We start from the raw sequence: 72,089 nt of genomic DNA on the forward strand, positions 1-72,089 counted from the left end.
CATGCCAACTATAAACAAACCAAACCAAACTAAACTTAAAAAAAATGGCCTTGATATGCCAACTACAAACAAATCAACTAAAATAAATACATCTAACCAACCAAAATAAATACAACCAATCTAAATAAAATACAACCGAGCAAAATATGTACAACTAACTAAAGTAACTACAAGTCACTAATCAAATAACAAACTAGTGTCCCGCCTCTCTTTGTCGAATTCCCCACTCAGAAATGTGTCTAGCAACCCCTTTTGATAACTCGTGCGCCATCCGATAGCGAAAAGTCTGTACATCAACTTTAGGGTTCCACACAGCTGATGGCAAAGAGATCCCGTTGAGCATAGCGTCCATGTACTTGGAGACATATACACCACAATCATTGCCACCATCTTGCTTGGGTCGAGCATCAAGACCATGAACCCGGGTATATTTCAATGGAAATGGAGATGGATGCAAATAATTGAGCATATATGGGATCAACTTTTCCTGCAAATAACGGGAAATGAACCTAACAAGTCATTATTTCATATTAATCTATTTAAAACTACTGGTAGGGAATTAAAGAATGATATTTCACGGGAAATGAACCTAACAAGTCATTATTTCATATTAATCTATTTAAAACTACTGGTAGGGAATTAAAGAATGATATTCCACGGGAAATGAACCTAACAAGTCATTATTTCATTATTAATATATTTAAAACTACCGGTAGGGAATTAAAGAATGATATTTCACGGGAAATGAACCTAACAAGTCATTATTTCATTATTAATCTATTTAAAACTACTGGTAGGGAATTAAAGAATGATATTTCACGGGAAATGAACCTAACAAGTCATTATTTCATATTAATCTATTTAAAACTAGTGGTAGGGAATTAAAGAATGATATAGTTACCATAATGTAATACTGCCAGGGGTGAGCGATGTTCCCTGTTGTGTCTTTGTCGTCCCTAAGAGGATCAATGTTTAGCAATCTCATTTTGTTGAGATTAACAACAAACAAGAACCAATGAGAGCTATCACACGTGGGGAAAAATGCAAAGTCACAAAACTGAAGAGGCAAGCTACCCCCCTTGTTAGCATAATCTCTAAAGAACCTCTCCATTGACTTCTTGGCATCACCTTTTAGGGTACTCGGAGAAGCCTACAATTACAAGTCAAAAAATAGGTTAACATTTATACAGCATAATTGATATCCGTTTATAGAAAAGCAGGTTGGAGCATTGGTATTTATTTAATAGAGTACCTTCAAGTTAGGACAATGCTCAAGTGCCATCGCCATGAAAAAGCTAGGAGCAATGAAATACCGCCTGGGCTTGAAACTTTCAGTTCTGGGAATTTTTTCCCATTTTTCCCAGAGTTTATCCTCTCTAAGTCTCAAGAGCTCACCATAGGCATTGAGAACATCATCCTCCACCCAATACTCTAGTCGCAAAGTTGTTACTTGGCTATGTGTAAGAAGATAAGTAACGCCCCGCTCACTGTGATCACGCCAAATGTAATCAACCTCTAAACTCCAAAATGCCGATACAACCACCTCACTTTCCGATTTTTTAGTGGCCTTGTCATATCACCACGCCGCTCAGGACCACCTCGTTTCGCCACATCCTCCGCCAAATCTTCAATTGAGTCCATCTACAAAATAAACAAAAACATAATTAGTACATTTGGAACTAGTTAATCTAAGGCCATTTACTTTAAAAAAGAGTTAAGAGTTATTACATCAAACATGTCCCGTAGCTCACTAGGAACAGAAGACTCGCCCATGCCCAAATGTACATATGGAGTGACAAGGGAGGAAGAGGCCTCTAAAGATTCTGGAGTAATAGGCATCTGCAATCCATAAATTAAGTACACATTTAACACTTAGTTTAATCCATATATAACTAGTTGTAGGGAATTAATCCATTTTAATCCCATTTAGTTGACATAGTAGGGAACAAATAATACCTTTAGTGGAATAGGTTGAAATGTCATAGATCTGTGGAATGGTGTTGGAGTAGTATAATCAACCTGCAATTGGAAGCCGATACATAAACATATTCAACACACGAAGCTAAAATATTTTAGGAGCATAGAATGACAATATTTATTAAAGATTTGTACCTGAGGGGGAATGGATACAGCTGTGGGAGCAGGGGTGGCTGGAACATTAGCAGGACACTGAACCTCAACCTGCAATTAGAAGCCGATACATAAACATATTCAACACACGAAGCTAAAATATTTTAGGTGCATAGAATGACAATATTTGTTAAATATTTGTACCTGAGGGGGAATGGATACAGGTGTCGGAGCAGTGGTGGGTGGAACATCAGTAGGAGACTGAACCTCAACCTGCAATTAGAAGCCGATACATAAACATATTCAACACACGAAGCTAAAAATGTGTAAGTGCATAGGAGGACAATATTTGTCAAAGATTTGTACCTGAGAGGCAATGGATACAGGTGTAGGAGCAGTGGCGGGTGGAACATCACTAGTAGACTGAACCTCAACCTGCAATTACAAGCCAATACATAAACATTATTCAACACAGGAAGCTGTAAATATGTAAGTGCACAGGAGGACAATAATTATAAAATATTTGTACCTGAGGGGGAATAGATACATGTGTAGGAGCATGGGTGGATGGAACATCACCAGTAGACTAAACCTCCTGCAATTACAGCCGACACAGACATATTAATTGAAGTTCTACGATGCATGAAATGAAAGCTTTCGTTAGAAATTTATACCTCACGTGGACGTTTAGGGGGGACAAGTACTGCGGTATCCTCCTCAGGACCACCAGTCCCATCCTGCCATTAATGTAAATTAAAGACACACATGTCATTTACATATTCAATAGATGAAATAAAAAAGATCACAAGTTCGTGAATGATAGTTATTAGTACCTCACAAGGACGCTTCTGAGAGATAGGGGCGCTGTCTGTTGCGAGGTACTAGGAGCTGTATCATGAATGTCTACCTCACGTGCATCTCCAGCAGGAGGCTGACGCTCAATAAGATGCTGCTGAATATCTTTCGGTCTGATGAAAGTGGGCCTACTGTATCCAAGACCCTTCCACTCAGTCATTACCTGATCATAATGTGCGAGAAAATCGGGAATGACATCATAGAACCAGCTAGGAGGGCCGCGCATGTGGATCATGTATGTCATCTTCATAGCACTCTCTAACTACAAATAAATAAACAAGTAGTTGTAGGGAATTAATGATAATTCACGGGATATTAATTAACCTAAATAAGTCCTTATTTTAATTTTTAATCCATTTTACAAGTAGTTGTAGGGAATTAATGATAATTCACGGGAAATTAACCTAAATAAGTCCTTATTTTCATTTTTAATCCATTTTACAAGTAGTTGTAGGGAATTAAAGATAATTCACGGGAAATTAACCTAAATAAGTCCTTATTTTCATTAAAGGGAATTAACGATAATTCACGAGAAATTAACCTAAAAAAGTCCTTATTTTCATTAAAGGGAATTAACGATAATTCACGGTAAATTAACCTAAATAAGTCCTTATTTTCATTTTTAATCCATTTTACAAGTAGTTATAGGGAATTAACGATAATTCACGGGAAATTAACCTAAATAAGTCCTTATTTTCATTTTTAATCCATTTTACAAGTAGTTATAGGGAATTAATGATAATTAACGGGAAATTAACCTAAATAAGTCCTTATTTTCATTAAAGGGAATTAACGATAATTCACAGGAAATTAACCTAAATAAGTCCTTATTTTCATTTTTAATCCATTTTACAAGTAGTTATAGGGAATTAGCGATAATTCACAGGAAATTAACCTAAATAAGTCCTTATTTTCATTTTTAATCCATTTTACAAGTAGTTATAGGGAATTAATGATAATTCACGGGAAATTAACCTAAATAAGTCCTTATTTTCATTTTTAATCCATTTTACAAGTAGTTGTAGGGAATTAACGATAATTCACGGGAAAATAACCTAAATAGTTGTAGGAAAACAGGTAAAGACTGTAATTGGAAACAAGTAAAGAATACCATACCGCATCACCCATCATCTGCTGAGGGTACCAGTCATGGGGCTGTATGATATCGCCCTCAGGGGGTACACAACGAGCGATCCTCATCTTACTTACCCGTCTATACCAATGCATATACTCGGCGAGAGATACAAACCCGCCCTCAACAATCTCCAGCCCGCCCGTAGCCACATAACTCTCCCACTCGGCAACATACTGCTGATGCATAGCAAGACGGTGAGGCCGCTGAAAAGAAGACTGTCTCTCCAACCTCAGAACAGCGTGGTAAAACGGATCATCCAGTATATGCTGGCACATCCCAAACTGTCTCGGTACCCTATCAGAATACTGGTACTCAATGATCTCAAATGCCACCAGCGGGATACGACCAAGAGCCATATGACGGCACACCGGGAAATGAGCAGCATCAACATCATCAGGATCAGCCTCTCTCTCATAAAGTCTGGCATACGGCTGCCATGTCACCCAGTGTAGCTGTAAACTGTCCAAATCACCCCGGTAGTTACGTGCATGGTGGTGGGGGTTTACTCTACTAACCTTCACTGGCTCGGCCCGCGCGCACCCCCTCGGCCACCGAATCTCCTGCTGAGGCGCAATCTCCGGCCTCCCGGGTGCCAATCTCTCGTAAGCCCACAACATCAATAGCAGACTACACCCGTTAAAGGTGCGAACAGACCTATCAGCCGACAAAGTCAGTGATCTGTACAAGTGTGCCAAAATAGCTGCACCCCATGCATAATCACGAATCTCCGACTCCTCCATCAGCAGCTGAATATACCGGGGATGCACCACGTCCCGCGAAGATGTAGGGAAAAGCACGCCTCCAATAATAAATAACATATAGGCCCGTGTATGCACTCTGCACTGCACCTCAATCTGAGCAGTATCCATATCTCTAGTATCAGCTCTCGCCCCGTACCGGTTCCTCAACTGGTTAAAATGCAGCCCATCCTTATAGAACTCCATGTGCTCCTGCTCTGACATAGACGGATCCTCCCAGTTCTTCATGAACCACGCCTTCGGGTGCTCAAGCTCGCCCTGGGTGAGAGGACGGCCAGTAACCGGTAATCCCAGAATCATATAAACATCCTCCAAAGTAATAGTCATCTCCCCACACGGCAGATGGAATGTGATAGTCTCTGGCCTCCACCTCTCAATCAAGGCCGTAATGAGTCTGATGTCCGAACCACCCGGGGGTTGCCAAACGCCCCAAAACCATATGCATCCAACAGAGCCTGTTGATCTGGAAGTATATGCCACTCACCCATCCTCGCTGTCAGCTGTCTAACATCTACGGTATTCCTGTCCCCGCCCTCCCAGATCAGACTGCTAATATGGCGGTCCTGCATAGTCAGCAAGGATCGATCAAGAGGTCCACACTCCATGTCCATAGTATCTACAATATTTTAAACCAAAAAGCACATCAGTACAACTCCAAACAAACAGTAATTAAGAAAAAGAAAACAAATTATTGAGAGTTGCACAAATCTGTAAAAGATTAAAATAATAAAACTCCTCCTGCACCACATTATTTGCACTAATGAAAATAAACATCATTGATCATACATAATGAAGTGAGCAGGGTACAAAAATTTAAGCCATCGGTTACTTTAAATATAGAATCACTATTCACTAGTATTCATGAAAAGTTGGCATAAGTACGATAAAAAATTTATAAGTTTTTATTTCCATATGCAGCATAAAAGTTTAGACTACAACCCGAAAAGAATATATAATACATCTAGTATGAAACGGGAGCACATATTTGTGTTTTTGCAGCAATTTCCAAATATGAAGATTGAAACTACACAGCTGAAGAAGCCTGACACATAGATATAAATTTTGCAATGGAAGTTCCCCAATAATATAAATAAGTATGTGGTTTTATGCAAAAGTTGTTTGTGGAATTTTATCGAACAGTTGGCAGGTATTCAACACATCTAAGAACAAGCAAGCATACATACAAATTATGAAACCTGAAATCAGAATACAAGCACACTTCCTACAACTCTAGCGGGATTTTAAGGAAAAAAAACTCTAGCGGACTATAAAAGAGGGGTTTTTACACAATATTTTTTACATTTTTTCGAAACTAAAAATAAAATAATTTTATTAACACTGCAATTTTATTATTTCACATTCATGATATCTGATTCATGATATGTTTGTATATATAAAGACATCAATTCTGATTCACAAACCTGTGATGCTGCTTCAAAGGGCCAAGAATAGAGAGAATCGCCAAGAATAGAGAGAATCGCCAAGAATCGCCTCAGAAACACCAAGAATCGCCTCAGAATTGCCAATAATCGCCTCAGTAGTGGTGTGTTTTTTAATTTAAGGTTAGTTTCTGTGTGTATCTATGTGTAAAGAAAAACGACTGCGGCAATGCTTCATTGCGGGGCGCAATGAAACATTGCGGTCCTAAATTTATTTTTATTTAATATTCGATATTAATATTTAACATTATTAATATTTTCAAATATTCAAATATTTTCATTTATTATTAAAAATATTGAATAATTAAAATATTTAAATATCAAAATATTTTTATTTATTATTTTAATATTTATTATTAAATATTTAAATATATTAATTCATTTTAATGTTTCAATACTTTTAAAATATTGAATATTAAATATAATATTTAATTTATTATAAAAATATTTTATAGTATTTTTTAATATACAATATTTAATCAGAAATATTAAGAATAATATTTTATTAAATTAATATTTATGTAGATAAAAAAGTATTAATAAATGAATTAATATAGATAAAGGGCAAAAAGGGAAATGGAGTCTGTGGATAATGCCGCAATGAAACATTGCGGAAGCCGCAATGAAACATAGCGGCAATAGCGGATCCCAGCCATTCGTTTTTTCTTTAACGGTCCTGATTTGTTGGCTGTAAGTGGTCCCTATCCAACTATGGCTGTGGATAGGGACCCAAAGTATATATATTGAGAATTTAATTAGTTAAATTTAGAGAGCTTTAAAATTTGATATTGTCAGTCAGATGAGTTCTCATGTGGTGGTGAACTTGCTTTGTACTATACAAAGAGTTCAATTCCCCTCAACACTTGCACTATTACGAGAAGGGCTTTCATGGCGCATCGTATTGCTCCTATTTATTTAAAACTTGGTTCGTCACACTTATACATACAGTGATACCTGAAATATACATGGTTCTAAAAATCGGCGATTTACCCGATAAATCGGCCGAAAAATTGCTAATCGGACAGTTGCCGATCTGGTAACCGAAAGTCGCCGGAAAAAACGTTTTCCGGTAAATTGGTCAAAATCGTTGAAAATCAGGTCAACTTTCGATGAAATCGGAGAAGATTATGAAGTGATTGAATGAGATTCTTGGTGAGTTGGATGAAAAGAAGAAAAAAATTGAGAAGAAGTTAATGTTTGTCAAGAAAAAAGAAGAAGAAGAAGTTCAGTAATGGAGGAGGAAGAAGGAAGAAGATGCTTGAATGAACTCATACTATTGTTTAATAAAAAAGGCATGTATATCAATGAAGTGTACACCTTGTGAGTTATGTGAAAAGGAGTACAACTAGTTTACTTTTGAGTAGTATAGTACATCATGTATTGTCCAACCGTACATGTAGCATTTTAAGGCTCAATTATACTTATTAATTTTATACCATCTAACCCTGTAATATATTTAACCTATATATAATTTTAAAAAATATTAAAATACATCCGATTTTATTCCGATTTATTATTCCGATAGATCTCCGATTTCCGCTAAATCGTAAATCGGTAGCTCCACCGATTTAGTCCGATTTCCGATTTTCATAACACTGGAAATATATCGTATAGGTTTATCTTTATAAAGTCGATGTGACATGATAGGTAGTGAAAAAATAATTAAGAATATTTGTATATGATTTTCATCAGTTGTTTGTCAACAGAATTTTATGACTTAATTTTACCTGAGATAGATCCTATTAACTATCGAACACCTAAAAAAACATGCAACCCTTTTTTCTCGTTCAGGTAATGGGGTTTAATAATGTACCGTATTTTGGTGATTAGCTCTTAAGCTGTTTAATGACAAGTTTTTGATGGAAATAAACTAAACTTACAAGTTTTCACCATCAACGTGTCGCTGTAAATGATGCCGAATTCATATTTACTTCCTCCGTCCTTCCCAATTGTTATCGTTTCTGGAAGAGTGTCCGGCACGCATTTTAAGATTAATAAAAAAAATATAGTTCTATAATTTTTTTTAAAAATTTTATTTTTTTGAATAAAAGTTTAAACATTCTATTTATATTCAGAAAAAGAAATTTTTTAAAAAAAGTTATAGAATTATATTTTTTATTTATCTTAAAATGCGTGTCGGACAATCCCCCAGAAACAATAACAATTGGGAGGGAGTGAGGGAGTATAGTATTGTACACTTCTAAAGCCTATTTATAGGTAGATAAAGATCAATTTAACGGCCTAAATATATATATATATGTACATAGTTTCTGAATCAACTGGAAAGGATTGTGGCTTACAAAATCAATCCAAACATCTAGCTTTACCACAACTCAAACAAACTACTAAAAGACTGAGCAAACTGGGACTAACACTATACTAATTAAGCAAATTATGTAAATACATAATTATTAAAATATATTTATGAATCCAGTTCAGGGGATGTCCAAATGGATGCTGAGAGAAGTCGTCGAGATTTCCACCCTAAAACAAGCTTGTTGCTTGCCAATTCCTCAACTCTATAGCCATCATTGAAGAGTCCTAACAATAACTTTGCTTGACAGTGATTTGCGAAGCTTATGTTAGCTCTTTGGAATCCCATTGAACACAAATAATTAACCAATGAACATCTTTCCGTTTCTCGATATATCCGATTTAATGATCCTGCTATACGGGGGCCTAAAAAGACCTTTTCAACCAATGCTCGAGCACGTCCTTGCATTGGGAATCCGGCCTCAAGTGAGTCGTACAAGGCCGAATAACGGTGTAATGATTCCATGAATCGACCTACGAATCCTCCTTCGTCCGCAGTAGGCCCGACTTCCTCCTCTTCCTCCACCAATGTTACCAATCTCGGGTTTAGTGTCTTGGCCCCGGATAAAAATGAAACGACAGAGTCGGGTGATCGATAACTAAAATGAGGCAAATGTAGCATACAATTGATTATAAGCGCCTCCCCTCTTACCAATTTTAAAGAAGACGGTTTAAAACTTTCGTCAGCATCCAATTTAGATTGATGAAACGAGAAAGGCTGTCCGATCGAAGCAGCAAAAGCAGCTAACCGTCTTCCAGTCTCTTGAACACTAGTAATAGACCGCTTGCCGCTACCACCTCTCGACAAGGCTGTGATTCGGAGGTGAGGGCTCGGGGGACCATCTTTCCTCGAAACCAAGGACTGCATGAACGAGGCCCATTGAATTCCTTCCATAATATCATAGTCCACTATATGAACTCTTTTATCATTGGACACGGCTTCTAAAATAGCTTGATTAGCTGTGAAGTGACCAAACTTCACATAAGGCGACATATCTTGTAACAGCTGAAATGCTGCTAATGTGTCTGTCGCCTGATGTTCATCTCGATTATGATAGGGTCCGTTTAATAAGACACTGTTATTCTTATTCCCGGCTCCTTCTAGCAAGCCCTGCAGGGCCTGGGTAAAATAAGCCGCCAGTCTTTCCATATTAGTCCCTTGTGTAGGAGAGACTAATTCCTTGAGCCGAATCAATATCACCCGAGCCAAGTCACGGCTCTTGTTCACTCCTGTCATCGCCTCTGCAGCTGCCATCAAAAGGTGGACTAGCCTTAACCCTTTAGTATCCTCGGAGTTGTTTAGAAGTTGTTCATGATCATGGTTGATCATCACTAGTTCTGGTGAAGAATTTTCTTCAAGTTGAGGTGAGGGGTACTGGTGGAGCTCTGGTGATGAGTGGAGATGGCTTAAGGAGGCACTATCATCATCCATGATGGACTCGAAGAGCCCATGGAGGTCCTGGTCATGACCATTTGAAAGTGCCTCCCATTCCATCAAAGGCGACCAATCATTCCAATTGCATAATTCGTCTTCACTAGCGCTCGTCGTGGTGGCGGTGGTAGTCGTCGTGGTGTTGCTGTAGTCGGGAAAGTAAAACTCTAAATCGTCTTCTATAAGCATTGCCATGGAGGTAGATTATTTAGCGACGATATAATAATAATAATTATTATTATTATTACTTAGCAAATACTAATAATTTTGATATCAATGAACAACAAAAGAAACAGCTGAAAGAAGAGACAATATTGAAGGTAGATTGTAGTTAAGTTCAAGGCAACAAATATAGACTAAGCATATCAAGTTGTAAATCCTGAAGTCTAGCTAATTTGATGTGTTGTATATATAGACGATGCTACTTGTACCAATCAAGGTTTTGAAGCTTAAGAGAGTGACATGATGTCCTAAGCTCGCCATTTGACCAAATTGCCCCTGACATTGAATATTGTTAATTACATATATTTTAATAACTATGTTAATTAACTTGTTTAATGAACATTGAACCACCTTAACAACCACTAGTGGTATTAGATTTTGAGAAAAAATAATAGTCAATTATATTGGCAAATAATGTAATGCATCCAATTATGTGACAACAGTTTACATAAGCTACAGGGAGGTTGAGGGGTCTGATGTAGCAACAGCCAAGCTTCTTTTTTGGATTTTGCTACCTGGAAAATAATTATAGAGTGATTAAATATAGTTTTTTAGTAAATTACTTTGATTAAGTGGCTTAATTATTATTCGATAAGATACTTAGTTGCTTGACACGAGTTCATCTGGTCTTAGCTAGGTCTTGACATTAAAAGACAATTATTTACTAATACAGTTGGTGTGCCTAATTCTTGGGGTTGCCTAATGTTTAGGAATGTGCTGTTTCTCCTGACTTGTGCTCGTAGATTCAAGTTTCGGAGAATAATAGTACAAGATGTGCTAAATTTGGTGACTAAAAAAGGTTTAGAATGATAAGTTTTAATTGATTTATTTGATGTAAATGTAGAGTCCTTTTATGTTTTTATCCCGGTATACCAAAAATATTACTCAAACTTTAATCAAACAATAATAATATAGCACATGATGAATTTGATTTGACGTCCATACACATCATATTATGGTTAAAAAAGTTACGAGGCACGCATTTAAAAAAAATAGGGTTTCTCACTTATTATTGCCACTCAATTACAATGGGACACATAGAACTTTGAAAATCTTTCGGAAACAATTTGGACCCCTAACATCTTTCAGTGAAAAAGCAGCACATTCAATTGTGCATATAGGTTAGGCTAATGAAATGAGAGTTGTATATTTCATGCAACTAAGTTGGAGGAGTAAGTAGGAAACTAGAAATAAGTAGACAGCAGTGATCTATAATTGCCAGTAATCTAAACTTGTTTAGCTATTTGTTCGTATAGCACCTGATATTAACTCAGTGGACAAACACAAAAAGACATAAATTTCACGATTTGGAGAATTTGTCAGGGCGAGACTTGTTGTTCAGTTATTTTTAACTGAAATTACTGCAGAAACGGCAGATTTTATATGGTATATACATGTGTGTGTAAATGGAAGGGGGAGTTGAGATTTGATTCTGTAAATGACACAAGCATCGAAAACATCAAAGTGAAAGGTCAGTGGTGAAAAGGGCAGTTTTAGTATCAAAAGGGAATGACAACATATATATACACAAACACTCCATGTAAATTTTGACTGGTCCTTCTAACACAGTCAGTTGCGAAATATAAGTGCAAGCCGGCCGGACGGATTATTTGGCAATACTAATTTATTTTTACTCGAGTCCTTTTAACGATTACAACATGAATCAAGGGTATTAGTTGTTTGAGACCTATTAGTTTTGTTGAGACATCAGGATACTTCAAAGGCCTTCAATATCTGCGATAAAACTTAACTTACCCTCTGGATTATCTATTTGATTTGCGCTAACAATCATCCCAACTAAATAATTAATTATTTAAACTAAATCCCTGTGAGGGTTTTCTACCACAATCACCCATACAAAGATTCAACTGCATATGATGTTGAAAGGATATAGTTAGTAACTAGTACTCTGGCGTATCATTTCAGTTTGATCTCTAATACCCAAATCTTCCTCCACCACCTGGTTTACACAATTATATCTTCAGTTACGAAAACGAAAAGAAAGCAGAGGAGAAAAGCAAAACAAATAATGTAACCCTTTGTTTTATTGCCCTCGACTTTATAGTTTATTTAGAGCAACTCCGACGTCTCTCTTACCTATAATGTGTATATGTGGACAATTTTAGGGGTTTTATTCCAAAATTTCATCTCTAACCATTATCCCTTTAGAACATCTCTACCGGTAAAAATTGAAATGATTAGTTATATTGGTTGACTATCATTATTTTTAAAAATTTTAGCTAAGAGTCTTGATAGGTAGTCCAATGATATTATCTACAATTTTGATTATGTAAAATATACCCAGGGGATTTTTGGTTGACCAAATATAGCGAGCAAAAAATGGTTATCTATATTTTTTGTTAAGAGCATAGAAGGTAGGAGTATTAAATTTTTTACATATTTTCTAAAAGTGTCACATACACGATGCCAACTAGATTATTTAGTTAAAGGTTTGCTTCTATTGGAGATGCTCTTAGAGCATCTTTAATAGTTGGCAACCCTTTGCCACGTGATAAAAATATTATTTTTAATGTTCTCTCTCACACATCAAATTTGGCACTCTTTTTTCACAAAACACTCCAATAATTGGCACCCGTAAATGTCAACTTCACAAACTTAACAAAATAAATGTAAAATATAAATACATTATAGATATAATTATTGAGTCTTTATTAGGATAACAAAGGGGATCATAATGGAAGTTGTTGTGACGATCCAAACCTGGGGTTAGAGTTTGGTGTCACTAAATAGAATACAAAACTTAAATCAAAGGAGTATCATACTGATAATGCCAAAAGTCAAGTAACAAATCCCAACACTAAAATCTATGCATGTTCAAGTATGAAATACGTTACACCATTTAATACAATTCAACACAAGTTATGGGATCATCTCTACTTTGAGACTACGTCATCACTTGGAAAGTTTAACTTAAAGTACAACATCCTGAGGCTACCTAAAAGCTACCAAGTCTGGACATGGAATCTGAAATGGATCATGATGTACTCTTGTTAGAAAATGGAGAGTTTGAGGCATATTTTATATATGTTCTTAATATGATTTCCGAAAGCTAACACTTGGAGGTTGTTCCTTGACATGAACACTTAAACTTTCATATTTGGATCTAAGACATTTTCTTAGTGGAATCCATGAATATATTGAGACAAAATTGCTTGTTTAAAATGGGTTATGGGGATTTTGTCCCACAATGATATTGTAAAAGAAAGATATTGAGTTTATATAGTATCTTGTGTTAATAATGTTGTTTCAACTACTAGCATAAGTGGAATGATTGTGTGGACTAGTGCTAGTGGGAACTCTTATATTTTTTCTTTTCTATTATAAGTTTAATTATTTATATTGATTATTTAATTATTAATATTAAATATATTGAGTATGGATTATTTTAATCATACTCTGAATATATTTTGTAATATTAATATTAACTAATCAGGATATAATATAAATAATAAGGAAAACCCATTTTGTTCACTTTTTCTGTTTTGTTACTTGAGATACCATATCGAGTAAAATAGAAGAAGAGTAACTTGAGATGCCTATATATTGCAAGGTATACTTGAGATAAATAACACAAGTCTCGATAGATGCCTACCTCGCAAACATATATGAGTTGCATAGGTTTTTATAGGAAAACTGAGGTGCGAGTCGTCGTTGATCATTGCTGGTTCTGTGGCCAGATTGATCTGTTGTTATTTTATCCTGAAAGCGATATTGCTGCATTCCATCACAGCTTAAGTGGGGGCAATAATCTCTTCAAGAATAGTCAAGTCCTTTTGAAGAATTTGGCGACTCAGATGTTGTGTTCTTCTTCTTATCAGAATTTGAAAAGTGATAAATGATAAGTTTTCTTTACTTACTTTGTCAATTACAGTCTTTATAATTTGTTATTGCCTTCGTGTTTTATTTTCATTAGTTGGTTATTTGGTTATTTGCCTTGTTCTTGTTATTATATATATAACTGCGCATTGTTGCTGTGTAGTTAGAGTTATACCCAACAATCTTGAAGAGATTATTGTTATATTGTATTATTAGCAAGATGGTTAACGAAACTGAAGTTCCTAAAACTGTTGGAACTAGTTCTGGTTCTGGTGGTACTGTTTCCATTGATTGGACTACGTACTGTTTTCCCCAGCCAATTGATTTATCGGGTATGCCTGATAAATTTGGTGGTGGAGTTTCTTTTTCTCGTTGGCAGAAAAAGATGAAGATCAGGTTAACGGTTAGGGGTTTATGGCCAATGGTATAGTATGATCCTCATGTGTTGGATCAGGAAAAGGCTGAATCTGTTAAGGCTTATGCTTTATGGGCTGAGAAGGATGGGGTGGCTAGAGAAGCCATTTTGGCAGCCTGGGAGAACACCTTGTTCGATGTTTATTCATCAGATGTCTATACTGCTAAAGTCTTATGAGATAAGTTGGACCAAACCCATAATACTGATTCTCAAGGTCTTGAGAAGTATTATGTGGTTAGGTTTCTTGATTTCATGTTGGTGGATGGGAAATCCATGACTAAACAGGTTCATGAGTTTGAGATGTTGGTTCATGCTTTGGGTGAGTCCGATATGGTCTTGCCTGAGAAGTTTCGCGTGATGTCAGTGATTGAAAAGCTCCCTAAGACTTGGGAAGAGTTTGCTCTCTCCCTGAAAAGACAGAAAGGAGAGATCACATGGACTAACTTGATGTTGGACATCTCTGTGCAGGAGCAACACAAGTCCAAACAGAGACATGTGTTTCCTTTGGAACATGGAAGCTTAAAGCTGAATGTAGTGACTGTAGGATAGAAAATAAAGGTAGTCACTAAGAAGGCTAACACTAAACCTAACAAGAACAAGGCTAAGAAACCAAAGGCGAACAAACCATGTTGGTCTTGTGGACAGGTTGGTCATTGGAGCAAGGACTGTCCAAGTAAGAAAGCTGGAGTGGTAGCTCAAGCAAATATTGTGCTTGGACTTGGAACCACAAGTAGGCCAGTAGCTAACATGGTCATTGGTGAGGTTGTTGCCTCTGGAACCGATGACGGGTATGTTACTTACAACCCTATACTACTTTCCACTTATATGTCACATGAGTGGTTGATTGATACTGGAGCTAATGTACATTTTTATATTGATATTAGCTTATTTGTATCTTATCAACAGAATCATGGCGTGACAATGATGATGGAGAATGCTAGTGTTGCACAAGTGCTTGGAATAGGAAACGTGGACCTGAAGTTTGCTTCTGAGCGGATTCTATCTCTCACTAGAGTGCATCATGTTCCCTCTATTCGAAGAAATATTATAAGTGGAAGTTGTTTAGTTAAGAATGGCTTTGAACTTTCTTTGAGATATAATAAAGTAGTTATTATTCATACTGGAATAATCTTTGGCAAGGGTTATTTGTTTGATGGTTTATTTTTAATAAATGGTGAACCCGTTTTGGGTGGTTTTATTAATGATAGTGTTGCATCTTCTGTTAATTGTATAGAATCATCTGATTTGTGGCACTCACGACTTGGTCATTTAAATTTTGGTGCTTTCAAGAATATGATGAATTTATAGTTGATTCCAAAGTACGTCACTGATAAGAAATCTTAGTGTCAAGTGTGTGTAACTGCTAAACAAACAAGGAAACCTTTTCATAATATTGTTAGGGATTCAGACTTGTTAGATTTAGTGCACTCGGATATATGTGAATTTGGTGGTGTGTTGATTAAGGATCACTGTAGATATTTCATTACCTTTATAGATGATTGTAGTAGATATTGTTATGTTTATTTGCTTAAACATAAGTATGAAGCACTAGATAAATTCATTATGTATAAAAATGAAGCTGAATCACAAACTGGCAAAGTACTTAAACGTTTGAGATCTGATAGAGGTGGTGAGTATATGAGTACCTTGTTTAATGAATTTTGCACAAGTAATGGAATAGTTCATGAGGTTACTCTACCATACACACTTGAGTCTAATGGAGTGGCAGAGCGAAAGAACAAAACTTTTAAAGACATGCTTAATATTATGCTAATTAATTCTGGGTTGCCTAAGTACATGTGGGGAGAGGCTCTGAATACGGCTTGCCATATTCTGAATAGAGTCCCTCTGAAACATATGGATAAGACACCATATGAATTATGGAAAAAGCGTAGGACAAGTTTGAGTTATCTTCGTGTGTGGGGGTGCCTTGCTAAGGTGCATGTCCTTGAACACAAGAGAAAGAAACTAGGTCCGAAAACTGTTGATTGTATCTTTCTGGGCTATCTTGAAACCACAACTGCTATGAGATTTTTAGTATTAAAATATGACATAGATGGTATTGTTGCGAATACGATAGTTGAGTTTCGTGATGCAACTTTCTTTGAGGAAGTATTCCCTATAAAGACTGGTATACCTTTGGGTAGTTCTGAGGATAATCTCACTCACACATCGAGTTATATTCCTGATCATGTGGAAAAGATGACAAATGTGGGGGTGGATCCTGGTAGTAGCTCTACTCCTAACGAATTAGAGGAACCTAGAAGGAGTAATTGTGCAAAGGTAGTCAAGGACTTTGGAAGTGACTTTATCACTTACAATGTCGAGGATGAGCCTTTAACTTTCCATCAAGCCATAGATTCTTCGCAGTCAAGGCATTAGAAAGGTGATGTAAAGAGTGAAATTGACTCAATTGTTGCAAATGGAATATGGGAGTTAGTTGATCTCCCTCCTGGGTGTTCTACTATTGGATGTAAATGGATCTTTAAGAGGAAGCTAAACCCTGATGGCTCAATAGATAAGTACAAGGCTAGGCTAGTTACTAAGAGCTTTAGGCAAAGGGAAGGCATGGATTATTTTGATACATATTCTCCAGTTGCCTGAATGACAACAATCAGAATGTTTATTGCATTGGCTTCTGTACATAGTCTTATCATCCATCAAATGGATGTAAAGACAGCTTTTCTTCATGGTGACCTAGAAGAAGAGATTTATATGGATCATCCTGAGGGATTTGTTGCTTCTGGTAATAAGAGGAAAGTATGTAGACTAGTCAAGTCCATTTATGGCCTTAAACAAGCACCTATAGACTGGCATAAAAAGTTTGATGAAACTATTTTAGACTTCGAGTTTTTAGTTAATGAAAGTGACAAGTGTGTCTACTATAAGATTAGAGGTAATGATTGTGTGATCGTGTGCTTGTATGTAGATGATATCTTGTTGTTTGGAACCAATTTTGAGATTATTAACGAGACAAAGAGTTTCTTGAAGAGGGACTTTGATATGGAGGATATGGGTGAGGGTAGTGTGATTCTTGGGATCAAGTTGACTCGGTCAACTGATGGAATAACTTTGTCACGGTCTCATTATATAGACAAATCTATACTTGAGAAGTACGGTTATTTAAATTATAGAATCGCTGGTACATTATATGATTCAAAATTTGCCTTAGTCAAGAATAATTCAGGAGTTCCTGTGTCTCAGTTAAGGTATTCTCAGATTATTTGGAGTTTGCAGTATCTTGCTAATGTGACTAGGCCATATATTTCTTATTATGTGTCTAAGTTAGCTAGATATACAAGTTGTCCAAACAAGACTCATTGGGAGGCACTGGATAGAGCTCTTAGATATCTGAAGGGAACTATTTCCCTTGGTTTGCATTACCAGAGATTTTCGGGGGTACTCGAGGGGTACAGTGATGCAAGTTGGATAGCTAAGAAATTTGGTTCCAATGGAGTGACTGGATATGTGTTACCCTTGCGGTTGGAGCAGTGTCTTGTAAGTCTTCTAGACAGACTTTGATTACTCGGTCTATAGTTGAGGCTTAGTTATTTGCACTTGATGCCACGGGGACGGAGGTTGAATGGTTACATGGACTCATGTCAATGTTACATGTAGTAAGCAAGCCGCTTCCTGCCATTTATGTTCATTGTGATAGTCATACAACTATCGACAAGATCAGAAGTGTAAATTATAATGCTAAAACAAAGAGACACATCCAAGTTAGACTGAAGTCCATAAGGGGTTTTGTGTCTGATAAGACTATTGCTATAAAGTTCATAGGAACTCAGGATAATGTAGCTAATTTGCTGACTAAGGGGCTTGAGCATGCTGTAGTCCTTAAGTCGAGGTTGGGGATGGGACTAATAACCCATCATAATTCATCAACAACGGAACCCAATACACCTGAGAGGAGATCCCTTGAAGTGTATTCAATGTGGTAATAACAAGTTGTAAGGATGAATTGGTAGTACTTCTACTATATACATTTACATACTTATATATATGAGTCTATCCCCTGTAAACCTTAAGAGGTAGTTGAACTGCTAGTTAGCAAGAGTTATTTGAACTCTGAATAGGGTCAAGTCGTTTGACGAGATGATAACAGTACATATCTGGAGATGCCCAGCTAAGCGAATATAATTGTGTGGTCGTAATTAGAGGAAAGGGTTATTCCTTGAAACATTCGACGAACAGGATTGAGGCATGACCATTAACGTCTCAAAACCGTAGATTGGCACCATAGCTTTTGACTTGTCATCGTCTATGGAGTGTGGATACACCCAACATATAAAGATTAAAGGTGAAATATTCCATCTGTATCTGGTAGCCATCGAAGTAGAGGACTTAGGAGGATTCAAATCCAGAAGGGTACCGACTCTGAACAACATATCATGAATAAAATCTGGCATGCAATTTAATTATGGATTTGTAGGGGATTGTTTGAAAATGGAAAGTTTTAGGCATATTTTATATATGTTCTTGATATGATTTCCGAAAGCTAACACTTGGAGGTTGTTCCTTGACATAAGGACTTAAACTTTCATATTTGGATCTAAGGCATTTTCTTAGTGAAATATATGAATATATTGAGACAAAGTTGCTTGTTTGAAATGGGCAATGGGGATTTTATCCCACAATAATATTGTAAAAGAAAGATATTGAGTTTATATAGCATCTTGTGTCAGTGTTGTTTACAACTACTAGCATACGTGGAATGCTTGTGTTGTCTAGTGCTAGTGGGAACTCTTATATTTTTTCTTTTCTATTATAAGTTTCTTTACTTTCTTTGTTAATTACAGTCTTTATAGTTTGTTATTGCCTTCGTGTTTTGTTTCGTTAGTTGGTTATTTGGTTATTTGTCTTGTTCTTGTTATTATATATAACTGCCCATTATTGCTGTGTAGTTAGAATTATACCCAACAACTCTTACAGCAGGTTTGACCAACACGGGCCATCTGAAAAGGTTAGTGGCGAAACAAAATAAAGACGAGTCAAAGATAAACTCAACAAGTGCAATATAAATTTGTAAAAACAGGTGAATCAAAGTATAATGCATTTTCAAAACTTTTAAAGCAAGTAAAGTTGATACCTTAAAGTTGATTTAAAAGCAGCATAGCAAGAGTCTATCAAAAACATCAAAACTCATTCTGAAAATAAGTATAACAAACGATATCTTCATTTTTAAACAAAATGTAGTTTTATAACTTTAAATAAATTGCTTGAATCTTTTCACTCATTGGATTTATGACGCATGTATGCATAAGATGACCAGTCTTTCACAACCCATGACAATACCTAACCACTGCCCCTTCGGACATTATCCTAAATATCATCCAAACTATGTGGACCCACTACTCAATTCTGGATATACAACCAGACTTGTTTACACCTGGAACTGGCGTCTACAGCTCTCTTACGGACTTCCATTTTTACCAATAAGATATTCAAGTATGCAAAGTCAATTTAATCCATCAGAAGCATACTTATAACAAATAAGCCTTATATTCAGAGGAGCTAAACTAGTTCGCATAGAGAAAACTGTGCATTGTGAAAGTAATATCATACTTGTTTTATAAATATTTTATTAAGCAAATCCTAGTACATAGGTATACTAGTCTCAAGGAAATGGATTTAAATAAATGTATTTGCAAACAAGTATGAGTTAAGAAAAGTAACACTTGTCTAGACAGAGCAAAAAGAGATAAGTACTAAGTGTTAGATACTACTGTTGATGAGAACCTACAGAATCGAATAAATATATCTTCAATTGATAATTCTATCATTAGCAACAACCTTGTTCTGATCATACGATACATTTAGCTTCTTACTTCGAGCCTAGACTTCCCCAAGACTAACCCCTACATTAAAGGGCTTAGGCACCATATCCTTTATAACATACTTTTCTTTTATTTTTGTTCTTCAAATCAGGAATTGGAAAAGATTTAAACTATTTTGCAGGAGATATCTTTTCCACTTTTCAATCATGGTTGATATATGTGTCTACATGTATGTGCATATAAATTACCTATTAGATTTGCAAACTCCAATGATTTGTTAAAATGTCAAATTGATGCAATTGAAAAGAAGAAGGAAAGTGGATGAGGAGACTCATTGTATTAAAAATGAAGGAAGAGGGGAACAACAATGGTGACAGATTATGATGGTGGTGATAGAGGTGGTCAGTGACGGAGGTAGCTGGGGATGCGGGTAGATTAGAGATGAAGGTAGATGAGAGAGATGATGAAAGAAAATGAATTTATATTTAAATTGTGTGGTGAAGATTTGTTTTAGATATAAAAAGTAAAAGGTGAGATTTGGTCTTAGTCCTTATTTTAAATTGGGTTGTCATATAAGTATCTCCCTAGATTTATATATATATATGTTTATATTATCTCTATATATAATTTCAAAGTGATAGGAAAGTAAAAAAGGCTCCAAATATTACTATTTTTAGACAAATAACCATCAATGTCATTTTCTGAAAAAATGGCCCACAATGTCACTTGAAAATAAAATTTGAAGTCAAGTTTTTGTATATATTGAAAAAGCAACTTCGATTGGTATTTCTGTTTCTGTTTTTTTTATTTTTTCTTTAGTTTTATACATTACTTTAAGTTGTGTTTTGAGACCCTTAACAACACTTGATGTTTGGTGTTACGTTTTTAACCGAAAAAACATAACTTAAAAATATGTTTGCATTCGTTTTTAATTAATACTTTATATTTTCATACATTTTTTTGGGTTTAAAAAAATTATTTTTTTTTTAAATTCAATGGTGGACCCTAATTTAATATTTTTTAATATTTTTTAGCTTTCAACAACTCCTCATTTGAGTTTTAAAAATGTATTGAAAATAAATTAAATAAATATTACAATGATTTAGGGTTTAGTCCCTAAAACCTATAGTCTAACAGCCTATTGCGTGAGCCCGTAGGGTTTACTCAGTGCACACCCGAAGGGTAGCGGCTGCGGGTTACCTATGATTAAAAAACCCTAATTTATTCTAGGGTTTAGACCATAAACCCTAGGAACAAAACTATAACTATTAACGGTGTTTAATATTTTACGATTCACCAATTCTCATAAAATATGTATATATTAAAATACATACATATATGAATAAAATACGAACCAAACACCTCTTAAAATAAAGTTTTAAACTTGGAAACATAAGATTATCTAGAATTTTGGTTAAAAAGTTAATAAAAAAATAACAAAAATGCTAACATACGTAGCGTTTAGGCAAGTAATGTTTAGGACTGAGCATCCGGTAGGTTCGGTCCAAAACCGGACCGAACCGACCCAAAGAATTATCATTTTTTTCTTGGAACGAACTGGATCGAACCGAACATAAATAATTCGATTCGGTCAGATTTTGGACCAAACAGACTGAATTTTTTTTTAAAAAAATAAAATAGTATTAAAATTTTAACCAAAATTTATAAAATCTAAAATATAATTAAGGTGGTATATAAAATTCTAAAAGTGTATAAATACAATTACAAATTAAAAATTATGATTTTAATTTTTAAGAAATATGTAAAATGTATATGATATAAAAAATAATATTTATGATTTGGTCTATTCGGTCTGGACCAAAATATTTTTTAAAAGAACTGGACCAAACCGAATTTTATTTCGATTTATTCGGTTCGGATCGAATAGACCGAATTTATGAATAATCACGACCGAGATAAACCGAATTTGTACGGTTCGATTTTTCGGTTTCGGTTCGATTTTGCTCAGCTCTATTATTGTTGAAACATAATTTGGAGTTACATTTTTTTAAAAGATTAAAAAAAAAAAGGAAAACGAAACTTGAAAGTGAGTTTTAAGCTTATGAAACTTGGTTTCAAGTTGCGTTTTGACTTTTTGAAAAAAGTTAAAAAATTGAAAATGAAATACGCACTTGCATTTTTAGCATATTTATATAAACGACAAATGATACCCTATTTTGTAATAATATTTGGCGTCATATTTTCACAAAATGATATTAAAGGCAATTCTCCGCAAAATAATGATATTATCTGGCCAACACTTGATAAATTATTACAATTCATATCTTAATTATGAGTTAGTACTAGGTTCCCCAAGCCAAATATTTTATCAAATAATGTGGTTAACATGTGGCGAGTTTTGATTAGTAGGTGCATATTTATGCATGTATGGTCCATAATATAATTAGAAATGTTGTTATCTATTTTGATTTTGTGACACATCAATAGTTGGGGAAATTTTTGGGAAAAAATTTGGGGAACTTATCATTTCCCTTTAATTATATAATCTTGGAAAAATGTTATTATTAATATTTCAATTATATATTCAATAATAATATTTGATGTTATTTAAAATCTAAATTATGCATATTTCAATTATGCATATTTCTTAGCATTTAGTTGGATGAATTGTTATAGTTGAGGAATTACAATAATATAACCTCTATAAGTTAATATAGTTGGAATTGGAAAATTTTATTAATTTAGAGTTATTAATTTATCGATAAATAAAAAATTATTAAGTTATGGAGAGTTTTCAATATTAAATAAAATTTAATTTAAAATTTATAAATAGAAGTGGAATAAACTATCCTAGTTTATGTATTAAATCTACTTCCATGTAATTAGTTACAAATTTAATGTAAATGACATACATGTGATGATTTTATTTTTAAATATAATGATAAAACTATATTAAATATGATACAACATATTAAATAAAAATCACTAAGCCCATCAAACTTTGTGACTTTTTGAAATATTCCTAATACAACACTTAGAATTTTTAAATAAAATAGGAAAATTAATGATTAAGTTTAAGTAAATTTAAATTTTGAAGAAAAATAAATAACAAAAATTCTATATTTAATATATTTATAATAAAAAGAATTTTGTAATTAGATAAATTATTAATTTATATGATCATTGAATCTATATTTTTATATAGAAATATTCAAAAAGTTTTTATCTTATTATTTTATTGATATAGCCAAATTTTGAACTAGCCCAAGTCGGTAACAAAGAAAAATATTATTTTAGAGACTCTATTAAATTAACCATTATTAATTTATGGAGGTTTACTAATATAATTATAAGTTAAATCCTCATCCATATATTCTATTTTATAAAAGAAATTATTTCGTGAAAATATTATTTTATTAAAAACCATATTTTGGTTATTTTATATAACTAAATTACTTAATTTTACACCAACTCTTGATGATTTATAAAATTTCACTTTAATTCGGTTTCGATATAATTAATTTCACATGAATTCAATTTGATTCTGATAGGATATAAGCAACCGAATAGAACCCAACCCAGATCTAGGATGAGACAGGCTCAGTTGAAGGACCAAGTCCCCCCTCACCCGAAGCAGTCAAGTGGAGAGACAGGCTCAGGGTCAACCCAGGACCGGGATCATCTCCCAGCTAGGATCTAACCTAGGACCAGGATCCAACCCAGGATCACCTCCCATCCAGGATCCAACCCAACTATAGAAGACATAAGGGGGGGTCCCCCAAAGCATGGGCACACCCCACAAACCGCCAAGGAAGGGCACGTGACGGTGATAGTTATCAACAACTAACATCCGAGACAAGCATAACGTTTGTCAGCATACCTTTGGTGCGTCATAAAGGTGATCCTTACCTAGACACATGTATGCGATCCGCCTAAACTAGGCGTCATCCGCCTCCAACAACGAACGACCCTGATCTAAAGGTACCAACTCCTAAACCCTACCTTTGGGCTATAAATATCCCAAAGAGAAAGGGTTTAGGGGTTAGACACATTTTATACACACACTCTCTTACACACAAGTATACACACACAGCAACCCTCATTTCATATCTAGCTTCATCTCCCCCAAACAAGCTCTTACTCTCACACCGGAGGCGCCGCAGGGCTCAAACCCCCCTCCGGTATTGTTTTACAGACGCCCCACAACAGCTACACCTCATCCACCGAGAGAAGATCCAGACACGACGTCGAAAGGAGCCGCCCCGCTCACCGGAGTTATCAGTTGGCGCTAGAAGGAGGGGACTCCATCCTTGGGTCTCGGTGCCCCTAGATTCACCTTCATCAGCAAACTCTTACAAGAGTCCATTTCTCTAACCTGTAAGAACACAAGCAACCGTACTCTCTCTTAACTATGAATGTTGTTTATCTAAGACACGTTTGTGTGTGCTCGTTATTTTAGGACACATTTTTGTGTGCTATAGATAGTTTTGGTTATTTTCAAACCCCGATCTGCTTTAGCTTGCATATTGTCTCCATGTTTAAGACCCCTCTATACTTGTTCGACAATATTGTTAGAAAAACTCAGAAAGTTTGTTTGGTATTGTTCTGAATTTTTTTTGCTATATCCAAAAAACAACCTTAGATCTACATTTTTAGCTTCAGATCTTGGTTAGTTGTTGTTTGTACACTTGAGATAATGCAAGAGCAGGAAAGAGTATGATTGGGAGACTTTCCGCAAGTACCCAGGACCAGGACCACTCTCAGGCACAAGACCCTAGGGGCGATCGAGAGACCCTAACACCATTCAGCCATTCTTTAGAGGCCATTCCATGACAGAGAAACCTCAAGCATTATAACTTTGATTCTTTTAATGGATTGAGGGATGCAGAAGAACACTTGAATTACTTCGAACAAATTGCGCAGATTTACTACTACAATGACTTAACAAAGTCCAGGTTCTTCGCATCGACTCTCAAGGGGGCTCAGAGGTTGTTTAGCAGGATCCCCTCCCGAAGTATCCACACCTGGAAAGACTTTCGAGGGGCCTTCCTCAGGAGGTTCCGAGCAAACAAGGCAGATGAGCTACACACTGCCATCTGGAAATTATACGCCAGTATGATAACAAAACTTTGTCTGCCTATATGAGGCGTTTCCAGGAAACAATCAACAAGATCTCAAACTTAGATGAGGGGGAAGCACTAAGCATATTCCGAAGGTACCTGGACCCGAAACACAATAAAAGGTATATTGTAGAGTTGATCAACAAGAAACCACAGAGCCTAACCGCTGTTGATAAGTGGCATTTTATACCACTTAGAACGTCTTATAATAGCTTAAATTGGTGTCTTGAAATCAAGTTTTTTGTGTATTTGATGCGTTTTTCTAGTGTTTGTACATTTCAGGGTATTAGTTGCATTTAGGGAGAGAATTCATCAATAATAAGCCTTGACATGTGTTCAGCATTGCAAGTGGGAAGTTTGGAGCAGATTGCAGCGAAGAAACGGAGCAAAACAGATCATTTTTCCAGAAGGGGTCTGAGCGCCCGCTCAGGGAAGCTGAGCGGCCGCGCAGGAAGCTGAGCGCCCGCTCAGGGAAGCTGAGCGGCCGCGCAGGGTCGTAATTTCAGATTTATTATTTTAGACTTCTATTTATGTTTGGCTTCCAACTTCTGAGCTATCTGGGTTTTATGGGACTCTTATATAAGTAGATTTCAGAGATGTTTCACAAAGGTTGGATCGTAGTATTAATCGAGGAGCGGAGGAGATAAGGAAGAAGACCGTTTTAGCACACCGCAACGAAGAGGAAGCATATTTTCTTGTGATTCTTTATTTCGTTGTAACGTTGGATGCTAGTTTTCTTTACTTTGAACATATTTACTCTTGTGACGTACTCTGGTTTAATATAAGTAGTTTTAGTTATTATTCTCTTGTGTTTATTTATCATGTTTTCATATGAACCCATGATGACGATGAGTGCTAACATGGGCTAATTGTGATCATGGGGTCGTAACGAATTTACTATGGAATTCTTTAGTTAGTTGTTTAATACCTTAGTGTGTGATGATTATATGATATCTAGTATTGGTTGTGCGTATTCGTCTTATGTGTGTCGCGAACATATAAGATAGGGTGTTAATCTCTTGTGAGGCGACAGTGGATCTTGAGATTTAGAACTTGCCATGCTAGCATAGGTTTATGTATGAATATGCATAATTAGTGGGTAACTCTAACCATTTTATTCGTCCTGTGTAATCAAAAGGAATAACTTATGCTTAAATCATTATGTTGTCAATTTCTGTAGATATATAGGGACTCAACATAATTGATGCCTATTCAACTTCTACTTAATTGTGGATGTTTGGTAGAATGGTATTAGTACAATGAAAGTTGGCTTTTATCAGTTTCGTGATATTCGATTAATATCATCACTGTTGCATGCTAAGGGTAATAACAATAGCTATTGAAGGAAGTGGTAATGAAGTTGTGATCTCATGAGTGTTTTAATATTGTTAATTCGAGTGTTAATTAAGTGGTTAATTATAGTAGTTAATTGTAGTTAATAATTAGTTAATCAACTCTAAGTGTTATTGTCTTAACATTGAGAAGTAATCATACATTGGTGAGTGAGTTAATTGAACAATAATTAGTCTGAGTCTTTATGGGAACGAACTAGAAAGTATTCTATATTACTTGCGAACGCGTATACTTGCGTGTGTTATTAGCGCGTGTTTTCGCCCTAACAAGTTTTTGGCGCCGTTGCCGGGGACTCGGCGTATTGTTTAGTTTATGTACTTACCATCATTGGTCATTAGGACTCAGTGATTAAGACATGTGTACTTATTGTTTCCGGTTGTGTTTCAGGTACTTTAGCGAGTGTTTATGCAAACTCGCTCTCGTACTCGCAAGAGGACTTTAGATACAACTGAGGAGACAGATGAAGTTCTTGATATTCCGGAGAAGATAGATTTTGAAGATTCGGATTCAGGAAGTGAGCAGAAATAACCTTTAATCATGGGTGATCGTATTGTTTCGGCAGATCCAGCTCTTATGGACTTTTCTCGGCCTAAAATTGATGACATTCAGTCAAGCATTCTTCATCCGGCTATTCAGGCTAACACCTTTGAAATCAAGCCAGACACTATTCAAATGGTGCAGAATTCTGTTTCTTTCGGGAGGTGCTGCGACTGAAGACCCCAACATGTACATAAGGAATTTTGTCGATATCTGCAGTACTTTCAAATACAATGGTGTGACTGCTGAGGCTATCAAGCTGAGGCTTTTCCCATTCTCTCTGAGGGATAAAGCTAAGGACTGGTTATATTCTGAACCAGCTGGGTCCATCACTACTTGGCAAGATCTTGCGCAAAAGTTTCTGATGAAGTTTTATCCAATGGCAAAGATTGCGGCTATGAGGAGTGCTCTTACTCAGTTTGTGCAGCAACCTACAGAATCTATGTGCGAAGCTTGGGAGCACTACAAGGAGATGTTGAGAAAGTGTTCACATCATGGAATGCCTGATTGGATAGTGATCACTGGTTTCTATAATGGTTTGGGGGCCCAATCTCGGCTCGTGCTCGATGCAGCAGCTAGAGGCGCCTTGTGGGCCAAAAGCTATACTGAGGCTTATAATCTTATTGAGACTATGGCTGCAAATGAGCATCAAAACCCAACTCAAAGGATGATGCCTGGGAAGGTAGCAGGTATTTTGGAAGTCGATGCAGCCACAGCTATTGTAGCGCAGCTCCAAGCGCTGTCTATTAAGGTCAATTCTCTAGCCACCTATGAGGTCAATCAGATAGCTTTGGTCTGTGAGCTTTGTGCAGGTCCTCATATTACGGATCAGTGTTATCTTGTTAATGAATCTGTTCAGTACGTGAACATTTAACAGCGATAACAGCAGCCTGTGCCAGCTACTTATCATCCTAACAACAGAAATCATCCAAATTTCAGCTGGAGTAATAATCAGAATGCTATTCAGCAACCATATCAGCAAGGCGTAAGTAAGCAGTTCAATCCACCTGGATTCCAGCAACCGCAGCATTATACTCAAAGGCAATCATATCCTCAACAGGGAGGTGCAGCTGCACCCACTAGTGCTGATTTTGAGGAACTTAAGTTGTTGTGCAAGAGTCAGGCGGTTTCTATCAAGACCTTGGAAAATCAAATTGGTCAAATAGCCAATGTAGTGCTCAATCGTCAACCTGGCACACTTCCCAGTGACACTGAAGTGTCAGGCAGGAAGGAAGCTAAAGAACAAGTCAAGGCTATTACCTTAAGGTCTGGAAAAGTTGCTGATGCTGAAAAAGCAAAAGAAGGAGAAGCTGAAGTTGGAGATGAAGAAGCTAAGCAAAAGGAGAAAGCGGCGGAACCAAGGAAGACTACTGTTGAACACACTCTGCCTGAGGGTAATACAGGGGAGAAACAGCTCTATCCTCCACCACCTTTTCCTAAGAGATTGCAACAACAAACTCTGGATAAGCAGTTCGGTAAGTTTCTGGAGGTGTTCAAGAAACTTCACATCAATATACCTTTCGCTGAGGCTTTGGAGCAAATGCCTAGTTATGCGAGATTCATGAAGAGTATTCTTTCAAGGAAGGTAAAACTGGATGACCTTGAGACCGTTGCTCTAACGGAAGAATGCAGTGCTGTGCTGCAGCAAAAGTTACCACCAAAGCTTAAAGATCCAAGTAGCTTCACCATTCCTTGCACCATTGGCAAGTTATCTTTTGACAAGTGCCTTTGTGATTTGGGAGCAAGCATCAATCTGATGCCGTTGTCAATCTTCAAAAAGTTAAACTTGCCTGATCCAAAGCCTACCTACATGTCTCTACAATTGGCTGATCGTTCTATTACTTACCCAAGAGGCATAGTGGAGGATGTGCTAGTAAAGGTGGATAAGCTCTTCTTTCCTGCGGACTTTGTTATTCTGGATTTCGAGGAAGATAAGAAGATTCCCATAATCTTGGGGAGACCTTTCTTGGCTACCGACCGTACCTTGATAGATGTGCAAAAATGTGAACTTACTATGCGGGTGCAGGATCAGGATGTGACATTCAATGTATTCAAAGCAATGAAATTCCCTACAGAAGATGAGGAGTGCGTAAAAGTGGATTTGATTGATTCTGCGGTTACTTCAGAACTCGATCATATGCTAATGTCTAATGCATTAGAGAATGCCTTAGTGGGGGATTTTGACAGTGATGATGAGGATGGCAATGAGCAACTACAATATCTTAATGCTTCTCCCTGGAGGCGAAAGCTAGACATGCCGTTTGAATCTCTTGGTACTTCTGACCTCAAAAATGCTAAAGGAAAGCTCAAACCATCGATTGAGGAAGCACCTACCTTGGAGCTTAAGCCATTGCCTGAACACTTGAGGTATGCTTTTTTAAGTGATGCATCTACTTTATATGTTATTATTGCATCTGATCTCTCAGGTAGTGAGGAGGACAAGCTCTTAAGGATTTTGAGAGAATTCAAATCGGCTATTGGATGGACTATAGCAGACATCAAAGGGATCAGCCCTTCATATTACATGCATAAGATTCTGCTAGAGGAGGGTAGTAAGCCGACGGTTGAGCAACAACACAGACTTAATCCTATCATGAAAGAAGTGGTGAAGAAAGAAATTCTGAAGTGGCTAGATGCAGGAATCATTTATCCTATTTCTGACAGTTGTTGGGTGAGCCCCGTGCAATGTGTACCTAAGAAAGGAGGTATTACTATGGTAGAAAATGAGAAGAACGAGCTCATCCCTACTCGAACAGTCACAGGATGGAGAGTATGCATGGATTACAGAAAGTTGAACAAGGCCACAAGGAAGGATCACTTCCCGCTTCCGTTTATTGATCAGATGCTTGACAGGTTGGCCGGTCATGAGTATTATTGTCTTCAGGATGGCTATTCAGGGTATAATCAGATTTGTATTGCACCATAGGATCAAGAAAAGACTACCTTCACTTGTCCATTTGGCACGTTTGCTTTTCACAGAGTTTCGTTTGGGTTATGTGTATGATGGCTATATTCTCTGAAATGATTGGAAATAATGTCGAGGTGTTCATGGATGACTTCTCCGTCTTTGGACATTCGTATGATGAATGTTTGAATAATCTTCGTGCAGTACTCAAAAGGTGTGTGGAAACTAATTTGGTGCTCAATTGGGAAAAATGTCATTTTATGGTGCGTGAAGGCATTATTCTTGGGCATAAGGTCTCTAGCAAGGGTCTTGAGGTGGACAAAGCCAAGGTGGGATTCATTGAAAATCTTCCACCACCTATTTCTGTGAAAGAAATCCGTAATTTTCTTGGTCATGCGGGTTTTTATCGGCATTTCATCAAGGACTTTTCAAAGATATCTAAGCCGTTGTGCAACTTGCTTGAGAAATATGTGCCTTTCAAATTTGATTATGACTGCTTAACAGCATTCGAGACTCTTAAGAAGAGTTTGATAACTGCACCAGTGATTACAGCACCTGATTGGACAGAGCCTTTTGAGATGATGTGTGATGCAAGTGATTATACGGTGGACGCAGTTCTTGGGAAGCGCAAGAATAATCTCTTTCATGTGGTCTACTATGCTAGCAAGACCTTAAATGGGGCCCAAATGAACTACACCACTACTGAGAAGGAGCTCTTGGCTATAGTCTTTGGTTTCAAAAAATTTCGATCTTATTTGCTTGGGACAAAAGTGACAGTATTCACTGATCATGCGGCTATTCATTTTTTAGTTTCCAAGAAAGATTCGAAGCCGAGACTCATTCGTTGGGTGGTCTTGTTACAGGAATTTGAGTTAGAGATCAAGGATAGAAAAGGTACTGAGAATCAAGTAGCTCACCATCTCTTTAGATTGGAAAATACCGAGTCTACTTCACATGATAAGACATTGATCAACGAATCTTTTCCGGATGAGCAGTTGTTCGCAGTTCAGGAGGAAGAGCCATGGTTCGCAGATATTGTGAATTATCTTGTCAGCAATATAATACCTCCTAACTTGACCACAGCTCAAAAGAAGAAGTTTCTGCATGAGGTGAAGTGGTATATGTGGGATGAACCGTATTTGTTTAGACTGGGAGCTGACCAGATCATCAGGAAATGTACCCATTCTGTGAGACGGAGGGGATATTACGAGACTGCCACTCCACAGTTTATGGCAGACACTATGGTGGTGAGAAGACGGCAGCTCGTATTCTGCAAGCAGGTTTTTTCTGGCCTACTTTGTTTAAGGATGCTCATCAGTTCGTTTTAAGGTGTGATCATTTCCAAAGAGTGGGAAATCTTAAGAGAAAGGATGAGATGCCGTTAAATGTGATGTTTGAAGTCGAGGTCTTTGATGTTTGGGGAATCGATTTCATGAGGCCTTTTGTCTCGTCCTGCAATAATCAGTACATCTTGCTGGTAGTCGATTATGTCTCAAAATGGGTAGAAGTCAAAGCTCTACCGACTAATGATGTAAAGGCAGTGTTGAATTTTTTTTATAAGCAGATTTTCACAAGGTTTGGAACACCACGAGTAATCATAAGTGATGAAGGGTCGCATTTCTGCAACCGTAAGTTTACTTCTATGATGCAGCGCTACAATGTGAATCATCAAGTTGCTACTGCCTATCATCCGCAAACAAATGGTCAAGCGGAAGTGTCTAACAGAGAGATCAAGCGCATCTTAGAGAAGGTTGTTTGTCCGTCAAGGAAGGATTGGTCTTTAAAACTCGATGAAGCTATTTGGGCTTACAGAACAGCATACAAAACTCCACTTGGGATGTCCCCGTTTCAACTTGTGTATGGTAAGGGATGTCATTTACCTTCGGAGCTTGAGCATTAGGCCTATTGGGCGTTGAAGGAGTTGAACCTAGATCTAGATGCAGCTGGGAAGAAGCGAATGCTTCAGCTTAATAAACTTGACGAATTTCGACTCCAAGCGTACGAGAACAACAAAATGTACAAGGAAAAGGTGAAAAGATGGCACAACAGGAAGCTACATCCTAAGTTATTCGTGCCGGGGCAGCAAGTTCTTTTATTCAACTCTCGTCTCCGACTTTTTCCGGGGAAGTTGAAATCAAGGTGGTCGGGACCTTTTATTGTCAAAACTGTGTTTCCACATGGAGCGGTGGAGATTTTTGAGAATGATTTGGACCAAGCATTCAAGGTTAATGGTCAGCGTTTGAAGCACTACTATGGGGACACGGCAAACCGGGAAGTGCTTAGTGTCGTTTTATTGTCAACTTGAGGAAGGAACGCAACGTCAAGCTAATGACGAAAAAGAAGCGCTTCGTGGGAGGCAACCCATGATTTGTTGTTACAGGAACCCTTAGAAGTTAATAACCTATCTAAAACCAAAAAAAAACAAAAAAAAATGGAGCCTGGAAAAAAAATTCCAAAAGCCCCTTGAGCGCCCGCTCAGCTCTGCTGAGCGCCCGCTCAGCTCTGCTGAGCGACCGCTCAGGGGTCGACTGGAAGAATTTTTTTTAGTCCAAATAAAAAACCAAAAAAAAAAACTGAAAAACACAAAAATAAAACACAGCCCCATTACCCACGACCTATTTCCCCATTACCCCATGATTTTAACCCTCAAACCCATTCCTAATCAATTTTTACCCTAATCCCTACCCTATATATACATACACCTATCCCATATATCCCCCATACACTTTCAAACCTTAAACTCTCTCCCAAACCCAAAAACACAAATCTCAAACACTTTTACTCGGTTTCGATGGCACCCAAGAGAGCAAGGACTATTGATAGCAGCAACACTGTCCCTACTGCTGATTCTTCGAGGGTACTGCCGCGAGGCCTCGTTTGAATGATAGGGTTGCTGAGGAGGAGTATACTAGGCTTCTGGGTAAGCCAATTTTGAAGGAGAGGGGATTCTCACCATCGGGGAGGGATGGTGAGTTGTTGCTGTTGGGGTTAAACCCAATAGGTAGTATGGTCTTGGTGATAGAAAACATAATTGAATTGGGTAATAATTGTATGGGTAGACAATTATTATCATAATTGAGTTGGGTAATAATTGTATGTGTTGACAATTATTATTATAATGGGAATGGGTAATAATTGTATGGGTAGACAATTATTATTGTAATCAGATTAGGTATGTCTTGTTGGCTAAGTTTGTGATGGCTATATATACATAGTCATGTTATTGTTTTGATGTATGCTTGAGTATTGTTTGACTTAAGTATCGCTTGAGTGAATACCATTTGGTGAGATTGATTGTATTATTGATAATTATTTTGATTAATAATACAAGTTGGGACGTGGGTTTTTACGCGTCATATATTGAGTGTGTGTTTTGCATTGTTTGTTTGGTTCTATACTTGTGTGTGTTCCCCCTAACAATTGGTATCAAGAGCCAAGGTTCATGATGGAGAAGGTTGGGGGATTTGAAATTGAATTGTTTAATGGAAGAAACAATTTTACCTTGTTGCAAAGTACGGTAAAAGATCTGTTAATTCAACGAGGGTTATATGCGACTCTCGGAGGGAAGAAGCCTACTGAAGTTGATGATACAAAGTGGGGAGACATGAAGTTACGTGCGGCATCAACGATCCGGTTGGCCCTTGCACCGGAAATCAAGTATGATGTTCTTGAAGAGAACAATCCCAAGAATTTGTGGGAGAAGTTAATGAAGACTTATCACTCAAAGTCTTTGGCCAACAAGCTGTTTCTCAAGAAAGATTTTTTTGGGCTCAAGATGGAAGAAGACGGAGATTTAAGAGATCATCTGAATCGTTTTAATGGCTTAATCAATCAGCTAAATAATTTGGATGAAAAATTAAAGGATGAGGACAAAGCTGTTATACTACTAGTGTCTCTACCGAAGAAGTATAATACTGTGATGACTTCTTTATTGGTTGGGAAAACGAAGTTAGATTTGGATGAGACTATTGTTGTTCTTCTGGAGGCCGAAAGATTGATGAAACAAGAATCGAGTGACACATCTGATGGAAGTGCATTTGTGGTACGTGCGCGTGACACGAAAAAGAAGTATGCTAAGAAACATAACCCTAATATCAGGTGTTTTTATTGTGAGGAATTGGGTCATATACAATTTATGTGTCCAAAAGCAAGAGAGGACTTGAGAGAGTTGAAGAAAAATCGAGGGGGTAGTGTTTCGCTTGTAGAAGCTGATGAAGATGTTCTTTTGGTTCAAGAAGAGAAGGGATCAAAAGAAGAATGGGTGCTTGACTCGGGATGTTCTCATCACATATGTGGTAGGAGGGAGTGGTTCTCGTCCTATAAAAAGTGTGAGGGAAAGATTGTAACTTTACCGAACGGTAAAACGGTAAAGGTTGCTGGCATTGGTGAGGTAACAATGAAACGTCACAACGGTCGTGTTCAGAAGTTAACTCAAGTAAGATACATACCGGAGTTAAATCGAAATCTGATTGCGTTGGGTAAATTAGTTGATTTGGGATATACTGTTATGATGAAGAACAGTATGTTGAAAGTCACTAAAGGAGATTTAGAGATACTCAAAGGTCGAAAAGATAAGAGAAATCTTTTTGTACTAGAAGGAGGGGTTATTGTTCGAGGAGAGGTATTGGGCGCTCGACGTCGATGGCTTGATGGTGACCGTTAATTCGGTTGTGCATGAAATCATATTGGGTTGAAGGGGAGGATTATTGGGGTTAAACCCTATAGGTAGTATGGTCTTGGTGATAGAAAACATAATTGAATTGGGTAATAATTGTATGGGTAGACAATTATTATCATAATTGAGTTGGGTAATAATTGTATGTGTTGACAATTATTATTATAATGGGAATGGGTAATAATTGTATGGGTAGACAATTATTATTGTAATCAGATTAGGTATGTCTTGTTGGCTAAGTTTGTGATGGCTATATATACATAGTCATGTTATTGTTTTGATGTATGCTTGAGTATTGTTTGACTTAAGTATCGCTTGAGTGAATACCGTTTGGTGAGATTGATTATATTATTGATAATTGTTTTGATTAATAATACAAGTTGGGATGTGGGTTTTTCCGCGTCATATATTGAGTGTGTGTTTTGCATTATTTGTTTGGTTCTATACTTGTGTGTGTTCCCCCTAACAGTTGTCTATGATTGCTGAGAAGGGGTGGATTGCTTTTTGTGAGTCTCCTGAAGCAGTGCCGATAAGCGTGGTTCGTGAGTTCTATGCGAATGCGAAGGCCGAGAAGAATGGGTATTCTGTGGTCCGGGGGATGACGGTTGATTATCACCATGCGGCGATTCACCGTGTGATTGAGCAGAGACAGAGGAAGCCCACGGAGGAGAACTGGAACGAGAAGACTGCTGAAGATTTTGACTTGGATTTGATTTGTGCCACTCTCTGTAGGCCGGCACAGTTTGGACCTTCAAGACTGGAACTAATGAGTATCGTCACTTTCCGGCGATCGTCATGAATAGGTATGCCCGAGCATGGAATGCTTTTATTTGTGCTAATATTTTGCCTACTTCGCATGCACATGAGGTCACAGTTGAGAGAGCATAGTTGTTGTGGGGAATTTTGAATGAGGAGTACTATGTGGACCTTGGTGAGTTTATCTACCAAGGAATTCTAAAGTTTTTAAGGGGAGCTAAGTACATGAACATCCCTTATGCATCTACGGTTACCAAGCTTTGCCGAGCGGTGGGAGTTTAGTGGCCGTCTCATGAGCAGTTACAGTTGTCGGCCGCTCATATTGATTCCGGTACTCTGCATGCGATGCAGGAGTGGACCGGTGGTGAGCCCGAGGAGCATGGGCTAGGTTATCATCTTTCAGGAGGGCGTCAAGCACGAGGTGCTACCATGGAGAGGCCAGGGTGAGATGAGGCTGACGCATAGCAGGTTTGCTCAGGAGCTCACCCTTGCACTAGGGACTGCTTTTCGAGGCCTTGGAGCTGACATCCAGTGGCCATTTTTTGGTGAGGACTCTACATATCCACTCCTGATACACCACCCTCTGAGGGTGATGATGATGATGATCTCTCCGAGTAGGTATACCCTGTGTTCCTTTCTACTACCTTCACTGGGGACAGTGAAGATTTTAAGTTTGGGGGTGGTAGTTAAGGAATATTTTATGTGTGTGTCATATAGTTGCATGTTCATGATAGTTTAGTTCATATAATTGCATAATTTTTGGCCATATAGTTTTTTTTTATTTATAGCTTTATTTGTTTATCATGTCATGTAGCTCATGCATTTACCATGATCCATTTTGCGCTGATTTACCAATTGATTTGTGATGTTGATGCGAGTGTAGTGATAGCGTTAAAGTGATGTTGAGTCGTGTAGGGTGATATGCATGCTAGAAACACTTGTAATTTCACTAAGTCTTAGAGAATGCTTAAGGACTAGATTGTTGTTATGGTTTGATGGTTATCGAGGTTAATCTATTGATTATGCTTAGAATTTTATAATAGGTTCTTAGTGATAAAAGGCATGAAAAGAAAAAAAATGGAGTGAAAAATGGAATTCGTTGCTAATTGTGGCTAGGCGTCAAATGGCTAGTAGCCGGCTCATATTTTTATGCGAGTAGTCTAGGGTTGAGCAAGATGGAGCGAAACGCACTTGCTCAGAAATTTAGAAAAAAAAAAGAGAAAAAAAAAAAGAAAAAAAAATAAAGAGTATACATAATTGATCAAGAGTGGGCTCTTTGGTATTCGAGTTATTAAGTTCTTAGGGGATATTGTGCCTAGTGACCTAAGGCTTTTATAGTCTGGGATCCGCTAACCTAACGCTCGTTACATGGATGTCATTGTATAAGTCTTTTGTGGACCTCACTCATTGCACGGTCAAATAAGCATTTGTTGTTATAAATAAAAAGCATGATTCCGTAATAAGCTCCAGGATTCTTGAAGTGTTATAAGTTACTTTGTGCCTAGAATTTTTATTCTTTGTATAATCTTACGATTGCCTTGATAATAGTTGAGTCATGATAATTGATCTAGTTTTGAAGCATATCTGTTAAGCATCTGCACACACCACGTTTCTGGCTGTATGTTAGTTTGTATGATTCGATTGATCTTTATTCGCCTAATTGCATTTGTTGAGATGTCGTAAGTTGGTTGGTTTGGTCGTAGTAAGGGGGATCACTACATTTCATATAGATTGCATTCATGCATGTTTTTATTTTATTTTTGAGTCTGTGACGCTTGAGGACAAGCATCGATTTAAGTTTGGGGGTGTGATAAGTGGCATTTTATACCACTTAAAATGTCTTATAATAGCTTAAATTGGTGTCTTGAAATCAAGTATTTTGTGTATTTGATGCGTTTTTCTAGTGTTTGTGCATTTTAGGGTATTAGTTGCATTTAGGGAGAGAATTCATCAATAATAAGCCTTCGCATGTGTTCAACATTGCAAGTGGGAAGTTAGGAGCAGATTGCAGCGAAGAAACGGAGCAAAACATATCATTTTTCCAGAAGGGGTCTGAGCGCCCGCTCAGGGAAGCTGAGCGGCCGCGCAGGGTCGTAATTTCAGATTTATTATTTTAGACTTCTATTTCTGTTTGGCTTCCAACTTCTGAGCTATCTGGGTTTTATGGGACTCCTATATAAGTAGATTTCAGAGACGTTTCACAAAGGTTGGATCGTAGTATTAATCGAGGAGCGGAGGAGATAAGGAAGAAGACCGTTTTAGCACACCGCAACGAAGAGGAAGCATATTTTCTTGTGATTCTTTATTTTGTTATAACATTGGATGCTAGTTTTCTTTACTTTGAACCTATTTACTCTTGTGACGTACTCTGGTTTAATATAAGTAGTTTTAGTTATTATTCTCTTGTGTTTATTTATCATGTTTTCATATGAACCCATGATGACGATGAGTGCTAACATGGGCTAATCGTGATCATGGGGTCGTAATGGATTTACTATAGAATTCTTTAGTTAGTTGTTTAATACCTTAGTGTGTGATGATTGTATGATATCTAGTATTGGTTGTGCGTATCGTCTTATGTGCGTCGCGAACATATAAGATAGGGTGTTAATCTCTTGTGAGGCGACGGTGGATCTTGAGATTTAGAACTTGCCATGCTAGCATAGGTTCATGTATGAATATGCATGATTAGTGGGTAACTCTAACCGTTTTATTCTTCCTGTGTAATCAAAAGGAATAATTTGTGCTTAAATCATTATGTTGTCAATTTCTGTAGACATATAGGGACTCAACATAATTGATGCCTATTCAACTTCTATCTTAATTGTGGATGTTTGGTAGAATGGTATTAGTACAATGAAAGTTGGCTTTTATCAGTTTCGTGTTATTCGATTAATATCATCACTATTGCATGCTAAGGGTAATAACAATAGCTATTGAAGGAAGTAGTAATAAAGTTGTGATCTCATGAGTGTTTTAATATTGTTAATTCGAGTGTTAATTAAGTGATTAATTATTGTAGTTAATTGTATTTAATAATTAGTTAATCAACTCTAAGTGTTATTGTCTTAACATTGAGAAGTAATCATACATTGGTGAGTGAGTTAATTGAACAATAATTAGTCTGAGTCTCTATGGGAATGAACTAGAAAGTATTCTATATTACTTGCGAACGCGTATACTTGCGTGTGTTATTAGCGCGTATTTTCGCCCTAACAGTGTTATTGTCCAAGCTATGAGGATGACTCGGAACGGAGGATCCAGGATCAAGAACTCCGATAACCGACCGAAAGGGGGTTACCATCAGGAAAAAAAGTTGAAGAAAAGCCAACAAAGTCAGCAGACAAATGTGGTGTAGAACACTCCAATATTTCAGAGACCGTGTCCTAAGACAAAATCTAAAAGCGACCCAGGACCAACTAGGCAAGATATGGAGCCTAAGCATGAGCCAGATTGGACCCCACTAAACAGGACCAGGGAGGAAATACTGAAAGAGATCAAAGGCAAGCCATTCTACAACCCCCCCAAGCCTATACAGACCCCCCGGAAAGCCAGCCTTACAATAGAAAATGTGATTATTATGAAACGCATGGCCACAAAACAAAGAATTTTCTATCTCTCAAATACTTCATTGAAGAACAAGTCAAGAAGGGTAACCTAAATCAGTATGTCTCCCGGGATACCAATCAGAAAGAAGAAAGATCAAGAAAAGGAAAGAATATAGTGAATGTGGTCCTAGGAGGCTCCCACTCACCTCCACGCAGCCTGGACTCAGGCGATGAAGTATTTTCTATCCAATCCTTCCCAGAGATGATAATTTCTTTCAACAGTAAGGATTATGATGGAGTCAATCCTCAATCATAATGAAGCTTTGGTGGTAACACTTGATATCTTTGATAACGAGGTGAGGAGGATGCTGATAGACAACGGCTCCTCGGTTAATATCTTATTCAAGAATACTGTTGATCAGATGAAACTAGGGAGTGTGCGCTCAAATGAATGCTGGGAGGATCCCATCTATGGGTTCGGGAATAACTTGGTCTCGATCCAGGGAACCTTATACCTACCAGTCATATTTGGATCAACTCCAAACCAAGTCACCCATGTGATAAAATTCTATATGATCAACACTCCCTCATCCTACAACGGAATAATTGGTCGCTCAGCTCTAACAAGGATACAAGCAATCAGCTCTCTATCATACCTGAAAATCAAATTCCCAACTCCAACGGGGATAGGAGAATTTAAAGGAGACTACGAAGTTGCTGAAAGATTTTTACTACATCATATATGGCCTGTTGTAACGGTTTTTTTCAGTGTAACCAGCTAAAGTGTGACCATAGGTGCGTTAAAATTATTTTTGGCTATCTATGGTTACACTCTTTTTCAATGTAATCATTGGTGTCATTTAGTCTAACCGTAGAGAAAATTAGGCATCTACTGTTACACAAAAATTGATGTTACCATTGGTCTTAAAAAAGGTGTAGCAAAAAATTGAAATTTCAGAGGGTCTGTATGAAAAACATAAGCGGGGAATCCCAATTTTTATAAACATAAGAGCGGGGGAATTAAATTTATTAAAATTTTACTTTTGTCCTAAAACTAACAAAACCCATCTCACACAACTCTCATATTCTCTTCTCTGAGTTCTCTCTCTCTTTTCTTAAATATTTTCTCTCTAAAAATTTTCTATCTTACTATCTATCAGGTCTCTGAATTCTTCAATCGGGTCTTCATTAGGTCTTCTTGTTTCATTAGGGTTTCTCAATTGATTTACACTAAATCAATTTAGGACATCACTGCAATGGGGTTTTCTTGTTCTAAAATTGGGTTTTTACAGTCCATCACTCACTCTTCCTTAGGGCTTCAATTGGGCCTTTACTCACTATTAATCGGGTCTTCAACTCAGATTCATGTTCACGACTTGGTTGATAGCGCTTTCATCTCTCTCTTGTCCATCTCTTTTCACGACTTGTAATTTTATTCTCTCTAACTTAATACTTGATAAGTCGCTTATGATTATTGTATATTTAGAATTATTGTTAATCTCTCATTATTATCTCATGACGGTGACCCATTTCTCAGATTTATACATGATATTGTGTATATATTTTAATTGATTTTAAGCATATGAAATGCTTTTAATTATTTTTAATGATGCTTACTCTTTGGTTGAACGATGCTTACTATTTGCTTGCTATAAGAGGTTCGGAGCTATAGGTTTAATTTAGTCATATTACACATTTTTCTAAGCTATATTTTAGAAATTTAGTCATATTATACATTGGTTTGATTAATACACATAAGGTTGATTTGTTCTTTCATTGATTTGTTTAAAAAAGAGGGGAGGCAGGAAGGATTAAAATAACATGCTCTGCTGAGGAGAATCCTTTATTAAATAAAGTTGCGGTTAGAAATGCATTATCTGGGATCGCTGCATCTTTTGTACTTCTCTCTCATACAACCTAGGTTTGTGTTTTTCTTGTAAGTTTTACATAATTTCTTTAAGTAAGTTCTGCTGTAGAATGTGTAGAACAATTGTTCTCAACTTTTTTAGAGGTGCAAAACAGTTGTTCTCAGTCTAAAATCTTTTCTTCATAGAGCACAGACCTGTAACTTAGGAGGATTATGCAAGGATAATAGCATTGACTTTAAACTGAATAATTGTTGAACCGTATTTGATTCTCCTTTGTAGGTTTTGGGGGCAGATCTTACTCATCACCAGAACGTATATGGACTTACAAATGTGTCAGATACTCTGCCAAGTCATCCAATTGACACAATGTCTGAAGATAAAATAGGGATGATGATGATGACGAAAGGTATGACAACAAAGAACTTTGATCTAGTAAGATATTCAGGGAGATGGTTCGAAGTTGCTTCACTGAAGCGTGGATCAGGAACAGGGCAAGAAGATTGTCATTGCACACAGGTAAATGCATAATGAAACTATTTTTTCACGCAATTATCAAGAACCTTAAGTGTGTGCTTTTTCATCGCAAAGTCTCTTTTTGGAGATAATACGGAGCTTGGTTTATTTCACATAGGCTGTGACTTCAATTGCTACTGCATCAACAGATGCCAATATACTTTGTTGTGGATTGTGTAGAGTATGACCTAAAATATTGGTATTGAAGTAGACTAGATGTTTAGACCTCTTGAAGCATACTAAATGTTTAGACCTCTTTATCATTTAATCAGAGACATAATATCATATTTACTGCTTAGAGATAAGCCACAACTATATGAAACATTTGACATGTAATACTGCACAATAACAGAATGGCGGTCTTTTTCCTTATTATTCACTATATGGAACTATATGTAATACTATATAAATGCATTGAGCTTAACCTATTTGGAAACCAACCAGTTTCAGATACTTTTTGCAAGAGAGATATGTAAGCTTCCCAAAGCAGCCAAATGGTTTAGTCTAAGGGTCCCCGGTCCGTGACAGGAGTATTGTTGTTGTCACAATCCCTGATGTGTTTTGGTTTCAACATAGATTTTGGGACAAATTTTAAATTAGTGTTTTTAGTTAGCATATTTTTAAGTAAATTGATTAATATGCTCAAAGGATTACTAGATTTAACTCCACTATTTTGTTGTAGGTCTATCGTGCTTGTAATTTTGTATATTCGATTTATTACTTTTCAGTATACTGATGAGCCTTTAGCATGGCAAATGAGAACGTTTCTAATTTGGATGATGTCGTTGCCTCAGAGGAAGATTAAAGTAACCTAACATAATTGTTGTTCACTGGGGTTATTCCTCGTGTTCTTGGTAAGCTCTCAAACCTCTACTGGTTAGACCTGGCAGATAATCAGTTAAGTGGATCTATCCCTACATCAACAATTGCTTCCAAAGGCTTAAACTCTCTCAAAAAGGAAAAGCATTTGTAAGTCTATTCTACGTACTCTCCTACTAAGTGCAAGCCACATATTTTATTATCATGAACAACAGGTCATTATTTCTAAAACCTTGTGTTGTCCAATGTACAAAATTCTTGTAGCCATTTCAACAAAAATCAGCTTACAGGTTGATTACCTGAAGAACTTTTCATCGCAGACATGGTACTTATACACGTGTAAGTTAAGACACAATTGAGGATTACTGTTTTTTTTACTTTGTTAATTATTACACTAATGCTTCTTGTGTAACAATGCAGGATGTTTGATGGAAACTGGTTAGGTGGCATCATTCCTGATTCAATTGCAGAAATTCAGACACTGGAAGTTCTGTGAGTTATCTTCGCCACACAAAATCACCTAATTTTGTTAAAGATACACTTCCACTTTTCTCTAGATACAATCCTTAATTCCTGATCATGACACATAATTTCATCTGAAACAGTCGGCTTAATAGGAATGGGTTTGAAGGTAAGGTCCTAGCAAACCTCCACAATCTTGTGAATGTGGTTGAACTATGAGTAATTTTTTCAAGAAATCTAGAGGTAAATTTTCTTCGTAGTTCATGTTCGAATCAAATATGTTATCTCACTCTCAGACATGTTAATTTTGACTTAGGCCAACATGGAAAGTGGAAGACGTGAAAAAATCTCACATTGCATCAGATGTAAGATGCTACATCATTCGAATAAAACTCCATGTGATGTGAAATATCCTTTTAATATAATTAAATAGGATATTTCACATCACCAGGGTCTATAAGTTTTATCCGAATGAAGTAGCATTTTACATCTGATGTATTATTAGATTTTTCCCCTAATGCTCTTGGAAGATCAACCAAGGCATTTCAACAAAAAGAGGTGTTGCTCTGACAACCATCATGGGCTCCAGAAAACTCTGCAAACTGATGGTGTTGACGCTGCCAATGAGTTAGTTCACGGCGCCAAGGAACACCACCCATCTTACCTGATTGGATGAGTCTGAGTAGAAGTTGTCATGGTTACCCTTTAAATTTTATGAACTAGTACGTTGTTAAGTTGGAAATGGTACTTAAATTTGGCCAGGGTACTTAGCTATATATTATCGGTATTAGATGGTATCAAGTTATTTTACTTGCCTTGGATTTGGTAGTAGTTTATTTGGATTTCCTTGGATATATTGTTGGCAGTAGTTATATTTTGGCTGCTTATGTATTGGATTGTCATTTTGGATTTTGGATTGAAATGATTGTTGGTTATATAATGGGAAGTGGTATTTTCAAACACTATATTGTCTTTTTTTTTGAAAAAAAATGTTAGCATAGCTTTTTAATGTGTAGCCACTGTGATGTAAATGGTCATAATTTGATGTTAGTAATACTTTAAAAGTGTAGGTAAAGCCAACAAAAACTGTTAGTAAAGCTAATTAATGTATATTAAAAACATGTTACCATATATAAAAAGTGTTACCAATGAAAACAGAGTTTTTCAAAAAAGGCGTTTTGGTAACAACAATTTGATGTAACAAAAAAAATACTGGTATGACTATAAGTCTATGGTTACAGTACTCAAAATGTTACTATAAATGTGAAAGTGTAGGCGTATACCATCTATGGGCATAGTTTTGCCAATGTAACCTAAAATTTGAAAAGTGTAACCATAGACCCCTAAGGTAGCGGCCACATTGGTTACGAACTGTTTTTTCACAAAAGTGTAACCATAGCCCTTTTTAACTTACAACCACACTTTTTGGCCTTCAACAACACTTTTTTTACTATTACAATAGGCCACTTATGGTGTAGTGTTTATAACCAGGCCCTGGTCATGGCCGAAACTTACCAAGATAACAAAAGGAAGGCCACGGTCCTTCGAAAGCAGTAGAGCACTAAGAAACATCCCCCCACTCAAGGGATGTTGCGAGAAGAGAAGTCCAAGTTATAGAATCCAACCTGGATCCAAAAGCAACCAAGCCAGGATTGAAAGATCCAGAAAGTAACCAAGCCATAGTAGAGCTTGAAGTAAACCACGCTCTCATCCAGGGGAATCCTACTATGCAAGCAACCAACCCCAAAACAAATGAAGTAAGGGAAAACAACCAAGAGAAGATAACAACCCACGGTCAAATATACATGAAAAAGAATGCGGAAACCTGGATCCAATAATTGGTATTAAACTAGGATCAAGCCAAGGTCGAAGCTGCAGTAGAAATAGAAACAATTCTAATCGATGAGAGCAATCCTTCTAAGAAGGTAAAGATGAGATCCGAACTTGGAATTATTTTCATAGAAGACCTATTGTCATTTCTCCGAATGTACGTTGATATATTTTCCTGGAGCCTGAGAGATATGCATGGCTGCATGAATTCATAGCAATGCATAGCCTGGACGTCAACCCAAACAGAAAACCCGTAAAGCAGAAGAGAATAAATTTTTCCCCAGAGAAGCAGAAAGTAATAGATGAAGAGGTTGAGAAACTACTCAAAGCTGGGATCATTTGTGAAGTCAAGTACCCGGAATGGCTGGCTAATGTGGTGATGGTAAAGAAGGCAAATGGGAAATGGAGAATGTGTGTCAACTACACCGACTTGAATAGTGCATGCCCAAAAGACCCCTACCCCCTGCCAAATATCAATTAACCGATAGACGCCACATTCGGGCACGTCATGCTAAGTTTTATGGACGCCTTCTCGGGGTACAACCAAATCAAGATGAATCTGAAAGAAATCCAAAAGACAGCATTCATCACCCACAGAGCAGTTTACGCCTATATCATGCTACCTTTCAGATTAACGAATGCAGGCTCAACCTACCAGAGAGCAATGAACAAAATCTTCAAGAACCAGCTTGGAAGAAACTTAGAGTCCTATGTTGACGACATGTTTGCAAAGTCAACAAGCATCCCCAATCATATCGAAGATCTAAGAGAATGCTTTGACAACTTAAGGAAATACTTACTAAAGTCCAATCCGGAAAAATGTACATTTGGAGTGGGAGCCGGAAAATTTCTAGGATTCATGATAAGCAATCGGGGAATTGAATCCAACCCATAAAAAATAAAGGCAGTCCAGGAAATGAAGCATCCTAGAACCCGAAAGGATGTTCAGAAACTAGCAGCACTTAGAAGATTCATCTCAAAGCTAGCTGAAAGATGTTTACCTTTCTTTGATCTATTGAAAGGAGCAAACAATAAGAAAGAAGTAAATTGGAACCCAGAATGTCAAAGCCAAAGCGCATTTAAAGAAATCAAAAGATATCTCTCCCAACCACCAATCCTAACTAAAGCCCAACCCGGGGAACCCCTATTCCTCTACTTGTCAGCAGGGGCCCTGGCAGTTGGAGCAGCACTAATCAAGGAATAGAATGGAAAACAACAACCAGTTTATTACGTTAGCCAGATGATAAAAGACTCTGAGACCAGATCTCCAAGATTGGAAAAGTTCATATTTGTCTTAGTCAAGGCATCCAGAAAGCTCAGACATTACTTCCAAGGAAAAGAGATCTGGGTTGTGACTAATCAACCCTTCAGGAAGATAATACACAAGCCAGATGTCTCAGGAAGACTTGTAAATTTGGCAGTCAAGCTAAGTCAATTCAACTTGAGTTTCATCCCAATAACTTCTGTCAAAGCCCAGGCACTTGCTGACTTTATCATAGAATGCAACTTTCCGGAAGATTAGCCTAGGTCCATAAGCATTGACGCAGAGAGCAGCCATGATCATAACCTGGGAGCCTGGGCTCTCAAGGATGATGGACCTTCAATAAATGAATGGTCAGGAGCAAGGATCATCCTAAAGAGCCCAGATGGTTTTACAATTTAAACTGCTATCTCCTTCAGATTTTCAACAACAAACAACCAGGCTGAGTATGAAGCCCTGATTACAGGATTGAAGCTCTTAAGGACCCTTAGGAACCAGGACCTTGACATCTATAGCGACTCCCAGATTGTAGTCAAGCAAACAAACGGCAAGTACATAGCGAAGGATCCAGTTCTAGTCAAATACCAGGCTCTGGTCCAAAGCTACCTTGCCTTAATACCACGAAGCCAGGTCCTTAAAATCTACCGAGAAGAGAATTTAGAGGACGATACCCTGTCTAACCTGGTTTCAAAACTCATCAGACCTAGATTGCTCTGTCTACTTTGAGGAATTACAAAAGCCAAGTATAGAATATGAAGAGGTCATGGAGATAGACAACAGGCCGAATTGGAGGACTCCTTTAATCAACTACTTAGACAATGGAGAACTCCCAGAAGACAAAGGGAATGCTCAAAGATTAAAAGTTAAGGCATCAAAGTTCTTCCTTGCAGAAGGAATACTCTATCACCGGACATTCTCTTCACCTATCCTGAGATGTGTTGGCACAGAGGAGGCAGAATATTGTTTAATGGAAGTCCATGAAAGAATATGCGGAGATCATATATCTGCGAAGGCCCTGGCTCACAAGATAATAAGGCAGGGTTACTACTGGCCAACAATCCACCAAGATGCAAGCGACTTTGTGAAAAAATGTAAGTAGTGCCAAATCTTCAGCAACGTATCCCGGCTAAGCCCAGTCCTACCCTCATTAGTCCTATATCCAATTCCCTTTGCTGTTTGGGGAATAAATATCATCGTACCTTTCCCCCGAGCTAGAGGAGATCTAAGATACCTACTAGTCTCGATCGATAACATGACTAAATGGGTGGAGGCAAAGGCAATGAGAACCATAAACCAGCAGGATTGTATAAAGTTCATGGATAATATCTTGATGAGGTTCGGAATCCCAAGAGTCCTGGTATCAGATAATGGACCACAGTTTGTTGGCTCAGAATTCGAATCCTATCTCCAAGAGTGGGGCATCAAGCATAGGAAATCATCAGTAGCATACCCTCAGGGAAATGGACAAGTGGAAGTAACAAACCGAATCCTTCTCCGGGGCATCGAGAGAGGTTTAGAGAAAGTAAAAGCAAGTGGATAGAAGAATTGGCCAATGTACTATGGGCCTACAGGACCAGTCCCCGAACAAGCACAAGCGAAACACCTTTCAAATTAGCTTACGGAACAGAAGCAATGTTGCCCATCCAGGTAGGATCCCCCTCTCACCGAGCAATGAACTTCGATGAAATAGCCAATGAGGAGGGGCTCAGAACAAATATCGAGCTCTTTGATGAGGTACGGGACCAGGCTATAGCAAAGATGGAAAAATATAAGGAGAAGACTAAGGAACACTTCAGCAAGAAGTCCAGGGTCAAGAACTTTCAAGTTGGAGACCTGGTACTTCGACACATAGAAGCTTCGGATCCAAAAAATATTAGAAAGCTCATGCCCAAGTGGGAGGGGCCTTAAAAAATCAAAGAAATATTTAGGCCAGAGACTTACAAGCTAGAAAGCATGGATGAATCAGAGATGTTAGATATATTTGAGATGTCATGTCTAATATATTTCATGTTTAGTTTTCAGATCTTAACAAACAGGAAATATCAGTACTTACTGGAATCTGTACTTACTGGAAGTCAGAACTTAAGGATATCAGAACTTAGATTATCAGAAGATAAATATCAGAAGATGGATATCAAAACTTAAGTACGAGAGGACTAACAGTTAAGGAAGGAAGCTGATTTACAGGAAAGAAGATCGAGACTAATACAAAAAGAAGATATGCATGGAAAGAGTTAGAGGACTGAAAGAATTATATAAGATATCTGATTGATATATTTTAGGAGACATAATTATATTTCATATCAATTAGAAGTTATCTTGTAACTGTGTACTATAGAAACACAGACATAGGTTTACACTATATGTGTTATCATTATCGAGAAGATCATACATTGTAACCTAGCAGCTCTCGTGATATTTGTTCATCACTGAGAGAGAACAGTTCCATTGTAACAGAGTTTATTATATTGAATATATCTGTTTACAGTTAGTTGTGTTCGAAATTGATTTGATTGTATTCTACACTGTATTCAACCCCCTTCTACAGTGTTGTGTGACCTAACAATTGGTATCATAGCCTATCTGTTAACACACATACAGTAAAGATCCAAACAATCATGTCTGAAGAAGCAAAAAATCCAACCAAGCCCACCAAAACTGAAGAAACTAAAAACACTCAAATCCACAGTCGATATGAGACTATTAGGATTCCCATACTGAGACCTTCTGAGTATCCCATATAGAAAGTGAAGATGGCTATGTTTCTGGAAGCTACAGATCTAGAATACCTTGACAGAATTAATGAAGGACCGCATAAACCAACCAAACTCTCCGTTGTAGTTGCAGATCAGCCATCAAAGACCATACCAAAGGAGAAAAGTGAGTATACAGCTGAAGATATCTCATCCATTTCCAAGGATGCAAAGGTAAGGCATTTGCTGCATAGTGCCATTGATAATGTCATGTCAAACAGGGTAATTCATTACAAGACTGCAAAGGAGATATGGGATGCTTTGGAGACAAGATGTCAGGGAACTGATGCAATCAAGAAGAATAGGAGGACTATACTCACTCAAGAGTATGAGCACTTTGACTCAAAAATTGTTGAGTCATTAACTGACTTATATGACAGGTTTGTCAAACTCTTGAATAATCTGTCACTAGTGAACAAGGAATATGATCTTGAAGATTCAAATCTAAAATTCCTTTTAGCTCTTCCTGAAAGTTGGGATTTGAAGGCTACTACTATAAGAGACAACTATGCTCTTGATGAAACTACTCTTGATGAAATTTATGGTATGCTCAAGAGTTATGAACTTGAGAAGGATCAAAGAAGCAAGAGATATGGGAGAAAGTCAAGGACAGTTGCTCTTAAGACTGAGGAGGAATTCCCCAAAGTGGTTGTCTCAAAGAAAGGCAAAGTAAAAGCTCTTTTCACAAAGTCTGATTTAGAATCATCAAGTACTGATGATGATGATTCAGAAACTGAAAGTTTACCTGAAATAGATGTTGATGAAGAGATTATGAAATTGTGTGCTCTTATGGTAAAGGGTATCACAAAGATAGCCTACAGGAAATTCAGAAGGGGAAAGAAGTTTTTCAAGAAAGGTGGAAGTACTGATAAGAATGGTTTCAGAAATTATGAAGGCAAAAGTGCAAAGTCTGACAGAGGAGACAACTCAAATGTCAAATGCTATAATTGTGGTGAAAGACGCCACATATACCCTGACTGCAAGAAAGGAAAGAGTGACAAAGGCAAGGAACTTGTCGCAAAAAAGAAAAGCTGGACAGACTCTTCAGATTCTGAAGATGAGGTGAATCATGCTTTAATGGCAAATGTTGATGGCAGCCCTGAAACTGTTGAATTAAATGTACCTCAAACAACTTATGCCTTTCATACTGATGATATTACTGAGTTGAGATTATATCTTAAAACCATGTTTATTAGCTACAGAGATCAAACTTTAACATATGAAAGATTAACTTCTGAAAATCTTGCTTTTAAGAAAAGGAATGATTATTTAGAAAAAGAGTTAGTTATGTTCTATCAAACTCAGAAAGAGAGAGATGATGCTTTTTATGTTAGAGATGAATTGCTAAAATTGAATAAATCTCTCAAAACTGAGTTAGAAAAAGAAAAAGAGATTATCAGGACTTGGATTAACTCTAGCAGAACAACTCAGAATTTATTAAGTAGTGGAAACTAGAAAGAGGGCTTAGGTTATGGAGATGATAAAAGTGAAAAAGGAACTGAACAAATTGAGCCAATTATTGTTAAACAAACTGTTAAGCCAAAGGTAAATCCTGTTAAGTTTGTAGCTAAAACTGTAAAGTCTGATTCTAAAAAGATGAAAGAGTCCGTGACAGAAGTTAAGGAGAAGTCAACTTCTGACAAATTAGAACAGGATAAACCAGTTGAAGTCAATATAGGCTTAATGACAAAGTAGCAGCTTAAGCATAAGCTGAAAGAAATAAGGAATGCCAACAAGGTTAAGGCAACTAGGAAAAATAGGAATGGAAAGGAAGGTGTGAATAAAAGCAATAATTATATGTCTGTTCCTAATGCTCCTAGAAAGAAATGTTATAAATGTGGAAACTCTAACCATCTTGCTTCTTTTTGCAGGAAGAATAAGAAAATAAACTCTTTACCTCCTAAGTCAGGAGTTAAGAGTCAGTCTGTTAGGTTTAAGCCACAAAATCCTTATTTTTATTGTGGAAGTTTATGGAATTCCATTTATACTTGTAAGGAATATCATAGTTTGTACTATGATTATTATCAAATAAAACCTTCTTTGAAGAAAGTTGCTTTAATTCCTTCTAGTGTAAAGTCTGATGCAAAATCTGATATAAGTTCTGATAAACAGCATGTTAGCATAAACTCTGATATTAAATCCGCTGCAAATGCTAACAAACTTAAAAATGCCAAAGGATTCAAGCAAGTCTGGGTCCTTAAAACTAACCATTAGTGGTCTTTGTTATTGCAGAGCAACAGGAAAAGCATCCTAGTAATGGATAGTGGATGTTCAGGACATATGACTGAAAATAAAGCCCTGCTCTCAGACTTTGTGGAGAAAGCTGGCCCAGGAGTTTCTTATGGAGATGGCAACATGGGAACAACTCTGGGATATGGTATTATTAATCATAGGAATGTCATTATTGAAACAGTAGCTCTTGTCTCAGGACTTAAACACAATCTGCTGAGTGTGAGTCAAATCTGTGACAGAGGTTATCATATGGATTTCTTTGAAGAACACTGTGAAGTTGTAAGCAATTCTACAGGCAAAGTGGTTCTGAAAGGTTACAGGCATGGTAACATTTATGAAGCCAGACTTTCAACAAGTTCTGATGGTTCTGCAATCTGTCTGTTGAGTAGAGCATCAATTGAAGAAAGCTGGAATTGGCATAAAAGACTCTCTCATTTAAATTTCAACAACATAAATGAGCTTGTAAAGAAAGATCTTGTGAGAGGATTTTCAAAATCAGTATTTGCTCCTGATGGCCCTTGTGATTCATGTCAAAAGGCAAAACAAAGAAAATCTTATTTCAAGAGCAAAACGGAGTCATTAATTCTTGAGCCTTATCACCTATTGCATGTTGATCTATTTGGTACAGTCAATGTCATATCTATTGCAAAGAAGAAATATGCTATGGTTATAGTTGATGAGTTCACAAGGTACACTTGGGTGTACTTCTTGCACAAGAAGAATGAAACTGCATCTACTCTAACTGATCATGTCAGACAGCTGGATAAGTTGGTCAAAGATTCTGTTAAAATTATAAGAAGTGATAATGGCACTGAGTTTAAGAATTCAATCATGGAAGAGTTCTGCAAAGAGCATGGAATCAAACATGAATTTTCTGCACCTGGAACTCCACAGCAAAATGGAGTTGTAGAAAGAAAGAACATGACTCTCATTGAAGCTGCACGAACTATGCTTGATGAAGCAAATTTGTCAACCTACTTTTGGGCTGAAGCTGTGCAGACTGCTTGTTTTATACAGAATGCAACACTCATAAACAAGAAAGGAAAAACGCCATATGAGATGGTGAAGAAAAAGGAGTCAAATCTGAAATACTTTCATGTATTTGGATGTAAGTATTTTGTTCTTAAGACTCATCCTGAACAGCTGTTAAAATTTGATCTTAAAGCTGATGAAGGAATTTTTGTTGGATATCCACTTTCCACAAAAGCCTTCAGAGTCTACAATTTAAGAACAAGAGTTGTCATGGAATCTATCAATGTATCTTTTGATGATAAGAAAATTACTGGACTTGAAGATTTCAATGATCACGATCAGCTAAGATTTGAAAATGAAGACTTAAATTATGATTCTGTAAATTCTGATTACTTATACTCTGATCCTGTAAGTACTGATGTCATTGAATTTGTGGTAACAACTCCAAAGCAAAATGCACCTGTCTAGGGGGAGCAAGCTGAAGATCCTACCACATCTCAAGACTCTAAAGAAGAATCAGAACCTGACACTGGCTTTTCAAGTTCTGATTCACCTAGTTCTAATGAGCCAAATTCTGATAATTCTGGAAGCTCTTATTTTAAGCTAATAGGTTACTCAGATGCAGATTTTGCAGGATGCAAAATAGACAGGAAAAACACTAGTGGAAGCTGCCAATTTCTTGGAGGCGGATTGGTTTCTTAGTTTAGCAAGAAACAGAAGTTAATTTCCACATCAACTGCAGAAGCAGAATATATTGATGCAGGAAGCTGTTGTGCGCAGATTCTTTGGATGAAGAATCAGTTACTGGATTATGGGTTAGAATTTTCTTAATCCCTATTTACTGTGATAATCAAAGTGTTATTGCTATGACAGGTAATCCAGTTCAACACTCAATAACAAAGCACATCAGCATTAGGTACCATTTCATAAGGGAACATGTGATGGAAGGTACAGTGGAAATGCATTTGATTCCAACAGATCAACAACCAGCAGATATCTTCACAAAACCACTATGTGAAGCTACTTTTATAAGACTGGTAAATGAACTTGGAATGGTTTCAGGTTCTTTCTCTAAATCTGCTTAGTTTTTGTTCTCATGCATCAGACTTTATGATCAGTGTTTACAAATTGTCTTATCTTCATGAAATCTGTTCATTAATTGAAAATTCATTAAATGTTGATTTATCTGATGTGGATCTATATACTCTGATAAGTGTTTTGAATGTTCTGTGACTATTCAATCCAATGAGGATAACTGTTCTAGATATTGACCTAGTAGTCTTTAACTTACTGGAAATCCCATGTTTGAATTAGTTGTTTATGTGGAAACTCATTAACACACGCAAATTCTGATTTTGAGTTTAGTCAAGTTTACTTTGTGTATCTTATTACTAAGTCACAAACTAGATTCTTGTTTCTTATCTGTTAGATTCTGATGTCAGTAAATCTTAAGGATGAACTAAATGCTGATAAGCCTCACTTATCAAAAGAAAAGAAAAGAAAATGAAATAAAAGTCAGGTACTCCTTTGAGATCTAGAGTAAATATGTGGAAGGGAAGACCCAAGTGCATTGCTGGTATTAAGTAATATGCATTAGAAAAGCAAATACATTTTCTTGATGACTTTTCACATTCTCTGATTACTGGAGAAATACTATGACAACAGCATAAATTCTGATAAGCAGTCGTGACTCACTTACACTGAGAAGCCACTGTAAAAAGGAATTTCAAAAGATGCATAAAATGAGCACAAACAGTTGAGGTGGACTCTTGCATAAATTTGTTCTATAGTAGACTTCATGATTGATAACAGATTTTAAGCACTTTTCTTAGTTATGCCTTATTTCTAAGATGTACTGAAGTTTATCAGACTTTAATCTTTATCTGATATTCTGCTGAATGCACACACTTTCACTCCATATGAATGATGAAAATTACTGTGGTGATTAAGTTGTTTTTGACATACAGTTAAGTGTCATTTGCATAAATTCTGAGGACAAGTTCTGATGAAAGTTCTGATGATTAAAATCTGAAGAATCAAGTCAGTATTTGTATGAAGAATCACAGAAAATGATATTCACTTTTTGAGTTGAGAAGCCATATTCTGATGACTGTTAAAATCTGATATAAGTTTAAGTTCTGATATTAAATCCTGATAGAATCCTTGATGCTTACGTGGTATTATTCTTTACTTGACTTATTTGTGGTAAAAACTGAAACAGTCATATTTAAATCAAAATATATTTGGGTAAGATAAAAACAATCATAATCATTATGGGTTAGTGGTAAACGTGTAAGTCCTGAAAAACTGCATGTACACGGTAATTATTGCTTATTTTATGTGCCCATTAACTCCTGCTTTAATTTTTTACTGACTGATCACACGTTGCCAGGTGTAAAGTGTATCCCATGCTTCAAAAATATAACCGTTGAGTGGAGAGAGTATATATATAGGGGTTAAAAGATTTTCTAATCTTTTACTTACTTTTCTTTTCTTCATTTCTATTATTTTCTCTCATCTACTAATATTCTCTGAAGCAGTTTTACTTACAGGCATTTTCACAAACACCTTTCGCGCAATATATTTTCTCACTTTATTTCTTACAGAGATGGCACCAAAAGACCTCATTTTCAATGGAGCTAAGTTTGTTCCTAACTACTCGTATATTCTTAACAAGGCTGAAGCTCCATCAGAATTTCACTTTATTCAGAATTTCCTTACTAATTCTGATATTGGGTATGCTTTGACCCAACCTGAAGAATTCTCTGGAACCCAAGTGTTGGAGTTTTGGAAAAGTGGAATCTATGATGATGGTGGTGCTCAAGGGTCCCCAAGTATTATCTTTACAACAGGGGACGATGAGCATGTCGTGACTTTGGCTACAGTTCGCCAAACATTGCAGTTGCCTGAGAACTGCGCTTATACAACTATTGAGGAGCCGGTTCTTCAAAATATGATGTCCAGTTTGGGGTATGAAAAGACATTGGCAAAACTGGGTCAATTGAAGAGATCTTACATAAGGAGGGAATGGAGTTTCTTCTTTGACTGCATCACAAAGGCTTTTATAAACAAATGTTCTAATTTCGATGCAATTCATATATTCAGTCCACAAATCGGGTATGCTCTCATTAATCAAACTGATTTTGATTATGCAAGTGTTGTTTTAGGCTTTATTGGGGATAGGATGACAGAAGATAGGAACACTGTTTATTTAGCTAGATTATGTCAGCTTATTTATAGTTTTTGTTGTGTTGATAAGCCCCAATTAGCTAGTGAATTACTTCCATCATTTAAACTAGCTAAAAGAGCTTTTAATGACTTATTATCTACTGATAATAAAAAGGTTGTGTTGAGACCCCTCCAAATACCTTTATTTATCAAACAAGCCTTAATAATCTATGATCTAGTTACATACACTGCATTATATCCTGATGTCCAACCATCTGAACCTCGACCATCAGCACCTACCACCACTACCCAAACACCTCAAACTTTTCAACCACAACCAAAATCTACCATCAGGACATCTGTCAAACCATCACCTCAATCATTTCAACCTGAATCATCAGCACATACCATCAGATCTTCATCTTCCAGACCAAAGAGGACAAAGTCTATTCTTCAACCTCCACAAAGAGAAGGAAGATGATTCTCAGAGATGAATCTGATAGTGATGAAGAGGAAATAGTTGAAGCACGGGTTCATGCATCAGAACCTGTGATAGTTGAAGCTGAGAATTTTACTTCTCAGACAGAAACATCAACTCAAAGTTCTGATACTTTGAAAAGAAAGAAATCTGTAAGTTCTGTTACTGCTGAAGCAACTCCTTCATTGGCAAGGAGATTGAAGAAAATGAAGGCTATGAGGTATTTGGCTAAGGCTACATCAGAAGATACTGAAGAAGCTGAGGAAGGGGATGAGGAATCTCTGATCTCACAAGAACCGATTATCATTGAAGCCCTTCCAGCTCAAGCCAAAGACACTGCTACTGATACAGCTGTAACCCCTCTTGTCTCTCCTATTAAAGCTACAGATGATGCTAAAGAACAAACTGAAAATTCTGAAATAGATATTCATAATTTGAATATACCAAATATTCTTTATCTGGAAGCTCCATCTACAGAAGCTCAGCAATCTCCAACTTATTTTCCAATTTTAAATGTTGAGATACCATCTACATCAACCACACCAGCTCTGGAGATAAATTCTGATGTTCAGAATTTAAATGAAGTTGTTCCTGAATCTCCAGTTGCTTCACACACTATTGTGCTGTCAGAACATAATGAGTCTTCCTCAAGTTCTGAAGACAATGTTTCTGTTGAGACTCCAGTTCCCATTCTGGGAAAGGAAGAATTGGTGAAGAAATTTGTTGAACAGGAAGCACCTATTCCTTGGGAGGATACTCATAGAGGTGTGGAGTGGACCAAGAAGTGGAATGACACTGATTTTATTCCAAGTTCTAACATTCTGACAGAGCATATTGCTAAAGCTGATGAGTTGCTCACAAATGCTGATTTAAAGACACAACTCAAGATCACTGCTCTATCTACCAAACATCTTCAAGGTCTACATACTTCTACTCATGAAAAGGTTGATACACTAAAGGAACATGCTGATAAGCTAGATCTACAGATCAAGCTTGACAAGAAAAGATATATCAGACCTACTCTTGAGAAAATTGAAGCCATTGAGAAGATTCAAGGGAAGCAACAGGCCCAAATTGATGATGTCCTGGCTAACCAAGTTTCTCAGAAAGATCAATTGGATGAAATTCAATCTTCAGTAGAACTTCTTCTATCTCTCTTACTTCCTGATGATGCCAAAAAGGGGGAGAAGGTAGTTAAGTCAAAATGCTCACCTACTCAAATACTGAAGAAAAAGGATGATAAAGGTGATGACCAGGGAAACTCTGATAAGAGTAGAGGTGAAGGAAAAGTTCAAGGAAAATCTTCTACAAAGAACAAGTCAAGTTCTGATGCTATGAATGCTAAAAGTCTGAAGTCAAGTTCTGATAAACAAATTCTGATGTCAAGTTCTGATATTCTGATTCAGTCAGGATCTGAAGACTCTCAGAAGATTTTACAAACTCTGAAGCTAAAGGGGAAGCAGACTACTGTTTATTACAAAAATCCTAAAATCCAGACACTTGATGAGGAGATAGCTAGAAGATTATTTCTGAAACAAAATCCAGGAATGGATTTGGAAACTCTCAAGGAGGAAGAAGCTAAATTTGCAGCTGAGAAGACAAATCTTAAGTCTAAAGCTTCTGATACAAAGAAACCTCCAAGGCTAAGGAAAAAGGCATTGTGATCAGGGAAAAGTCAAATTATGAGACTTCAAAGTCCAAGACTAGATCACAAACTAAGATTGATCCTAAATCAAAAGGAAAAGAAAAGGTTGGAGAACCTTTAAAGATTGAGAAAAAGATAAGTTCTTCTGTTCCAGTCTATCAAACTACAATGCATGATGATGATTTGATAGAATATGAAACTGTTCAAATTCTGAAGAGAAGAAAGATAATTGAAGAATCTAAAACAACCTCTGACACTGTTCAAGTTGTTCAGAATGAAGAACAGCAAGCTACAGAAGCAGCAAATTCTGATCTAGTTAATTCGGAAAAAGATGACAATTGCTGATAAGAAGAAGCTGTTATGGAAGAAAGCTACTCCAAGTGAACCAAAATCCAATCTTATGATGAATCAACTCTCAACATATGGCTTGAGATCCAAGCAACCTAGAGATAGATCTGGATTAGATTTTGATGAAGAGAAGATACAAACAGGATTAGAAGTTACTCTAAGAGATCCCTTCATGTTGACAGACAAACCATATGAACATATCAAACAAAAGCACTTTGACAAAGTGTTGTCTGCTCAAATCGTGATAGATGCTCATGATAAGGAAAATCTAAAGGAGAAATTGATTTTATTTCTCAATGATGGATTAACTTACAGACTAGCTGATACTGATGTGCTAAAAAAGTCTGTCCGGGGTCGGGGATCCGGGTTGTCACGAGTTCCATTTCCCTTAATAATACGTAATCTTAATAATCAACCAACTACTGCGTACTGTGACCCCACTATACACACACACCACAAGTTATAGTCTCAGAGATGAATATCCAAAAATAACACAAGTCATTTTATTCCACAATTATAAACCATTACACCTTAAAAGGGTTTCTGAATAAATTTACATATTCTTTGCCATTATTACAATTCATAAGTATACATAAGTCTGGTACATCAAAAGTTGAAAGCCTAGCCTATTGGTAGTTCCTACCTCAGCTACAACGGCATCAACGCCTACAGGAAACTGCGGAACGTTCCTATCCGCTCATGAATTGGGAGCTTGGTCCTGTTTATCTTGTCTATTTATTGTTGTGTGATGAAAGAAGAAAGCAAGGGTGAGCAACAAGCCCACCAAAATAATATGTATAATGATTTACAATATGTGAGCATCCTCATAGTACTCATGAAAGTCTTGGTCAAGAAAAAATGAACCAAGTTTAAAATCTTATCGCGACCAAGTCGCAAAATATTCAGTATATATGTATATATACTTTTCAAAATCTTGGAAGTCCTCTTCCATGCATAATATACACAGAGTTCCAGTTTATAACTGTATAAAATATCGTTGCAAGGTGATCTCAAATATCTAACCTTGTCTCAATGTTTTTTGTGAAAATCTTTGTCATGCATAAGATACTCATTAACCAGATATAAGTTGAAAAGATGAAGTTACAAGATACTCCAATATACTTATATCTTTTCCGGATACTACTTGAACTACCACCGTTCAAGTTATAATCAGTTTCAAAAGTTCATCACATAGATGAGACTACAAGTTAAGATTTGAATAGATTCAATCTTTGAAATATCATTCAAAAGAAATGAAGTTACGAGATACTCCATTAAGTCCTGATATATATCCATATATATATATATATCTCATACATTTCCTGAAAACCTCTGTCATGTAAAGTATGAACAGAGTTGTAATATCCAATGAATTTGGAAAGAAAAGAATTTTGGCATAAACCCGATATCTTGCTGATCAGGCAAAGATACCAATAAGTAACCTTTTCTACTAGTAGATGGATGAATCCCCCACCGGTCATCACCCTGGCCATATTAGGACCTTGTGCTGGACCGCCACCCGGCCTCTTACGCGTTGATGGACTGCCAACCAGCCACTTACACTTTGATAGACCGTACCCCGGCCTGTCGATTATGCCGACTCAATTGGATGGACTTACTTCCCGAACGTTGGGTAAGTAATCAATTCATTTATCAAAACAGCAACCTCGTTGTGAATATAAAATACATCACAGAGCCGGATCCCTCAATTTTTAAGCGAGTATTTAAATCCCCTTCAAAAGGAAGACTCGAAAACGAGTTTTGGGATCCGCTCTAACTTTTAAAATCATTTTGAAGACTCGAAAACATTTTTAAGAATATTTGGAGTAATGCTGATTTAATGAAATAAATCAGTCCCGATATATTAGAAAATGTCTGAATATTATTATTTTAAATAATATTCCCATATGGATAATCCTTATACAAATAATTGAAGTAGAAGTTTTAAAACTCATATTTGAAATGAATAATAAATAACCAAAGATATACTTATACGAAAGTACGATCTTTATTTGAATAATCGAAAATAAGTTTGATTATCGAAACATTATTCTTTAAAAAAATAAAGAATATTATTTAATAAAATAAGCGGAGTCATAAGTCCTCGAATGAATATTCAAAATAATATTCATTAAATAAAATAAGCGGAGTCATAAGTCCTCGAATGAATATTCAAAATAATATTCATTAAATAAAATAAAGTTATCGAATAAACCTTATTCGATTAATAGTTTTGAAAACTATATCTATATATATATAAATATATATATAATACTCGGGAACATCGACTCCCGGTTTAGAAAATGTTCACCTTTGGGTTCCCTATACTAAGGGTATACGCAACTACTGCTTATCTTTAGCATAGGTATTATGCAACTTATAAGCATTTGAATTGATAATAGAATATCAAAATTACGAAACAAGCATGCATATAAATATCATATCACATGCTCCAATATATCGCAAAGCTTTGCGAATAATAATCATGCACTTATCACAAGATAATGCATATGCAGATATACATCACAACAATAGTATAACGGGTAGAAAACTTGCCTGAGTGTTCCCGGAATAGACTTAAGCTTAGACTGGGTCCGGTAACCTATGAACAATAATATAATCTGGAATTAGACCACAGTCGCTTAAGAAACTAGTATTTAACCACTTAGACCCTAACGTTCGCTTTTGCGCTTAGCGATTTACATAAGTCGCTCGAGTACCCACGGTTCCACCATTTTTATTAAATTAACCGTTACGAATTTTAAGGCGACGCTTTCCCAAATACCCTACCAACTGACCCTTTAACCTATCAAAATTATTTCATACTCCAAATAGTCATTTAAGGACCTTAACCAAGGTCTCAAAGTAAGGCGAGGGGTAATGGTTCGTTCGCGAAACGCCGTTACTTAAAACGGTCGTTTCTCCTAAACCGGGCATCGGATTCAAGCGAACCACATATCAAAATGAAGATTGTAACATGAACTGTCTAAAAATGGCAATAGTAAAAATCTAACAGTGAGTTCACGGGTCCTGAAGTTAAGAACAAAAACAGTCTAAGGTAAATCGGGCATTACGACGGCTATGTTTACGCGATTATCAAATTTTAAACTACTCCAATCCATCCACAAATCAACCCACAATCAACATTACAACCAAACTCCATTCATACCTAACTACAACAGCCCCAACATCTCAAGATTTCCAATTTATACTACCTCCAAACATGAACTAAAAGTTATACTTAAGTTCATTAACCAATAATCCAAGATTTACAACTCAAACTCATTACAAATCCAACCAAACTCTAAATATACATGAATCATGCTTCTCATGAACTATACCAAACATAAAAAGCTCTAAACATTCAAAAGTAAGGCTAGGTTATGAGATTATACCTTCCTTGGTGAGTAGGAGTACTAAGGAGCTTGAAACAACCCTTGAAAATCCTTACAAAAGCTATATCTAAACAAAAACATAAGATCAAAATTTTCAAGATCTTGAAAACACTATTCACCCTCTTCTTCCATGAATTATTGGAAGAGATTGTGAAGGAAATGTAAGCTTAGATTCATAGGATAGCTATATCTATGTACAAGGAACCTTGGATAATTACCTCACCATTTAACAATGCTTGGAACTTGAATTTGGATTTTCTTTTCTTTGAAAAAAAGAAAGAAGCCGAGAGCTTCTTGCTTGGAAATGAAAAGTCAATTTGTGTTTTGTGATTTGTTTTGCCTTGGCTTGGTTGCTACCTTTTGTTTGTTAATTAAATTATTACCATGGTAAAAATTGTGTGGCTCACAATCAACCAACCAATCCTTCCCACTTTGTCATGCTCATGCCATCTGCTTATGTCATCTTGTTACACTTGTCTTCCTCTTGTTGGTGTGATGACATCATCGTCCATTAACCTCTTTGATTAACCCCTAATTACTTGGCTAATGACCGCTGATTTGTTATACGGTTCGCTTAACTTTCGTTCTCGTATCGTTTGAGGGATCATACCCGGGATCTTATTACTTGGGTTCCCCTAAACCTTTCTCAATATTTTATATTCCTTTTATGATCCTCTCTTAAAATCCTTGAATTAAAATCCTTTTAATCATGTTACCTTATACTCAATTCTTTATGTATCTGGTGGATTTTCGGGAAAAATCAAAGTGTTCGAATTTGGATTCTGACGATCTTTACATACACTTATATGCCATATAGAGTACTAATAAGATCTCAGAATATCAATAAAAGAACCCCTACAAAGTGTGGCATGAAAAGTTTTCTTATTCAGCATAATCAGCAAAATCACTATTCATAAGGGTTACAAAAAGTTCAAAATTTTTTGGGGTTATTACAGTCTCCCCTCCTTAAAAGGATTCCATCCCGGAATCAGATAGAAAATGAATAGGGATACTCTCTTAGCATTGCACTTTCTAACTATCCAGTAAATTTTCCTACATTGTAGTGCTACCACCAAACTTTGACTAGTTTGGTAACCCTTCTTCTAAGCACTTGTTCCTTTTCGATCAATAACCTTTCCTGGTTGCATGTCTATGCGCTCATATGCCCCTATTTGTCTGGCATCCAGATTACACTTAACATTGATATGCGGAACACGTTATGAACTTGCTACAGGTTCGGGGGTAGGGCTAGCTCATATACTAACTTCCCAATACGTCTTAATATCCCCAAGGGTCCAACACTTCGTGGGCTTAGCTTTCCTTTCTTTCCGAACCTCATCCATCCTTTCCAAGGGAATACCTATAACAGCACTAGGTCCCCTACTTCCTATTCTTTGTCATTTCGTGTCAAATCAACATACTTCTTATGTCCATCTTGGGCTACTACCAACCGTCCTCTGATTAGATCTATTTTATCCTTGGTCCTTTGGACCACTGCTGGTCCGAGCATCTTGCGCTCTGCAACATCATCCTAACATAAGGGAGGACATTGTGTTCCCTCAAGGATCTCATAAGGCGATATCTCGATACTGGCATACGATCTATTATCGTAAGAAAACTCAATCCGCGTTAAGTGATAATTCCAAATTCTTTCAAGTCTATCGCACAGACTCTCATCATAGCTTCTAGCACTATAGCTTTTGCTTCTCAATACTCCTTCTTTTCTTGTTCGTAGTCATTACTATCTTCCGTATATAATACTATACTGGTTACACTTTTTCTCGTTAGTATTCTATAACTTTTTAATAACAGCATCAACCTTAGTATCACGAATGCATTTCCATTCCGAATACCACCATACTTGGTACCACTTCATCTCTAGCTGCCTCCATCTTCGAAAGCTTGGTCCTTCGTGTAGAAGTAAAAGAATTTATTGAGAGATCACTATGATCATGAACACTTGTTCTATTACATAGTTAGTACAGAAGGTGGCCAGCCTTTAGTACTTGACAAGCAATTAAACAACATGTAGTATCCTACAAGGCTTCTATCACACAGATAGATAGTCATTCGGCAATACCTCCCCTTTCTGGAAGGGTTGTTCTTCTCAGCTTATACAAAATGAAAAGGAGAGAAAAGAACGAATTGAAGAGAATTGTATATGAAATAATACTGCCACAAATATCTGGCTTGGAATCTACCTCTGAACTATAGAGGTTTTTCATGGGAGAACAAAACATATGTATCTATATCAATATCTAGAATTATCGTATCGCATTTCACATGCTTAAATATTTTTGATATTCCGTCCATCATTCTATGGACCCATGCTCTTCCTCGAGCTTATACACAATCACCTTTGAAACTCTCTTGACATCGAAAATCGAATCTGGGATCTCATTCTAGACATCATCGTTACTAGAATTTTATGCTTGCACTGCAACCTTCCTCGTATAGTAATACGACTCTCTATTGATAAGAATGAATAAGTATTCAATAGGTAGATAATCTACTTAATTAGTCTATCAATGATAACTTATACACCACCACAACCCGATTAGTGGTACTCAATCTCAACATCCATTCCAATACAACTCTCACGGTTGTAAGTAATCGGCTCATTACTCGTAGAATCATTCCTGCATTACTATGGTCCACCGTTGACCTACTGTAGTCATTCATTTTCCATGAAGTCATAATAGCTAACCATACGGAGTCCATATCTGTCATATCAATTTCTTCTAAGAAGGTAACATAATCACCATTCACGATTCATGAAGAACACTCTTGATCCTGACGTACATACATGACATGAAGCAGATAAAATTGCAGAAGAGTTTCAATGAAACCAACGATAGCAGATTAATACTATAATTAACCATATATCTTTATTGGGAGACATGAAGCTCAAAGGTTCATTTAGTCCTTTCGTAACATGGTCCTGGCTAATCTCAAGATGTACCTTCTAAGATAGGTAGTCGCTCACAGCGGTAACATGAATTAAATCTTTACCAAACTACTATTACGGTGGAGTATCACACAATCATCAGAAGGAATGTCAATCTTTCAAACCATAATACAACCTTCACGGCTTTAACCATCATCACTGTATTCCTCTGGCACGAGCGCCTATAATTGCTCTCTTACACTTAGACTGTCGGCCACCTCATTGGCCTTTCCTGATAGTAATAGTTCCTTACAATCAATGTCTTTTAAATGATCTTCAACTAAATTTTCTACCTCATTTCCAATCACTGCTTGTGTGAAAATGCTCTTCCTTACGCTTTGGTGAAAAAAAAATATATCACCATTTTTCCATAAGTTATTGCCTCGGACTTTTAGAGGTTAACATTGTCACGACTGACTCTCGATCATACTTAGGACGTCTTTTATCTTGGGTCCTTCTTGCTTTCACCAATCTCAACCCTCATTGGGTCGATCTATACTTTCTTATGGTTCAACACGTGCCCCACCTGGCATTATTATATATAATTATGTCATAATTCCTTTATCAAAATTTCTATGCTTGAGAACTTTGAATACTACCTTTCTCCTTGTAAAACCTCTAAGGTTATCCTTAAATCCTTCATCAGGTACACCCTAGGTACAGGGCATATCAAGATACCATTTACTAATACCAGAATCATTGTCTATATAGTTCTGAAAACTTTCTCCACCGATCTTTAAAGGTTGTTGTTGCCTTAATCCTTCATTCTGTATTACCCAAACTCATAATGTCCCTATTAAGGGTGAAATGTCAACCTTTATGCATTCCCCCATGGTTTATCTCAAGTTATTGAGGTTATATCCTTAATTCCACCTTTAAAAAGGTACTTACATCCTTCCATGGATAAATCAAGTCATATATCCCTGATAAGGGTATCTTATTCAATCATTTCCACCTCGATATTCTATACCAAATTTCATAATATTATCCTTATCCAAAATGAGGTCAATCCATATGGCCTCCAAAAGACAATAACGGTTATCCACTTTTCTTGCCTGATTTGGTAATGATAACAGGGATGTTCTGGAAGATATGGGTCGTGTTCAACGTAAACTTCTTTTTTTTCTTTTTTTTTGTCTTTTTTTTTACCAAATCCTCTTTTACTTTTGTTGTTTATCTCAACAGTCATCTCAATGTAGGGATATCTTTTGTACTTGGTGTCTCCCTTTTGGGTATCATGCCCCTGGTCTTACATACACTTCACATTCTTGAAGGTCACCTCCTTCATCCCATTTTCCTAATATCTTGTTATCCTGTCTCCTCAGCTCATCTGTGTTTCCTTATTAACCCATCGGTCTATCTCAAAGTTTCATCGAATACTCTCAATATAAAAGGGGCTACAATATATATATATATATATATATCTTATGCCTTCAACCATCAACCTTAACTCATGGTGAATCACCCTCATCCTGATGATTACATACTTTTCTATTTCTATTGTTACGAGTCTTTAGGGTTTCCTCATACCCAACTCCCTTATCATTCCTCAAACTCTATTGTCTTTATTTTCCTTTCCACTTCAGTTTCTTTTTATTTACCCCTCTCTTACAATCATTTCACGAACCCACTAATCATTGACTTCAACCATCACGTCGTTCTGCGATTCTTGTCCTCCAGACGAATCTTGACAACTTTCACAATCTTAGATTCATAATTTATCATACTCGTTCGCCTTTATTCTGGCTCTAAAGCTTTTACACTATCTCCATAACCTTGGGAATTACTTCCCGAAAACAATTGACTGAACTTTAATCAGTTTATCATAACCTCTGGCTACGTGCCTTTCTTGGCCTTTCACCAGCGGTGGCCTCTCTCTTAGGAAGGTAAGTGATAAAAACAGTCTTTTGCATTTCGTCAATCATTTAGAATCTCAATTAATTCCTCTATTTCTTTTAGCCAGGCTCTTGCCTCGAATGGGTCAACTTGTTCCTTGGAACTCTGAGAGCTTAGCGACTTAAAGGTCCTGAAAGAATTTCCCACTACATTGTCTCCTCAGGTCGTGGTTGGGGATAATAGTCTAAGTTCTTTTTAGACAGGTCCATGAATTTTCGTATAGGAGTACCGTCTCGGGTCTCCTTTCCTTACTCGACTTTCTGTTTCCTTAGTATGAAATGTTTCATCCTTCTCCCATACTTGGGGTTATCTTATACGTTAAAATCCTTGTTTTCCACTTCATTATGTTATGGGCTCCCTCTTTCTTAATGGCAACCTCCCTGACTATCACATTCGGGGTTTGCCCTAAATCTTATTCCTCGAGCTATGGATTTCAACTAAGATCCAGTCTTTAAGCTCTTAAACGTTTGGAACCCAAATTCTGTAGGAATACCTCATTATTCCCTTATCATCTTTCTTGTTATTAATCTCTTCTCCAGTCATTGACTCTCCGCCTTCATTCATCACTTTTTCTTGGCACAATATGATCTTTTTCTATAATTCGGGCTGTATTGCAATCTAAAACACTGCTTCGGTACCGGCTCCGGTTACCTTCACTTCTATTTCCATTTTCTCAAAATCTCTTATCAACTCTCCCAAAGACATTTTCATCTTGAGTCTCTCCTTTATATTAAGGGCATTAGCCACCATTTTGGCTTTCCCTAGATGATAAAGAATCTCATAATCGTAATCCTTGATTAGCTCTAACAACCTCCTTTGGCGCATGTTGAGCTCTTTCTGCGTGAAAATGCACTAGAGCACTTATGGCTTGTGTAAATCTCACACTTCTCTCCATACAAGTAGTGCCTCCAATATTTAGGGCAAAACTATTGCCACGAGCCCAAGCTCATGGGTGGGGATATCAAATTTTATATTCCCTTAATTGTCTTGATGCGTACGCGATTACCTTGTTGTGTTGTATAAGAAGCACCCTAATTCCTTATGCGAAGCGTCACTACAAATCACAAAATTTACTTTTCCATCCGGCAACGCCAACATAGGAGCCGTCACCAACCTTTGCTTCAGTTCTTGAAAGTTGTTCTCGCATTTCTCTGTCCATTCGAACTTCTCAGTCTTATGAGTAAGCCACGTTAAAAGGGCTACTATCTTTACGAACTTGAACGAACCTCCGGTAGTGACCGACCAATCCTACCTCTGGTAGTTTCCCTAACCATGGTTATCAATTCCTTAGTGGTCCTTTATTCATTCTTGTCAGGATCCCCCACGGGATCCTCCTCAGCAACAATCCCTTCTTGGACAACATCCTCAACCGTTACATCCTCAATATGAACATCATCCGGTCCCTCGTTAGGACGCTCTATCGGATCCACAATCTGATCCCCAATATGTAGTAAAACATCATCGCGCTGTTGCTCCTCAACCTCAGGGTTCGGAGTCCCGCTACCATATACGATAACGAACTACGCTTCTATCACGATATTTATAAGGGTTCCCATAAGGGTTTTTAACTGTCAGTACTACGTTAGGTAGTCCGACTATGAACTTGGCAAGAGTTCTTATTATCTTAGTGAACTTATTATTTTAACGTCAAATCATCTCTAAGGTTTATAACGCTTAGCTCTGATACCATTTCTGTAACACCCCCAAATCCGGGGTCGGGGATCCGGGTTGTCACGAGTTCCATTTCCCTTAATAATACGTAATCTTAATAATCAACCAACTACTGCGTACTGTGACCCCACTATACACACACACCACAAGTTATAGTCTCAGAGATGAATATCCAAAAATAACACAAGTCATTTTATTCCCCAATTATAAACCATTACACCTTAAAAGGGTTTCTGAATAAATTTACATATTCTTTGCCATTATTATAATTCATAAGTATACATAAGTCTGGTACATCAAACGTTGAAAGCCTAGCCTATTGGTAGTTCCTACCTCAGCTACAACGACATCAACGCCTACAGGAAACTGCGGAACGTTTCCTATCCGCTCACGAATTGGGAGCTTGGTCCTGTTTATCTTGTCTATTTGTTGTTGTGTGATGAAAGAAGAAAGCAAGGGTGAGCAACAAGCCCACCAAAATAATATGTATAATGATTTACAATATGTGAGCATCCTCATAGTACTCATGAAAGTCTTGGTCAAGTAAAAAAGAACCAAGTTTGATATCTTATCGCGACCAAGTCATAAAATATTCAGTATATATGTATATATACTTTTCAAAATCTTGGAAGTCCTCTTCCATGCATAATATACACAGAGTTCCAGTTTATAACTGTATAAAAATATCGTTGCAAGGTGATCTCATATATCTAACCTTGTCTCAACATTTTTGTGAAAATCTTTTTCATGCATAAGATACTCATTAACCAGATATAAGTTGAAAAGATGAAGTTACAAGATACTCCAATATACTTATATCTTTTCCGGATACTACTTGAACTACCACCGTTCAAGTTATAATCAGTTTCAAAAGTTCATCATATAGATGAGACTACAAGATAATATTTGAATAGATTCAATCTTTGAAATATCATTCAAAAGAAATAAAGTTACGAGATACTCCATTAAGTCCTGATATATATATATATATATCCATATATATATCTCTATACATTTCTAGAAAACCTCTGTCATGTAAAGTATGAACAGAGTTGTAATATCCAATGAATTTGGAAAGAAAAGAATTTTGGCATAAACCCGATATCTTGATGATCAGGCAAAGATACCAATAAGTAACCTTTTCTACTAGTAGATGGATGAATCCCCCACCGGTCATCACCCTGGCCACATTAGGACCTTGTGCTGGACCGCCACCCGGCCTCTTACGCGTTGATGGACTGCCACCCAGCCACTTACACTTTGATAGACCGTACCCCGGCATGTCGCTTATGCCGACTCAATTGGATGGACTTACTTCCCGAATGTTGGGTAAGTAATCAATTCATTTATCAAAACAGCAACCTCGTTGCGAATATAAAATACACCACAGAGCCGGATCCCTCAATTATTAAGCGAGTATTTAAATCCCCTTCGAAAGGAAGATCCTAAATTTGAAAACGAGTTTTGGGATCCGCTTGAACTTTTAAAATCATTTTGAAGACTCGAAAACATTTTTAAGAATGTTTGGAGTAATACTGATTTAATGAAATAAATCAATCCCGATATATTAGAAAATATCTGAATATTATTATTTTAAATAATATTCCCATAAGGATAATCCTTATAAAAATAATTGAAGTAGAAGTTTTAAAACTCATACTTGAAATGAATAATAAATAACCAAACATATACTTATAAGAAAGTACGATCTTTATTTGAATAATCGAAAATAAGTTTGATTATCGAAACATTATTCTTTAATAAAATAAAGAATATTATTTAATAAAATAAGCGGAGTCATAAGTCCTCGAATCAATATTCAAAATAATATTCATTAAATAAAATAAGCGGAGTCATAAGTCCTCGGATGAATATTCAAAATAATATTCATTAAATAAAATAAAGTTATCGAATAAATCTTATTCGATTAATAGTTTTGAAAACTATATCTATATATATATATATATAATACTCGGGAACATCGACTCCCGGTTTAGAAAATGTTCACCTTTGGGTCCCCTATACTAAGGGTATACGCAACTACTGCTTATCTCTAGCATATGTATTATGCAACTTATAAGCATTTGAATTGATAATAGAATATCAAAATTATGAAACAGGCATGCATATAAATATCATATCGCATGCTTCAATATATCGCAAGACTTTGCTAATAATAATCATGCACTTATCACAAGATAATGCATATGCATATATACATCACAACAACAGTATAACGGGTAGAAAACTTGCCTGAGTGTTCCCGGAATAGACTTAAGCTTAGACTGGGTCCAGTAACCTATGAACAATAATATAATCTGGAATTAGACCACGATCGCTTAAGAAACTAGTCTTTAACCACTTAGACCCTAACGTTCGCTTTTGCGCTTAGCGATTTACATATGTCGCTCGAGTACCCTCGGCTCCACCATTTTTAATAAAATAACTGTTACGAATTTTAAGGCGACGCTTTCGCAAATACCCTACCAACTGACCCTTTAACATACCATAATTATTTCATACTCCAAATAGTCATTTAAGGACCTTAACCAAGGTCTCAAAGTAAGGCGAGGGGTAATGGTTCGTTCGCGAAACGCCGTTACTTAAAACGGTCGTTTCTCCTAAACCGTGCATCGGATTTAAGCGAACCACATATCAAAACGAAGCTTGAAACATGAAATGTCTGAACATGGCAATAGTCAAAATTTAACAGTGAGTTCACGGGTCCTGAAGTTAAGAACAAAAACAGTCTAAGGTAAATCGGGCATTACGACGGCTATGTTACGCGATTACCAAATTTTAAACTACTCCATTCCATCCACAAATCAACCACAATCAACATTACAACCAAACTCCATTCATACCTCACTACAACAGCCCCAACATCTCAAGATTTCCAATTTATACTACCCCCAAACATTAACTAAAAGTTATACTTAAGTTCATTAACCAATAATCCAAGATTTACAACTCAAACTCATTACAAATCCAACCAAACTCTAAATATACATGAATCATGCTTCTCATGAACTATGCCAAAAATAAAAACCTCTAAACATTCAAAAGTAAGGCTAGGTTATGAGATTATACCTTCCTTGGTGAGTAGGACTACTAAGGAGCTTGAAACAACCCTTGAAAATCCTTACAAAAGCTATATCTAAACAAAAACATTAGATCAAAATTTTCAAGATCTTGAAAACACTATTCACCCTCTTCTTCCATGAATTATTGGAAGATATTGTGAAGGAAATGGAAGCTTAGATTCATAGGATAGCTATATCTATGTACAAGGAACCTTGGATAATTACCTCACCATTTAACAATGCTTGGAACTTGAATTTGGATTTTCTTTTCTTTGAAAAAAAGAAAGAAGCCGAGAGCTTCTTGCTTGGAAATGAAAAGTCAATTTGTGTTTTGTGATTTGTTTTTCCTTGGCTTGGTTGCTACCTTTTGTTTGTTAATTAAATTGTTATCATGGTAAAAATTATGTGGCTCACAATCAACCAACCAATCCTTCCCACTTTGTCATGCTCATGTCATCTGCTTATGTCATCTTGTTACACTTGTCTTCCTCTTGTTGGTGTGATGACATCATCATCCATTAACCTCTTTGATTAACCCCTAATTACTTGGCTAATGACCGCTGATCTGTTATACGGTTCGCTTAACTTTCGTTCTCGTTTATCGTTTGAGGGATCATACCCGGGATCTTATTACTTGGGTTCCCCTAAACCTTTCTCAATATTTTATATTCCTTTTATGATCCTCTCTTATAATCCTTGAATTAAAATCCTTTTAATCATGTTACCTTATACTCAATTCTTTGTGTATCTGGTGGATTTTCGGGAAAAATCAAAGTGTTCGAATTTGGATTCTGACGATCTTTACATAAACTTATATGCCATATAGAGTACTAATAAGATCTCAGAATATCAATAAAAGAACCCCTACAAAGTGTGGCATGAAAAGTTTTCTTATTCAGCATAATCAGCAAAATCACTATTCATAAGGTTTACAAAAAGTTCAAAATTTTTTGGGGTTATTACAGTTATAGTCTTATTAAACTCTTAATGCATTTGAACTTAAATATTTTTGACATCATCAAATCTATTAACTTGTATATTTTTGCACAATTTACAAGTTGGTGGAGATTGTTAGATATATTTGAGATGTCATGTCTAATATGTTTCATGTTTAGTTTTCAAATTTTAACAAACAGGAAATATCAGTACTTACTGGAATCAGTACTTACTGGAAGTTAGAACTTAAGGATATCAGAAATTAGATTATCAGGAGATAAATATCAGAAGATGGATATCAGAACTTAAGTACGAGAGGACTAACAGTTAAGGAAGGAAGCTGATTTACAGGAAAGAAGATCGAGACTAATACAAAAAGAAGATATGCATGGAAAGAGTTAGAGGACTGAAAGATTGTATAAGATAACTGATTAATATATTTTAGGAGACAGAATTATATTCCATATCAATTAGAAGTTATCTTGTAACTGTGTACTATATAAACACAGACATAGGTTTACACTATATGTGTTATCATTATCGAGAAGATCATACATTATAACCTAGCAGCTCTCGTGATATTTGTTCATCACTGAGAGAGAACAGTTCTATTATAACAGAGTTTATTATATTGAATATATATGTTTACTGTTACTTGTGTTCGAAATCGATTTGATTATATTCTAAACTGTATTCAACCC

At 36.6% G+C, this 72,089-nt stretch overlaps 1 protein-coding gene, 1 long non-coding RNA gene and 1 other non-coding gene across 3 annotated transcripts; all 3 read right to left on the reverse strand.

Moving 5' to 3' along the window:
* Positions 1 to 1,572: 1,572 nt before the first annotated feature.
* Positions 1,573 to 2,016, reverse strand: LOC141711288 (uncharacterized). The gene is made up of 3 exons (XR_012571292.1): positions 1,957 to 2,016; positions 1,729 to 1,839; positions 1,573 to 1,641 (listed from the first exon to the last, which is right to left on the reverse strand). It is a non-coding gene; the product is annotated as an uncharacterized LOC141711288 (long non-coding RNA).
* A 6,471-nt stretch (positions 2,017 to 8,487) lies between these two features.
* LOC141710838 (protein NODULATION SIGNALING PATHWAY 2) lies at positions 8,488 to 10,320 on the reverse strand. The gene has a single exon (XM_074513355.1). It carries the CDS (start codon positions 10,195 to 10,197, stop codon positions 8,680 to 8,682), a length of 1,518 nt encoding a protein of 505 aa, XP_074369456.1. The 5' UTR covers positions 10,198 to 10,320; the 3' UTR covers positions 8,488 to 8,679.
* Positions 10,321 to 27,621: 17,301 nt separating this feature from the next.
* Positions 27,622 to 27,728, reverse strand: LOC141716099 (small nucleolar RNA R71). The gene has a single exon (XR_012572828.1). It is a non-coding gene; the product is annotated as a small nucleolar RNA R71 (small nucleolar RNA).
* Positions 27,729 to 72,089: the final 44,361 nt, after the last annotated feature.

Source organism: Apium graveolens, chromosome 3, assembly GCF_009905375.1.
Source record: "Apium graveolens cultivar Ventura chromosome 3, ASM990537v1, whole genome shotgun sequence".
Lineage (NCBI taxonomy): Eukaryota > Viridiplantae > Streptophyta > Magnoliopsida > Apiales > Apiaceae > Apium > Apium graveolens.

Excerpts from the sequence above, each read along its gene's own strand:
- LOC141710838 (XM_074513355.1), bottom strand. The coding sequence starts at position 10,197 with ATGGCAATGCTTATAGAAGACGATTTAGAGTTTTACTTTCCCGACTAC.